This window comes from Hyaena hyaena, unplaced genomic scaffold (genome assembly GCF_003009895.1).
Source record: "Hyaena hyaena isolate Hyena2069 unplaced genomic scaffold, ASM300989v1 scaffold_240, whole genome shotgun sequence".
Lineage (NCBI taxonomy): Eukaryota > Metazoa > Chordata > Mammalia > Carnivora > Hyaenidae > Hyaena > Hyaena hyaena.
The window spans coordinates 1,004,578-1,076,666 of record NW_024080873.1 but is presented as its reverse complement, the minus strand read 5'-3'; positions in this window follow the sequence as shown (position 1 = coordinate 1,076,666).

Sequence of the window (72,089 nt, the reverse complement as noted above, 5' to 3'; positions counted from 1 at the left end):
AAAAAGAAAGAAAGAAAAGGGAACATTTCCCAACTCATTTTATGAGGCCAACATTATCTGTTAACAAAGCCAAAGACATCTCCAGAAAAGAAAATTATAGACCAATATTTCTTATGACAACAGATGTAAAAATCCTTAAAATATTAGCAAACCAAATTCAGTAACCTATAAAACGATTCAAAAATCAAGTGAGATTTATCCCAAGAGTACAAGGTTGGCTTCTTGCATGAAAATCCTATAATATAGTACATTATTATAGCATAATAAAGGACAAGACCCATGTAGTCATCTAATAGATGCACAAAAAGCATTTGACAAATCCAACATGTATTCATGACTAAAATCTCTTAGAAAACCAGGAATAGAAGAGAATTGACTCAACTTCACAAAGGACATCTAAGAAAAATCTTCAACTGGGGCACTTGAGTGGCTCAGTCGCTTAAGCATCTGACTCTTGATTTTGGTTCAGGTTAAGAGATTGAGCCCCATGTCCAGCTACTCACTGATAACAAGGAGCCTCCTTGGGATTTTCTCTCTCCCTCTTTCTCTGCCCCTCCACCTCTCCCTCTCTCTAAATAAATAAATAAATAAACTTTAAAAAAAAAGAAAAAATCTTCAGCTAACATCATACTTGATGAATAAAGACTGAACGCAATGTACTAAAGAAATTCAGGTAACTAGATTGGAAAATAAGAAGTAAGCTCTTTATTTTCAAGTGACATGATCCTATATGTAGAAATCTTTAAAGAATACACTCATATACTCTGCCAAATTACTAGAATAATTTTAAGCAAGTTCACAGAATGCAAGAGTGAAGTGTAAAACTCAGCTGTATTTCTGCAGACTGGCAGTGAATGGACCAAAAGTAAATTTAAGAAAATAATTCCACTCACAAAGAATGAAGCAAACTAAGATAGTTGGCTGTACATTTAACAAAAGCTCATTATTTGTACAATGAAAACTACAAAGCATTGCTGACAGTAATTACAGAATATATCAATAAATGGAGAATCATTTCATTTTCATCAATTAGAAGATTCAAGAATCTTTTGTAGAAATTGACAAGATAATACAAAAATGTATATGGAAATAAAAGGACCTAGAATAGTCAAAACAGTTTTGATAGGGAAAAGGTATTAATACCATGTGGTATCTAAAGACAAATAGCCCTATGGATCTGTGGGAGAGAATTGGATCCAGAAATAAACACTGAGGTTAATGGTCAATTGATTTTTAACAAAGGCACTAAGACAACACAATGAGGAAAACATAGTCTTTTCAACAAATGGTTGTACCAGCATCATAGACAAAAATTAATTTACAATGAATCACAGATAAAAAAGTAAGAGCTAAAGTATAAAATATCTAGAAGAAAATATGGGCAAAAATCTTCATTACCTTTGGTTAGGCAAAGAGCTCTTAGGTATGCAAAAGCACAAGCCATAAGAGAGAAAATTAATAAATTAGACTTCATCAAAATTAGACCTTTTGTGCTTCAAAAGCCACCATTAAGAAAATGAATGGATAAGTAAGTCATAAAGTAGGTGAAAATATTGCAAATCATATATCCAATGAAGGACTTGTATTCAGAATATGTAAAGAACTCTAAATGCTCAATAAGAAAACAATTCAATTATAACACAAGCAAAATGGGAGTGCCTGGGTGGCTTAGTCAGTTATGTATCCAACTTTTGATTTCGACTCAGGGCATGATCTCGTGGTTCATGAGTTCTAGCCCCTCACTGGGCTCTGAGCTGACAGCGTGGAGCCTGCTTGGAGCCTCTCTCTCCTGTCTCCCTTTCTCTCTCCCCCGCTCCCGTCCTCCCTCTCTCTCAAAAATAAATATTTTTTTAATTGAGCAAAGTGGCATATGAATGGCTAACAAGTATATTAAAAAGTGGTCAACATTTGTGAGTCATCAGAGAAATTAAAACAGCAATTTACCATTGCATACCCACTAGAGTGGCTATCATCAAAAAAACAACATCAAGTGTTGTTAGGTATGTGAAGAAATGGGATCTTCGTGAGTTGCTAGTGGAAATGCATATCTACTTTGGCAGTTTTAGAAAACAGTTTGGCAGTTTTTTGAAAAGTTACCTAAATTTACCAAAGAACTTAGCCAACAATTCCACTCTTAAGAATCTACCAGAGAAATGAAAACATATGCACAAAGACTTGAACATAAATGTTCATAGAAGCATTCCCATAAGAGCCCCAAACTGGAAACACTCTGAGTGTCTATCAGCCTGATGAATGGATAAATAAATGTGGTTTCTTTGTACAATGGAACATTAGTCACAATCAAAAGGAATTAAATTATGCTACATGGTAAAACATGAACCTCAAAAACATGGTAAATGAAAGAAACAAGGATACACACTGTGTAATTCCGTTTACATGAAATGTACAAAAATGCACACATTTATACAGACCAAAAGTTGAGAAATGATTGCTGGGGGTGGAGATGTGTGAGTGGGCATTGACTACAAATAGGCTTGAGGAAAAATGGAGAAGTTCTAAAATCAGATTGTATTAATAGTTGTAAAACTTTACAAATTTAGTAAGAGCCAAAATCACTGAATTGTTCCCTTACTTATGGTATATAAACTCTATTCCAATGAAGTTTTTTTTAAGTTGTTGGAGGAAAAATAAAGTTAGCCAAGAGGCAAAACAAAAACACTGAGATTAAGCTGCTCTTTAATCACATAGCCTGCCGTGTTTACTTTTATTGTAGCGCTTAATTACACTCTCTTCAAATCAGTCCCCTTCTTCTGCGACTTACATGCCCCACCGGAAATGCATACAGAAGCATAACAGATTAATAACTTAACTGTTCTTTTCTCCTCGGGACATTAGTCTGCATTAGGTCTTTAGGGGGAGTGTGTCTGTCTTGGCCAACTGACATCTCCATCACCTACCACTGAAGCCAGAAGCAGAAACCAGGAAGATCCAGGAGACTAAAAGGACACAAAATGCACAGTGCTCAGAGGATGTGCTTCACAGAACTGTTCAATACACCCTAGGAAGCCAGTGTGTGAACCCCACAGTGATGACTGTTGGACATGCTGGTCAGCCTGGGGCGGGGAAGGGATACTCGTCTCAAGGAGAAAAGCAGGAAGTGAGGAGAGACATGAAAACGTTGGCTAATAACCCTGTTACACACAATTTCTGTCATTTCAAAAATGGTAGCCGATCGACGAGAGCCACTAGAGTTATGGGAGGGCCATTGCATTATCAGACAAACTGAAAGCATTTGGTCTGTGGCCCTAAAACAGGATCCTAGAAACTTGCTATTATATTTCATAGCTTTGGGGAAAACACGAAAAAGAAGACTTGAACATAAATGTTTATAGTAGCATTACCGTAAGAGCCCCAAACTGGAAATACTCTGAGTGTCTATCTGAGAGGGGCTTTATAGAGGGAAGACTTCTGCCAGGTGGCGGGAGTTTCCTCTCTCTGCGCAGACCGTGAGAGAGGGGTCTGAAGCAGGCCTTACCCGCGCCGCCTCCAGACCGCAGACCAGACAAAGGGTCTGCTCTGTGAATCAGTGTTTATTTCAACAGTGTGACATGTTTGGACAGGTTTGCATCTCGTCCATATTTTTCCCTGTAAAAGGCAGAGGATTCCGTAAGATGTTGGTCCTACGTGCATGCAGGTGGATGTTTATGTGAGCTGAGCAGAGGAAGGAATAGTGGGAGGTGATACTCCAGGGAGCTAACAGTTCTTTTTTTTTTTTTTAAATAGTTCATAGTCATGTTGGTTTCCATACAACACCCAGTGCTCATCCCCACAAGTGCCCTCCTCCGTGTCCATCGCCCCCCTTCCCCTCTCCCCCATACCCATCAGTCCTCAGTTTGTTCTCAACATTCAAGAGTCTCTTATGTTTTGCCTCCCTCCCTCTCCCCCCATTTTCCCCCTTCTTTTCCCCCCGTGGTCCTCCGTTAAGTTCCTCCTAATCCTCCTATATGTGCAAACATATGGTATCTGTCCTTCTCTGCCTGACTTATCTCGCTCAGCATAACACCCTCAAGTTCCATCCAGGTTGCTACACATGGCCAGATTTCATTCCTTCTCATTGCCATGTAGTATTCCATTGTATAGATAAACCACATCTTTTTGATCCATTCGTCCGTTGATGGACACTTAGGCTTTTTCCATGCTTTGGCTATTGTTGAGAGTGCTGCTATGAACATTGGGCTCCATGGGCCCCTATGCATCAGCACTCCTGTATCCCTTGGGTAAATTCCTAGCAGTGCTACTGCTGGGTCATAGGGCAGTTCTATTGTTAATTTTTTGAGGAACCTCCACGCTGTTTTCCAGAGCGGCTGTACCAGTTTACATTCCCACTAACAGTGTAGGAAGGCGCCCATTTCTCCACATCCTCTCCAGGGAGCTAACAGTTCTTAAGGGCCCACCTGACAAGCCCTGTTAGCCACTTTTCTTTCATTTAGTCCTTCCAGCAACCTTGTGGGAGGGTATTTTACCTACTTTACAAATCAGGAACTAAGGCTCAAAAGTCTGTTCTGCCTATAAAATAGTTAATGTGATACATTAGATGAAGGTAAGCGCTTAAGGCTCAAAATTTTGAGAGACCGGTGACACATATTTAGTAAGTGGCAGAGCTGATATTTAAATTCAGGTCCATGTGAGCCCTGAGCCCCTGTTCCATTATATCACACTGTCCATTCAGGTTTGGGTGGTTTAAAAAACTATTGGGCCTTTCAGCTTAGGCTCTCCGATTTCTTGTTTCTGGATGATAATAAGCCAGCCAAAAGTCCTCCTGGGAATTCTTTCCTCCCCGAGGGCAAGAAGAATAGAAAAAATGCCACAGTGCCCTTGAAGTTTCCCTAACAATCACAACCCTAAAGGCTGGAGTCAATGCTGAGAGGATATTATTAACAAACGGCTTAAGCAAAACCTTCAGAGGGCTTGCAGCCCCCTACACTATTTGTAAAATCTTAGGGAAGAAACGTGATCCATACTGGTTGGAAAGAAACAAGCCCCAGTATCAGAAGCATAAAAGGAGGAGAATCGTTTGCCTTTAGACAACTTGTTTTATCATGAACAATAAAAGTGTTCCAGTTGATTCAACAAAAAAATCACCAAAAACAAGGCTATTTTTAAAAAGGTATTTAGAGGCCTGTGGGTTTCATTTCCTCTGCCTTTAGATCTTTAGCCTCACATTCTGAAGAGCAGATGCAGTTGTATAAGGAAGACCACCTGCTTTCCAGGACGTCTCTGCAACAAATAGCTTTGAGAGAGAGGGAAGAAAGATCACAGGATGAAAAGGAGAGAATTAGAAATGGGGAAACGAGAAATTAAGAAGTTGGCTTAATGCATATCTTCTGAATTATTCAACTGCTAAAAAGCTGACAGATTTCTTTTGACACTTGTCTGTCTCACTCTGTGTCTATATCCATATTCCACTTTTTAAGAGCCTACTTTAAGAGAATTCTGTCCATCTGCACAGACCAGTTTGTGACATATTTCTCTTTCCTTGCAGAATGTGGACATAAAAAATTTATAGAACATAGGTATTAATTAAATGGTATTTTAGTTTAGAAAAGTTGCTCCACTTTAAGCGGACTCCCAGGGGTGAACTCTTTCAGTACAAGAAATATTCTTTCAGAAATTAAAATAGCTCACACTCACTGACTCTGCCTCTCCCCTATTACTTAGTACTTTCGAATTTCAGAGTTTCTAAAAATGTGTTAAACTCTTACTTGAGGCAACAGGTATGACTTGAGTCACTTGAAATTAGAACCTCAAAGGCGAGGTCCCCACATGCCAAGGAAAATAAGACATTAAGGAAATTATTCACATAATTCCACCCAAGTTAACACACTCACCTGAAACATACCAGTAATAAAAGTAATAACAGGAAAAGTCTACAGTTTGGAGGTCTCAGGAAATAATTTGTTCTAGAAGGCTGTATTTTCCATATACTGAAAGTATTCTTTTTATTAAACACCCAGACATTGTTATTTTAAATTTTAACTGGTTTTAAGATCTTTTTCAAATATATCATACATCGCTTTGCCTTCTTAAAGAGTGTTTATTTAGCTATAATGTATTCTATTAATACTTTCAAAAAGGACTTCAGAGAAGGATTAAACTATATTCTAAACATAACTTGAGCCCTTTTTGATGTCCCAGGGTTTTCGTATCAGACATGAGTGACAGTATGAGGCTATACTGAGGCAAAGCCCTTGGGAAGATAAGGCTGATTAGTCTTATTCTGTGGTGACCATATCCTCCTGTGTTGTTTTAAGCCCTACACCTATTTTTTCACATTGCTCCATCTCCCTGGCTGTCAAGCGATCGCATTTGGTTCATGTGACAAGGCTACCTCCAGTGGTCCCCTCCTTCTCACAAAGTATTACTGCTAATACTCCACATGCTTGGCAACCAAATGACCCATTAGAATAAAAAGGTGCTAAGTAAGGGCTTAAGAGAGGTTCTGCTAGGAATAATACACAACTTGGTAGAGCTTTTCTAACGTGTAGCTCAGCAACCAGAAAAAAGCAGGTTGAAATCACTTTCCCCGAGTGGAGGTGACAGATGAAACGCAGACACAACGTTCGGGGTACACTTACGCTCAAAAATTGTCTGTTGTGGCCCTGAATTCAAATGTCACTGGACATTCTGTGTTTCTATTTGTTAAGTTTGCCTTCTAAGAGGCACTGCTTACCAAGAGCCTCTAGGCTCTTGACTGCAATGATTAAGTGGAGTTGACCCCAACCGGATGACTCTCCAAGAATTCTTTAATTCTAGACATTATGGCAACAAAATGCTCCTTGAGAGATGACTGAAATCACATACTCTAAAAAGAAACATATGGTCTCTTCTATTTACCTAATGTATAAAAATGTATCAATAAACTATAATACCAGGGTGCTGGTATGGATTTTCATTTCTTTTTGCCATGTAGCACTCTACATGGCCAAAGAAAGAGCCTGTGGTCTCGGCTGGATCTTTTTTTTTTTTTTTTTTTAGATTTTGCTGACATTCCTGTGCCTATGTTGTTTACGGTTGGGAATTCCTGTAACTTGAAACTATTTGAAGAGTAGTCTTAGTTCTGCTAAGGTAACTATTTAAAGTGACTTCAATAAATCCATCTGCAAGCATTGATTTTTTGGGGATATTTAATCTCCTGGACCATACGCTGCAAAATGACCATTAGAATTTACATTTTTACCTGGGACAGCTTAACCAAGGAGCCAAGAATATATAGTGGGGAACTGATAGTCTCTTCAATAAATGGTGTTGGAAAAACTGGCCAGCCACATGCAAAAGATTGAAACTGGGCTCTAACCTTACACCATGCATAAAAATCAACTCAAAATGGATTGAACATTTGAACATAAGACCTGAAGCCCCAAAACTCCTAGAAGAAAGCATAGGATGTAAGCTCTTTGACATCGGTCTTGGCAATAATGTTTTGGATTTGGCACTGAATGCAAAGACAACATCACTGGCACCCCAAATTTATCCATGCATCCCTTTCACATCACTATCTTTTCTCCCTTCTAAAGTAATCATTGTTCTGGTTTTTTTGGTAATAATTTATTTTCTTTCCTTTGTATTTTTACCACCTATATATGTGACTCCAAAGGCACCGTTCGGTTACCTTACTTTTTTTTACATTGCTAGAAATGGGGTGTGCTATATGCATTACTCTTTACTTTTTTCTACTCAACATTATGTTTACAGGATTTAAATATTTTTTTGTAATTGACTATGTTTCTCTTCCACTGGACCCTCAGCATCATGTCCCTTCTGTTCACCATTATTTTCCCACCATTTCTTAGACTGTGCTCAAAAAATATTCATGTGTGTGTGAAAACCCAAACCATCTATACCCACACAGCTTACTGTCCACATTAACATAACTTTACTATACCAGTCTTACTCAATATTATTTCATTATTTCAGGAAAACCTTGCCCAGGAAGATAAATTTGCAAATAGTTTTATTTTGCATTTTAGAAACTTCCTTCTAAAAATCATTGAAATAGTTCACAGCAGCACTTTCAACCATAGCCAAATCATGGAAAGAGCCTAAATGTCCATCAACTGACAAATGGATCAAGGAGATATGGTTTATATGTATAATGGAATACTACATGGCAATGAGAAAGAATGAAACTAGCCATTTGTAGCAACATGAATGGAACTGGAGAGTGTTATGCTAAGTGAAATAAGTCAGGCAGAGAAAGAGAGATACCATATGTTTTCACTCATGTGGATCAGGAGAAACTTAACAGAAGACCATGGGGGATTGGAAGGGAAAAAATAGTTACAGAGAGGGAGGGAGGCAAACCACAAGAGACTCTTAAATACTGAGAACAAACTGAGGGTTGATGGGGAGTGGGGGAGAGGGAAAAATGGGTGATGGGCACGGAGGAGGGCACTTGTTGGAATGAACACTGTGTGTTACATGGAAACCAACTTGACAATAAACTGTATTTAAAAAATAATAAATAAATAAAAATCAGTGAAATAAACATTGAACTCTCCACTTCTTCAATAGATAGCATCAAGTAACTGAAGCGACTACTTATTCTCCAAGATCCTTTGAGCCCTTGCCTCTGTTGGCTTTGCCTTGCTGTGTCCACCAGTGCCAGACTATTCGATCACAATTCTCACTCAGCCTTAATCACGCATCCGCACCGAGTGATTTGCCTTAAGCCAGACTTGAAGCTCCATAAATATCCTGATTTTGCCCTCTGCTCACCGAGATGCACTAAAGTTCTGTCAAGATAGTAGATGGCAATTATACAAGTATTTGTTGTGTAACTATTGCCCTTACCTTGGTAAGAATAAACTCAGCTTTGTATTATTAACAGGTTGTTTTGATGATATTTTCAGGTGGCTATCATTGTACATTTGATTGACTTTGTAAATAAACCGAGGAAACCACAGGCAGCATATTCAGGTTAGAGCTCTGACACCATACAGCATTCCTGCTGACTGCTAAAGCATCTAGCACTTTGCAGACACTACCAGAGAGGCAAAGCTTTTCATGAAAATAAACTGATAAAGGCCTGATACTTAAAGATTCTACTTTATGCAAAAGCATTGGGAAAGTCTAAGAATAGCACCTCAGAACAAGATATTAATGATGCTCAGTAACTCTCAAAGGACTTGCAAATAGATCTTCAAAATAAGACTGCTTTGCCCACACTTATGCTTTCTAAGAAAAAGGAGACTACTCTCAGGGTGTCTGGACAAATATGTTTCAGGGTCAACAATCTTATTAATGCCTCAAACACACTGACCCTTGGAGTTCCACTTGTTACAAGAAATAGAGGGTCCAGAGTTTCTAACCATTGCCATCATTACCACCATCACCCTCAGCTCAAAGAGTCATCTCATGCTAACACAACGGTGCAATGGATAAGGCCCTTGGGGACCTTAGAATGGAGTTTTTGCCTGTGAGATGGACACCCATACCCTAATCCTCAGAGCCTGTGAATACTACTTTATATAGCAAAAGGGACTTTGATGATATGATTGTGAGGGACTGAGATGTGGAGATTATCCTGGATTATCTAGCTGGACCAATGCAATCATAGTAATCCTTAGAAGAGAAGGAGTCTGAGTCCCAGGAGAAGGTGATGTGATGATAGAAGCAGAGACTGGAGGGTTAGCCTTTGGAGACGGAGGGGGGACCATAAACCTTCGGCAAAAAGCCGAAGGAGGAAGGGAAACAAATGCTCCTGTCGGTGCTTTCAAAGGGAAGCAGCCCTGCTAACACCTTCCCTGCAGCCCAGTGAAATGGATTTTTGGACTTCTGACTTCCAGAACTGTAGGAATGAAGCTGTCATGGTGTAAGCCACTACATTTGTGGCAGTCTGTTATGGAAGCCGGAGGAAACTACTACAAATAGAGATATTATACACAATCCCACTGACCAAATTAAGACACTGTATTCATTTTGGATGGTTCTATAACAAATTAGCACAAATGTGATAGCGTAAAACAACACACATTTTGTTATCTTGGTTTTCATAGATCAGTTCAGGCATGACTTAGCTGGGTTCTCTGCTCAGGGTCTCACAAAGCCGTAATCAAGGTGTCGGCTAAGGGTAGGGATGTCATCTGTGGCTTGGGATGCTCTTCCAAGCTCTTGTGGTCTTTGGCCTGTGTGGTCATTTTCTCACCGCTGGAGAACTCATGGTGCCTTGGAGAGAGCCTCAGTTTCCTCCCTATCTGACCTCTGGACCCTCTTATACAGGATTCATCTGCTTAAATTGAGCTCACTCAGGATCATCTCCCTTTTGATTGATTCAAATCAACTGACTTGGGACATTTTTTTAATTTTCAATTTTTGTTTTTTAATGTTTTTATTTTATTTTTGAGAGAAAGAGACAGAGCATGAGTGGGGGAGTGGCAGAGAGAGAAGGAGACACAGACTCAAAGCAGGCTCCACGCTCGAAGCTGTCAGTACAGAGCCCAACACGGGGCTCAGACTCACAAACCATGAGGTCATGACCTGAGCAAAGTTGAACGCTTAACTGACTGAGCCACCCAGGTACCCCATGACTTGGGACTTAAAAAAAGAAAATAACATATTTATTATTTTGAGTGTGTGAGTAGAGGGGTGCCAGAAGGCGGGGGGCAGAGAATCCCCACCAGGCTCCACACTGTCAGCACAGAGCCCAACTTGGAGCTCAACTTGATCTCACAACCTTGAGATCATTACCTGAGCCGAAATCAAGAGTCAGATGCTTAACTGACTGAGCCACCTAGGTGCCCCTTGGGACTTTAATTAATCTTCAAAATCTTTTTACCTTTGCCACCTAACATAACCTAATCTTGGGAATTATATATCATTTTTTTCTTTTTTAATTTACTTTGAGAGACAGAGAGAGAGCTGGGCAGGGGCAAAGAGAGAGACCGAGACAGAGAGAATCCCAAGCAGGCCCCACACTGTCAACACAGAGCCCAACTCAGGGCTCAAACTCACAAGATCATGACCTGAGCCAAAGGCAGACACTTAACTGACTGAGCCACTCAGGTGCCTCATGATATACCAATTCTATTCTCAGATCCTGCTCACACTCAAGGGAGGAGATTACACAAGGTGTGTACATCAGGTAGTGGGGATATTGGAGACTATCTTAGAATTCAGTCTCCCACAGACATATAAAATGGCATTTATTATATTTAATGTACTATTTTAACATTTTACTGGATGTTAATATATATATTATTTTAACCTGCATAAATTTAATAAGGTTTTATTCACCAATCCTATTTTTTTCCTTAATGTCTTAGGCTCCTCAACTAAAATTCTTATATTTCTAGAATTTAAAGAAAACCTAACCCTGACAAGAGAGGAAATTACTTTTCTAGATACATGTATATATGTTCAGCATGTATGTATCTACACATAATACAAAATAAAATTAAATATATATACGCTTACACTGAAGTTACTCTGTTTTCTTGATTAGGAATCCTGGTCAGTGAAAAACAAATTGAGTGGCCTAGAATAATGAAACAAATGAGTCAGTGAAGGCCTGGGATCAAAATCCAGGTCTCAACAATTCTTATTTCAAGTTCTGCCCACTGTGCTGTAATATAATCAGTGTTTGCTTCTCAGAAAACACATTATGAGCTCAGTATTAAAATTCAGATTTATATGCTGTTGATGGCAATAATTTCCAACAGGACACTATAATATGAGTCCTCACAAATGCTGGCATTTTCCTTTCACACCCCTAGGGAAGCTTTAATCTTCCAACATTATCAATTAAGCAGTAATACTGTGTTCTTTATTGCCTTGTGTGTGTGTTTAAGAAATTGACATGGCCTCATTGCTCAATGCACACATACTATTTATAAGGTTCATGTCCTTGCCATTTAATCATGGAGTCCAGTAATTTATTATTCATTTCATTTAGGACAATTAATGGTTTTGTTAGCAATCATTTTACAGCTACCGTTTGGCAGTCCTGATTAAGTCATGCTCAGTGACCTAATGAAAATCATCAGAAAGACATAAGAATGAAAGAGAGAGAGAGAGAGAGGAAGAAAACTCCTATCTTTATTTTGTAGTCTCGTCATTCAGAGCACTTTCTGGGAGAAGCCACAGGTCAGTATAGATCAAGTTTTTATTCAGTATGCTGACCTTTTAGTCCCAGGAGAGATCTGGTAGGATTAGAATTTTCTCTAACATTCCATACTGCTTTGAATGCTTCTATTTTTTCCTTTTCATTTGCCTTCTGGAAATCAGAATTTCTAACACAGTGGACCCAACTCTAGGGGCTCCAACTCTTCTGGCTGCAAGTCTGCATCTAACAAGTTATGTGATTTTAGCAAGTAACTTTGGGCCTTGGTTTTACACCTAAGAAATAACTGAAGATTTGTAAGCTCCATCCAGCTTTAAAATTCTATGATTCTCTATTGAACTAAATCCAAATGAAATTCAGTATCTTTATTATGAAACATCATTTTGCGTCACTACTTTGGTATTACCACTTTTATTGCTTTCTAATAGCTTGGAAACAACTCATATTAACTATAACAGCAGAGTAGAGATGAAATAGGGAGCAGAAATAATGATAAAACTGGCGTCTAATGAGCACTTAGTATGTGCCTGGCACCATGCTAAAATGCTTTACACATTTTATTTGATCTTGAGGACAATGTTCTAATAGGATGATCACCTCCATCTCACAGATGAGGAACTGGAGGCTCAGAATAGTTACGTGTCCTCCCCCAAGGTCACATTGCTAAGCTCGTCAGCAGGAGAGCTCAAACTTGAACCTACACCACTGGACTCCAGAGACTGTGTTTTCGTCTCTCCCATCACTACCTGCCCCTTCCCTGTGTGATGGTCAGTCGCGCCCAACATTGTCCCGCTGTGGGGTCACCCAAACTGGCAGTGTCCTCTGTGCCTCACACTCTCCCTTCCACACCCTCTTTGGAAGACATGGGTTTGAGATTGAAAGGCTTGCGGGTGTGGGCTCATTCCTTTCTGCTTTCAAATATTCTACTTCACGGGGCCTCTGCTTGTCCTGTGAGCTTTCCCGTGGCTTTAAGAATCAGGGGACTTAAAAGGTAGATCTTCCTCTGGAAAATCTGGAGGACCTCTTGCAGTACTGCCTTCCAAAATAGTCCTCTTTTCTAACATGGCACCGCCAGCAGAAATTGATCTATATTTTTTCCCATCCTTAAGGAAATTACTGTAAAACTAATACATGACATGTAAAAATTTAAGACTGATTGAAAGAGTAAAAGTCAAAAGTTAGAATCCCCTAGAATTTAGCAGTTGGATGAATATTAGAACTCATTTTTATTTCCCAGGTGATAACAAATGAGTCGGTGAGTTTGTACAAGTTGCTCAACTTCTCGGCGTCAAAAGAATTGACGCCGTTCTTAACTCTCTTGGTTTGCTGTTTTATCTACCACTGGGGAGTTCTGATCTAAAAAGAACATAAGACATGTGAGAGAAGAGTGCCATGTAAGGACCAGGGCAGAGATTAAGGGGGGCAGACTTTGCAACTGCAAGCCAAAGAATGCCCAAGAGGGCCAGGAAACCACTGGAAGCTAGGATGAGGTAAGGAAGGATCCTCCTCTACAGCTTTGAAGGGAGCTTGGTCCTGCTGACACCTTGATTTTGGACTTCTAGCTTCCAGAGTTGTGAGAAAAGAAGTTTCTATGGTTTTAAGCCACCCAGTTTGTTTTGACAGCCCTAGGAAATTAATACAGTTGTTGATTTAAAGTAATAATTACTGCTGCCTATCGGGTATAATTTGAAGGAGATGAGGCAGAAGGACAGAAAAGAGTATTCTGAAAGCCTGGCCATTGAGAGTAAAATGCCCAGAGTTGAAAAAAAGGAAGAACACAGCCATGCAACTACCTTCCCAAATGTAAACATGCCTAGTGGGGTTGTTTTCTGGATTTTCATTGCTGTTGTTGGTTTTGGTTTTAGTTTTTGCATAAGCCTTTGTGCAATTTTCTATATAAGCATACATATGCTTATTCTTTTAACACAAGTGGGATTATACTGTTCTGTTTTGCCACTTGTTTTCTCCCCTTAGCATATCATGGACATATTGCACATTGACCACAAAAGATGTACCTCATCTTTTGATGGATACAATATTTTCATCACATGGCTCTATACAATGTATTTAACCATTCTCTATAGAAGGACCTTTGGTTTGTTTCTGGTGTTTTGCTATTTTAAACATGGGTACGATGACAGCAGTGTACATAGAGCTTTGTGTATTTGGCAAAATACATCTTGGGATACATTCTTACAAATAGGAGCTGTAGGGGTTCCTGGGTGGCTCAGTTGGTTAAGTGTCTGACTTCAGCTCAGGTCGTGATCTCACAGTTCAGGAGTTCAAGCCCAGGGAAGGGCTCTGTGCTGACAGCTGAGAACCTGGAACCTGCTTTGGATTCTGTGTCTCACTCTTTCTTTGCCTTCCCCTGCTTACATTCTCTCTCCTTCTCTCTCAAAAATGAATAAACATTAAAAAAATTAAAAACATATAAAGAAGCAGGGCCTGTAGGTCAAGAGCATGTGTTCCTCAATTACCTTCCCAAAGGACAGCACACAGTTTAGCCTCTCAGGTTTTGAGGGGACCCACTGGCCACACCAGGTACAGTCAACAACTTTACTCACCACTAGGCGATATTTTTCATATTCCTCAGATGTGATTGAGTGGAGAGAGAAACCTTCTATGCTAGGAATTATGTCCCAATCTCAAGTAAAAATTCTAATCTATGTTATTTCTCTCATGTAAGGGAAAATACCCTTCCCAGATAGATTATGTTGTAGCTTTGTTCCTGAACCCTGACGTGTACTGTTGGGTTAATCCCAGCCAGCCCTCATCACCTTTCAGCGCATTCTCACTGTGACCTGAAAAATATTTTGACTTCCCAAATCCTGGTTTGATGACTAGCATGAATTTCATGCTGTTCCATTAATCTTATGTCAGATAAATTTGTCTGTAGCGCATTGTACCTTAGGTCTCTTTTCCAGTTGACTCAGATTTTATTTAGGGATTGTTTGACATTGATTGACAACATTCCAGGAAATAAAGATACAAACTTGATACCCTCAACCAGCGGGCTTGCTCGAGCAGGCTGCTATATTTATTTGGGATAGCTTGCCTCTTATTAACCCTGATTTTGTATTTGTGTGCACTGGCTTCTCAGCACACAGGAGACCCAGGTCCTGAAACCTCTTTTTTTTTTTTTTTTTTGGCTAATTCCTCTTCCCGGAAAGTCATGTGGAAAGAGTGTATTGGAGGGACCCACACAACCTCCTTCTTTTCCCAGTCTCTTGACGTCTGCTCGCAGAGCTCTCTGACGGACACCCAAGGCAGCAGATTTGCTCTCCACCGTTCTCGTGACCTCCTGGCCACCGTGCTGCCGCCTGCGATCACACCAGTTCCGGGGCTCCGCAGCGGCTTCTCTCTCTGCATCACTGGTCCAGGGCATCATCACCAGCTGGCTGCCTGTCAGCAGTGTGAGATGTAAACGTCCTTGCGCTCCCAGCCCCTCCTTCACCATTTCTTGACATTTTTGCTGTGATCTGGAAAAGGAGATAGAAGATGCTTTGAATTCCCCGCCTCAATTCCCCATGGTGGGGACAGTGGGGAGGTGGGGGGCGGTGCTGCAGACTGTCTCTTGGGATGGCTTTTAAATTCCTTCTAAGAACAAGTTAAGAATTTTATGTTGTGGGGCGTCCCTTAAGCGTCTGACGTAGGCTCAGTCTTGTGGGTTCAGTGGGTTTAAGCATTGCGTGGGGCTCTGTGCTGACAGCTCCAAGCCTGGAGCCTTCTTCAGGTTCTGTATCTCCCTCTCTATCTGCCCCTCCCCTGCTCAGGCTCTCTCTCTCTCTCTCTCAAATGAATAAATATTAAAAAAGAAAAAAGAATTTTATCGTATGTATATTTTACCACAGTAAACAGAAAAACAAAACAAAAAAATAGCATTCACAGCCAAAAACAAATTCAAAGCTGAGAGCATTCCACTACTTTCTATCCCAAAAAGCCACCGAAATAAGGTCTTTGATCCAAATGGTATCTCTCCCTTCTGCATTATTATGTGTCTTAGTAGAGAAACAGGATGACTTTTCCTATTTCCAGAGTGCCGCTTAGCCAAGTTAGGACACACCAGTGTTAGGGCTGGGATACTAAACATAGCCTTTTTCAGGCCTCCCTTGGGCAGCACATGGTGAAGTCATGGATTTGAACTCCTGAAACCTTTGTCTCATAGTTACAGTAGAGCCATGGATATTTTCACCTCTGGATGGCCTCTAACCTCTCTCCCACGGTACTCCATGCTACCCCGGAGCACACACAGTTAGGTGGGAAGCGGAATAAAAAAAGCACAGTGTCCACATCTTTCATTTTCATGGGCTTTTCAGCCTAGCTTCTCACTCTTTGGGGCCACAGGGAAGGCTGCCTTCATTTCCACTTCCTGCTTCCCAGAAGCTCTGCAACACCTCACGACTGACCCAGCTCAACCTGGAAGGAATTGGCAGACATCATCCTTTGTCTACCCTAGCCCAAGTCTGGGCGGGATCTGGACAGAGAGTAACAAAGAAGTAAAAAGGAAGTGAGAGATGAAGCAGAGGGCCCCAAACTGGATGGGGGTAAAAGATGGAAGCAGGAAGAATCATGGAGAAGGATTTTGATTCCAGCAATGTGATCTGATTACCGTACCTTCTCACATGCTGTAGTAGAGATGCATTAGCAGCTGAATTGCCATTCACTTGAGTCTGCCAGTGTCTGGAAATCATTTTAAATACCATTTAGTAGCATTCAGATTATTTTATGATAATGCAGTACTCATTGAAAGGATTATTAAGCTTGTATTGGCAGTGGCCTGGGAAAAAAAAATAATAAAACTTATCGCTTCGAAAGATGACTCCCACAATTGCCCCTTCAGCAATTATTCATTTAGGAGACTCTCTGCCTACATTAGAACCTGAGATAAATTGGCATATGAAAATTTGGGGCTCTGCTGTGGGTTTCTCCTTTAGGAGCTCAGGCTCTCATTATCTACCGGTTGATGCCCAGGATCCCGGACTCCATTTCCTTCAGTTTGGTGTCGCTGTTATATTGTTTGCTCTGAGCCAGAGTAATTTCTTTTCCTCTCCTTATACCTATTGCTCCTCTGATAATGGGTTACCAGAGCAGAATTGCAAATAATAAGCCAATGGTCAGAGCCTGCTTGCTTGCCTCCAAAAATAATACCTCATTAGGCAGCAGATCTCAGCTTTTCACTGTGGAACAAGATTTTTATAAAAAGCAACACGTTTCATGACTCACAGAAGCCCGTAACTCACTCGAGGAAGATAATGTTGCAGAGTTCAACCTGGTGAGCTTCTCAGCAAGCACCTGAAAGGTGAATAGGTTAGTGGTGTGCTAGAGTTGACACGGCTTGATTTGGGGGGGCCAATGTTGTACATTCCTTCCCGACTCCAGGTTCAATGACCTGCTGTCAGGTAGGTAGACTGTAATCGGGTGGGGGCCTTTGGGAAACACTACAAATCAGAATTTCCTTTCTGCCTCCCATCCTCTGCCTCTGCCTTTTCTGGTTTTCATAGAGCTGATCATGAAACCTATGCCACACTCTATCACTTCACTGGACTCTGGGAGTGAAACGGTTCCCCTGACACAGCTGGGTAGAAGCCGAGACTCGTTCACTGCTGGCCGCTCATCACAAAAGTGGGCCGGCCTGTTCCCCCAGTAGCACCGCCCCTGACACCAGGCTCGTTATTTCTATGCAACCCATTCAATCCCTACCTCCACCTCCAGCTTCTCACATAGTCCCTTGGACTGTAACCAAGAAACTTCTGGAGCGAAAGTACCATGGGCCTGATTACACTCGGTTTTGAAAGGGAAAAGAATTCTTTTCAGTAATTTCGTTTGAGGTTGGGTGCATAGTTTGAGGTTGGTTTTGCAGGCTAGAGGAGAATGGGAAAGGATTGCTTCTGTTATTACATCTATTGTTTTCCTAAAACACTGAAAGCCAGACAAGCCCCAACGTCTGTTTTTAATTCCTTCAGCTTAAGGCTTTAATTATCATTGAATCAAAATTTCATTATTGAAACCCTTATTATATTCTATGTGAAAGAGAAAGGTTTTCGTGGGGGATGAAAAATATGGAGGAAAGTGGATTCATGAGAATGGAGCTCCCAAATCAAAAGTCTCTCACTTTCTCATTATTTCTAGAACTAGCCTAGACTATAACAGCATTATTAATTTAAGTAATATTTTAATTACACGAGCACAGTGTTCAAAAATACTTATGTTGCACAAAGAGTACAAAATAAAAAGTAGTATTTCCTACCCCTGCAGCTCTCTCACTGTTCATAGTTAACTGATGGCAAAATGGCATCATGTACCTTTCCAATTAAAATAGTATCTTTGAACACAAACCATCCTCTTGCATTTGACTATTAAATATCCATCAGAAACGCACCATAGTTTCAAGAGTGTACCCAAATATGCTTTTACTCAGACACACAGACATCAAACAATGCTCATTAATATTAAAATCCTGGCCAGTTTGCTGCACTCATTACAAAAACTTGTGGTTTTGCTGCTTTTCCCCTTGGAACATTTTTTTCAACTTAACCTGAATACAGTAGAGAAAATGCATAGGAAGTGAGACTCCAGAGCTGGCTTAGCTTCTGCTGGTAGGATTTTCCACCCTGAAAGATCCCAGATCTCAGAAGAGGACACCCTGTCCACTCCTTGGTGTCCTCCTACATCAGAGCTCCTGGGACTCAAACCAGAGTCCACCACTGCCTCTCCCCCTCACAGCAGAGTGACGGGCTCTTTGGTGGAGTCAAACCCATTTTAATACCTCATAAAATGTTCACAATGGCAGCCCTCAGATGTCTTCTCTCTAACAAATCAATGGCCCAGATTTCCTGCCTCGAGTCCTCAAATACAAACCCGTTTGGTTTATTGGACCACGCGGCCCACGTGGCCAGGAAGGGCGTCTGTTTCCCTGCCACTCACCTCTGTTTCCCAGGGCCTTGAAGCTTGGGACTCACCACCAATTAATTCACATGGAGCCCTCAGACGCCGATCCTAACTGCTGCTTTGCGTTTGCCTCTTTCTGATTTCCCACCAGAGAGGTGAATCCTGACTCTGTTAGAGTGGACTTTGCCTCATTCACCAGCTTGGCCACAGGGCTCTGCGCAGTTTCCTTGTCAGGAGAAGTGGGGGTGCTCAAGCTCCTCGAGAAAGGCTCCTCTGTGGCTGGGGGACATCCCCTCCTTGGTATTGTTTCCATTGTTACTGTCTCAGTCTTATCTCAGCAGCGAGCGACTATTTCCAGGCCTCTAGCCTTTGCTCCCCTATTTCCCCTTCCTGTTTTGCGTGTCTCTCAGCTTCCTTGAGCCTGGACAGCCCTAACGTATTTGAGAAAAATATTATATTAATCTTCTGCTCATGCTCTCGAGCGCCTCATCCCAGAGCATCATGGAGCAAGCAGCTGGGAAGACACTCACAGGGGGTGTTGTTACTATGCAGGGTCCTACTCTTGAGCTGACCTTGCAGGAGGTTATTTGAATACTTGACTTATAGTGCCCCTCCCCCCATATTCTTCCAGTATACACTCTTTCCTAGAATGATGATGCAAGAAAATGGCCACCTTTCTGAGTAAAATACCGCTCAAGTCCTCCACGGGTGGTGTGAAGTTTAAATTTCCCATATGGGAAATGACGGCATGACTATATATATAATATATATGTATATTATATATACTATATATGTATATTATGTGAAATAATACTATATATATACATATACATATATAGTACTGATTTGCGCTGCCTCTCAGCCTCCTCATCATGCCAGTTTAAGGATTGGAAGTTAGAGAGCCCCTGTTTCATGCTGGCCCCAAATGTACACATTCATTCATTTAATAAATATTTAGTGAGCCCCTACCATATGCCAAGCATTGTTCTAAATGCTAGTGATATCAAGGCAGATTCTTGATCGTCTCCAGCTTTCCGATAGTACAACTGGAACAAGAATGGAATGTTTCTATAAGAATATTTGTTAATTACAGGGACATAAATAAAGAAACCAAGAAATTGAAATTATTTGGTTTACAAGATACACTTGATCTCCGGGGCTCATATATCAGGCCACATGTGAAATCTCAGCCTCAATATCAGACTCCCCACTCAGGAAACCATTTACATAAATCTACTACTCTCAAAGCATAGACCCCACTGTTCATGTCTCAGAGAGATAGTATTTCCTCTCCCTACAGCTTAGAGCCTGTCTTCGTGCTGCGGGAGGCAAAGCTAATAGAAAATCATCATGTGTTTTTTGGATGCTCTGTAGTCTGCCTTTCTCTCTTTCCTGCTTGATCTAAGAAAGATTTTTTTTAATATGTTGACTTACCATTTCTAGTATTTTTCTTTCAATTTCTACTTGTATTTGTAGGCCTGTTTTTATTGTGTTTATTTTAATACGTAATATACTTGGTTCATAACAGTTTAGGGCAGTAGTTTCTTCACTGTAGAATGAAAACACATTCAGTAAAAATAGCTGTCTTCATGCTGTTTACTGATTTCTGATGTGAATTATACTTCGATAACATTTTGATTTTTGTTTCCTTTATATTTTCAGATTTTTAAATACATTTCTGTGTCCTTTTTATCTTTTCTGAGTCACTTGTTTTTAGATCTGTCTCTTTAAAATAGTATGTAAATGACTTTTTTGTTTGATCTCCATGAAATATTTGCCTTTTAGTAGGGAGTGTCATATATTTACCAAAAATATGTAAGACGTCTTGAGTTACAAACTGTATCTCTCAAAATTTCTATTGCTCCATTATATTCTCACATTTAGCATTACAGAGGCAAGCTGATATTTTTGTTGTTTCTTCGCAGATATTCTATTTTTGTCTGTTTGGATGCTTACAAAGCAGTGGTTCGAAAAGGGTGGCCTGTGGACCCACAAAAGTCCCTGAAACTCCTGAGGGAGTCCATTGTCTCAAAACAATTTTTGTAATCTTACTAAGACATTATTTTCTTTTACAGTGTTGACATTTGCATTTTTGTTACCAAAGCAGTAACACCTCAGCAGGAATCAAGGCAGTTGCACCAAATTGCACTACTACTAGTCACTGGATATTCTATTCACTGATAAGGAGGGGAACACATAAGTCACTTCTGCAGCAGATCTAAGTCTGATGACTGTCCTGAGGGGACAAAACCCCACTTGGGCAGTTGTTTGAGTTGTGAACTGAACTAATCACTCTTTTTATAGAACAGTCCTTTTTCCTTGAAAGAACAACTAACAAACTATGGTAACTCAAAGCTAGGTATTCGTCAGAACTTTCTTGTTGTTGTTTTAAGTTTATGTATTTGAGAGAGAGAGAGAAGGAGAATTACCAGCAGGCTCCACACCATCAGAAGGGAGCCGGTTGTGGGGCTCAAACTCACAAACGTGAGATCATGACCTGAGCAGAAATCAAGAGTCAGACACTTAACCAACTGAGCCACCCAGGTGCCCCTCATCAGACCTTGTTTTAATGTGCAGGACTGCCACTTGAAGGAGAAGAATTGTCACTTGGAGGAAAAGTATTAGTTGTCACTGATGATATTCAAGCTTCCAAGCAAAAATGAGAGTTTTGGAAAACTTTGAACCACCACTGTGAGCTTGTTAACTTTGCAGTATTTGAGACCTTTCCCATGGTATCAGTTGTGATATTAATAAATGTGATCCTTAACAATTGTATGAGGAAATGCGCCCACATTTAGAAGATCTTAAGAATTCAGGGAAACAATATATTTCCAATGACCAATGAATGATGTTATAATATACAGCCAAAGATTCATTTAAAGTATAAGACAGACCAATGGATTCTGCTATATCTGAGTGTGAACGTTATTTAATATAACTGCATTTTCCATATTACAATTAGCCTTTAATAACTACCACGTTTCAAGTGTTTGGTGCAGCATTTTATAGATATCTATAATAGTCTGAGAAGACTGTTAAAACAGTCTTTTTCTAACTACATGTCTATGTGATGCTAGCAATTTTTCAGGTCCTTTGATCAAAATAACATATTGAAACTGACCAAAGGCAAGAGTAGATGGCACTCCTTCCATATTCTAAGCCAGACATTGGAGAGACTTGCACAAATGTAACACGATGTCACTCTTCCCATAATTTCTTGTTTGGGAAAATACAGGGCTTTTCTCATTAAAAAAAAAAAGCATGCCATTTATGTTAACATGTAATGGGCTTATTTTTTCAATAACTACATAAATATTTTCTTTAAATCCTCTACTATGGTAAACATTGACAGGTGTAATCTGTATAAATCCTACCCACATGTGTCCAAATCACGCCTTTCCTGACCATGAGTGGTCTTGAACAACCACTCACCCCGACCATGTCATGAAGACTCTCTTTGTCGTGCTGACTAGTTGCTGATCTCTTATCAAGAAGTTCCCTTCCGTCCATCCTTCAACTCATCTTTCAGTTCTTTCCTTAAATGTCCTTTTCTCAGGTAAGATTTCCCCCTGATGTCCCAGATTAGTTTAAGTGCCCTTGCTATTCACTCCATACCCAGCTGCATTTCTCTGCACATTTTTCATCATACATTCAGAAACTCCAACAGGGTCTGCTTCTCACTTAGATTCAATGTTCCTGAAGGTGGGAAACCTGCCCAAGTTCACAACATTGTTTCCAACAGCTAATACAGTGCCCAACACTTAGTAAGTATTCAACAAATGCTTTAGGTACTTCACTCATTAATAAATTTTGAATATACTGACGCCACTATTAATACGTAAGCGGGTTGGTAAGACTTCTTTCTACTGCTGCAAACTCATTTTCAGTCTTAATAGTTCATTTTACAAGTATATTTATTTAACATTCCTTCCACTCTGATCATTTTCCATTTTTAGGGATGGCTTCTGGGTTGGTGTTTGTTTTTTCTTTCTCATTACCTCTCCCTACCCTATCCCTCTGGCTCTCTTAGCTTGAAAAGAAGTACAGTTCTTATACTCTTCCTAGAGACATTGTGGTCTCTCTAGAACCTAATTTGCTCAATAGGCATAAAGCCATAAAGGTCATTAATGCAGCCAGGCGAGGTCCGTCTTGTTTGGAACCATTGTCTCATTTCTGGAGTTTTGCCGAAGTTCTGCCTATATCTCTTTTGGACGCTGATAATTCTATTAGCAGGTGGAGGTTGAGTATCCAATCAGAGATATGGCTTTAAATGCCAAGGTTTTTACAAGAGGAAATGTACTTTTATTTAAATCTCAGTGAGGTTCTCAGTGACTTCTCATCCTTTTTCCTGAGGACATGTTTGAAGGGTGGTATGGTTGTAGCACAGAGATGGGCAGAGACGGGCAGAGACAGCCCGAGGGGATGGTGGAGGAGTACTTCTACCTCACCATCTTACTGAGGGCTAGAGTGCCTCTTCATCAACAACACTCACAGGCTGTATTCAATTTATTTTTATAGTATAGTAACCTAGGAAAAGGGGCCAAGTAAAAGGTGCTGATGGTTTCTATATGGCCTGTATTCGTGGAGACTATTTACCTTGGAGCAGATCTTTGTTCTCAGAAGACTTATGGGAACAGCCCCCTTAGTTAGGAAAACAGACAAGTTGATATTCATTGCTCTTGAGGAATGGCGTGACGGATCGTTTTTGGCTTCATAAAGGCTGTCCTATCCAGGGGCGCCTGGCTGGCTCAGTCAGTAAAGCATGCGACTCTTGATCTCAGGGTCATGAGTTCAAGCGCACGTTGGGTATGGAGCCTACTTAAAAAAAAAAAATTCTGTCCCATCTAATACCCCTTGGAGGACTGAACTCCGAGATCTCTGGGGGAGGCAAGTTTATAAGAAGGCCAAGAAGTTTCCTGGAAGGAAAGGAATGGGCACTTGACCTCTTCCTTTTGAAGATTAATGATATTATAACCTCTGAAGACTTGAAGTGGTTTCCGGTCAGTCTGGAAAAAAAATGTTAAAAAGAAAAAAAAAAGAAAGATACCAAAAGCTGCCAAAAAAAAAACCAAAACAAAACGCCTCAGTATGAGGGAAGTACATATATGTAGAGAGATCACAGTGAAAATCATGGCTACATCACTGAAAGCCAGATAAAGATCTGGGAACTTGGAGGCTATGTCGAGGTGACATGGAATAAATACATCTGAGATTAACACTGGATAGAAAGATCTCCTTTTTCTCTCCTACTATTAATTGTAGCCTCTTTTATACCAATGAATAGAGACAATATCATACTGTGCCAATTCTTGTGTTTTACATCAGGGGTTAAGCCACTGAAGCGACAGGAACAAAATCTGGGTTCTTCCCACGGACGAGATTTCCGAGTTCATTCGTACTCCACAAGGAGCTGAAATGTACCCTATTCCCTCTGGAATGAGTAAGCCCATGGAGTATTTCGATTGTTGGGGCAAAAAGGGCCCAAAGCGAGCTACTAGACTTTCTGCTAATCTAGGTAGATATGGGCTTTAAAAATTAATATGAATAAAAATAATTTCAGGCACCCTCAAGTCTACCCCAGGCTGGTGAAGCAGGTTGTGCAGAAAAAAATTAGTATACAGGCTTGAGACCGTTCCCCTCAGAAAGAGCTGTTTGTGGGCTCCTGGCTAGAATCTGGTGACCTGGATCCAAGGAATATTCCCACGACTCGCTAACAGATGAGTGACACTCTGTGCCTAACCTGTGCAAACAATATGGTTTATATGGAACACCCACTTTTCTCCTGGGGGTTACATTTTGGGTACATGCTAAGCAGAGGGTATCTATGTGAGCAGTCCCAATGTAAACCTCGGGCCACCAGTCTCCAAGGAGCTTCCCCAGCAGACACTTCACATGTGTTGTCACAACTCCGTTCTGGAGGAATTAGGTGTGGCTCCACCTGTGGAAGTTTGTGCCTGGTTTCCTCCAGACTCTGTCCCCTGCACCTTTTCTCTCTGCTGGTTTGGCTTTGTATCCTTTTGCGGTCATAAATCATAGCCATGAGCTATGTGTTGCGTCTTCCTAGGGAATCACAAAACCAAGATTGTCATCTTGGGTGTCCCTAACACACTAGTAAAACACACAAATAATATCAGTCACATTTGTCTTCAGTCAAATGGGAGCCTACATTTTGAAGGTGACTATCAAATTTTTGCCAGATATTACCATTAACATTATTTTTAAAAATGTCTTTATGTGTTCATTACTATGTTTTTATATTAAAAAAAACTATTGGTTTTTCTTACCTAGTAATAGAGTTATGTTAATTTTTTCAACATTTCCTATTTCAATGCCAAGCCGTCTGAGCGGGAAGGGATTTTAGAAGAAATACAGTCCTCTCTACTCTTTTCATGAAGATATTGAAGCCACAGCAGAAAAAACAAATATATGGTGGGTTTCACCTGGTTCCAGGAATGAGAACTTTGAGCACATGACTTTTGTAAACCACTTGAACCCTAACTACAAAGTCACCATAAACGGTACTTAAAATTGTGACATTAAACCCCAAAACAAAACAAAACCAACCAAACAAAAAAACAACAAAATCTACAATTTATTTTATAGCAGGAAATCTCACTCTCGCTCTGAAATTGGCTCAATTATATTAGGAATTCAAGAAAATCTGTTGATAGGTGATACCATCGTCATAATGGAAACTATTTAAAAGTGTCTATTAATAATGAAATCAACTCCAAAATAAAATCTCCCCCAAAGTAAGCCAGCTTCTTCCACGACATGCGTTTCTTTTTTCACTTATATTAACCCAGATAATTGTAACAATCAAAGGCTAACTTTGTGTGGCTTTATCATATTAGATCCCTGCCAGTCTTTTCCTCTTTTTGGTCTCTAAACTACAAAAGAACATGTCTTACCTGCAACCCAAAGAGTCAATAACATGTGGGGATAAACAGTACCTATTGTTCTTAAGTTTTCCCTTTGGTGCATTATCATGCTCACAGATACATGAATTAAATTTTAAATTATTTCAAAGGAAGAGAGAAAATGGTGGTTTTATGAAAATTCATCGTGGATCCAATTGCTCCAACAATGAAAGTTTCACACTGCTCTTTCCTCCCGTTGGTGTTGGACAGGGTTTAAGAAAAATAATGCTGAATGTCACCAATTCTAAGGTATGCATTAAAAAAATGTTTTCATCTCCAGAATCAGGGTCCATTTTACAATCAATGGCATAATGGAGGTTAAATTGGCAGCATTTTCCCCCTTAGTGGTACATAAAAAATGACATCACTTATAACCAGTACTATTGTACAAAATATGGTAGATGTGTTTAAAGTACCTATGGATTTGAGTAAAACATGCTGTCTTTCCCACTCTACTTTCTCCTTCTCCATCTTGCTTGGGGCCCTGGTGGGTTCTTTGGTGTGGGTGACATCAACCTCCCTTGCCCTATTGCTTTTGGTTGGATTTGGATAATGGGAAGCACTGGCAGGTGAGCAGGAGGGTGGGAGGAGAGTGAGGTGGGATATATATTCCCACTTTGCACCTGTTCTCCCAGCAGGGTCACTATGGGTTGCCTCAGTCCCCTTACTGAAGGCCAAGGTCACTCTCAGTCCAGTTATCCCTCTCCGGGTTGTTCTCTGTCCTTGCTCCTTGAAATCTAAAGTTCGTGTTGCATTCCAGGTGCTACTAGCCCAGGGGCACCACGCCATCTCTTGCTACTTTTCTAAATGATGCCCACACATTTATAAATAAGCCCTTAATTAGTCTCCCCTCAAATTTCCAATTTGAGTATGCCATCTGTTTCTGCCCGGACCCTAACTGATACAAATATTCAAGTGTCAAGCTTGATGACCAGAAACACTCACATCAGCTGAGAGTGTTTTCGAACTGTGAGATTCTTGGTCTCCCAGACCCACTGAAACAGAATCTTCGTTTTAGTAGATTGTCCGATGAGTCACGTTTCCAACTTTTCAAGTTGACAAGCACTGGCTAACACCTCAGTGGATATACTCAACCTAGCATCAGAATGTTAATGGCTTTATTAAAAGACTAGTATCTGGTCTTTCGTGTCCATTGAGGGATACTTCTCCAACGCTTCATTATCTGATCCAAGAAGAGAATACAAAATCTAAAATGAAAATGTCCTTATTTGATAAACCTAAAGAGTCTTATGTTAAAAAAGTTGTTGATTCTAATCTCAGGATAACTTCATTTTATTTTGTAATGTTTGTTTATTTTTGAGACAGAGAAAGACAGAGCATGAGCAGGGGAGGGACAGCGAGAGAGGGAGACGCAGAATCTGAAGCAGGCTCCAGGCTCTGAGTTGTCAGCCCAGAGCCCGATGTGGGCTTGAACCGTGAGATCATGACCTGAGCAGAAGTCAGACATTTAGCCAACTGAACCACCCAGATGACCCAAAATAATTTCGTTTTAAAATCAATAAAACATTTGGAAGGAAAAACAGAGGAAAACCATGCTTACAGATATAGTTGTGAATAGTAATTAAGCCCACCTATGCCAAACACCATTAAGAAAAGAAAACAGCGTTAACTGGGTGAAAATCTTTGCCATGTTGCATACAAGTATTGGTAATTGGAGCCTCATTTGTCAGCACTAAGCTATTCATATTGATTTTTCTACCTCTGCAAACTGGAAGTTTGGGATACAGAATGAAGAAATAATTGTCAACAAGATCTCTCTGGATGGAAAAAAGAGCATTTAGTCAAATTAAGAAAGCAATCCTCAGTAATTTTCGACACTTGTCTGCATGCAGAAAGCAAGGCAGAATCCAAGGGAGGGGTTAGAACTCTGCAAATTTGCTGGTCTGTTTAAAACACTTCACGCATTATTCAAGGAAAAAAATCAGACACATCATGTATGCAGATAGCCTTAAAGGCTGCCTTCCAGGTTAAAGAAATTTATGGCAATGCGGTTTAAGTTATGCATCCTCCTTACCATATAAGATTACCTCACTTTGCACCAGGTGTTCTTGAAAATAATATGAAACTTCCTTCTATTAAAGGAGAAATGTTTGATTTATAGCTTGGGTTTAAATCTATAATGAGGCATTCCATTCTGAGTGATCTCATATACCCAAAGCGATAATAACCCCAGGGTGTCCATGTACGGGAAGCCCTACCTAGATGGACATTCTGCAGAGTCTGTGTCGGCCCTCTCTCTCCCTGTTTCGAACTGCTGAGGAGCATGGGCTCTGGGGCTCTGGAAGGGGGATTGGCTGAAGGGAAACGACCTCAGTTGTGGGGTGCCAACCTTTGACGGACCTCCTCCCCCACCTCCACATCTTTCTTCTGTCTAGTGCGGTAGGCTGCAAGAAAACAAAGTTAGGTCTTCAATCCCTAGATGTCAGGCCAACGATCATGTGGTGAGAGGCACCTGCCTAGAGCTGGAAAAGCACAGGTGAAACAGGTAGCTCTGGGCTCAAACTGTGGCTCTCTGACATGAGCCGCCTGGCCCAGGACATATCTGGCAAGAACGTGGCCACCTGCTCGATCCCCAGTGTTTTTCTCTCTTGTCGTTGAGTATTTCCCAGTCTTCTTGCCGACACCGTGGTCTTTCGGTCACCTGGGCTCTTTCCCCAGACTTGCTCAGGAAATCTTTCCAGACCTTTCTGACCCCATAGCTTTAGGGAACGAGACAGCACAGCATGATGATTAAGACAGACTCTGGACCCAGCCTGCTTCGGGCCACATTCTGGCTTTGCCATCCGGTAGTTGGAGAAAGTGATTTGAACTCTCGGTGCCTCCGTTTCTTTAACGGAGACATAATTATTACTATTTTAAAGGGTATTGTGAAGATTAAATGATTAATATATAAAAAATACTTGGAATAGTGCCTGTCTAAAGAAGGCTATTTATATTTATGATGATGATGATGTTCATTAACAATGGATTCCCCAATAAACATCTTGACTTACAGTAAGATTTACCTTTGCTGGTTCTTTATTGATATTCTTACTTTTGAAAAGTTTGGTAGTTCTTATATACTGATTATAAAAATTCAGAAAAATAGCACTGCTAACATTTTCATGTATTTTCTTTTAAGTCTTTCTTTCTCTAAATTTGATCCATTATATTAAAAACCATATATATGTGCCTTTTAACAACATACATATTAAAATATGTTATAAAATATATATTTACATAAACTATGTTTACATTTATATACATTTAATTCATATATATTTATATATTATACATTAATTATTTATATTTCATATATACATTATATAATGCACATATATATGTGACATTAATACACAGTTATAGAATTTAATCTGTATTAATTTAATATATATTACATATTAATATATATATGTAAATTATATTTAAGATATACACTTATAATGCATATAAATATGTTTTTATAAAATTGAAGTCATAAAAATAAATTTACATATGCCCTTTTTAATAAGTGTAATACTACAAATACATCTCTAGGTCAGTAAATATTCTTTGAAAATGTGATTTTTTTTTTTTAAAGTAGGCTTCACACCCAGCCCAGAGCCCAATGCAGGACTTGAACTCACAGTCATGTGATCAAGAGTCAGACTTAGCAGACCGAGCCATCCAGGCACCCCAGAAATGTGATTTTTAGTAGCTATATGGTATCACACTATACAGATACCACAACACACGTTACATGAAACTGCAATCACACCATCTCCTGTTTTCTGATTTTGTCTTGCTTTTTGCCTATTTCCAATGACTCTTCATAAGCAATGATACTTTGGTGAATTGTTGTTTTACATAAATTTCTATGCATTGACTAGTGCTTTCAACCAAGGTGGAGTAACAGAGATCAGATTTATACTCTCCCATCAAAAAGCTAAAACATTAAGAAAAAACATGAAACAATGGTTTAGACATCAAACAACAGGCAGCTTGGACAGTGACTCCTGAGAGAAGGGAAACAAATAAGAGGAGTCCCACCATTGCTCCAGCTTAGTACCTGGAAAGAGATTCCAGATCACATCCCGGGAAGGGAGAATCCAAGGCAAATGTCCTCAGTTATGCCAGATTATAAACATGGGTTTGGGGGTTTGAGAAATTTAAGGTGGCAAAGTGTCAGAGGAAAAAGCTACACCTACTAGATCGCTATTAGATTGACTATTAGAAGGAGTGTCACAGAGATCTGCCCAGGAACCTCACTCCCACCCAGTCAGGGCCAAGAATAGAACTACCCCAAAGGGGTAGATGAAATAACACATGAAAGTCACACAAGGCCAGGAAGAGTCTATGTTCCTTCCAGTCACTGGCGAAACCTCATACCTGGGGTACCAGGCAGAATGCTCAGAAAGCAATCACCTCAGCAGTGGGGGAAATTTTACCACATAAAAATGTCTGCTCTGGTCCTACCTAATGAAGTCTAAAAGCTACGACCAGAAAGGACCAACTGTTCCCATGGAACTTACCTACATCACCTGCCAGTATTTATTCACAAATGAAGTCAAGACAAAGTCCCAGAAGAATTCCATACATCATCACCAAAGTGCCACACAGCACCTAAGGAGAACTACTTGGAAGAAGATAAGCCTAGCCTGCTATGGAGGAGGGGATATTCCGGCTCAATAACAGTCACCAACCAATCCATCCATTCAAGTATATAATAAGCCTCTGTGGATTGTAGCACTCATCAGTCCAGACAGCCCTGTCTCCACAGTGCTCAGCCACTGTGTGGGGAACCAGGATGTGGCCAATCCCTTCGAACCCTTTGGTCAGCCTATCTGGAATATGCCTATAAGACGAAGAGAAAGAAAAGCAGCTGATGAACATGCCAAGTCTGGTTTCTTAAAATACAGTCAAACTGCACTCCCTCTAAAGGCTCGATTTGATTTGTGCTGAGCTAACAAAAGCACCTGCTGGACGAGACCACCCTGTTGTGAAGGTTGCTGACACTTTGTGTGCAAGACAAGACACGCTGAGCATCTGCTCTTTGCCTGTTCTCGGATCACATGCTCCATGAGTGGACTATCTGTGGTGTATTGAATTTCTCCCATCGTCTTCGTTCCAAAAATGGCTATTAGATGGTTTCAATTTGAGACAATTTTCAAGCAGTGATTGCATCAAACTAGAATCTAATTGGGGGAAAGTAATTTCTGGAAGAATCCCAAGCCAGGAGATTTTCTATCTGAGAAAATTATACGCTGAGGCTGCCAACTCAAAATGGAAAGCTTAGCAGCATTAAACACAACTCTGCCATTGTCCATTTCTGTACCCTGTCTTTGGTGAAGAGCTACACAGGACAAGAAGTTGCTGAGCTTTATTCTGTGGTTGTTTTAAGACCAAAGAACAAGACATTAGAAGATACTGTAGAAATAATATCTATCTAACTTCAGAAATTCAGCACATGCCATGCCTTTCTTCAAACTGCTCCCACACTGAAATGCCATTCTGACACCTCTAAACACCTCTAACACCAACATCCTCTTGAGACATATCTTATCCAAAAGCTTTTGCTCTCTGCTCCAGCCTCATGGACCCCCCTCTCCTCAAAAAGCCTGCAGATCCTTGCCACCTTAAGCATTGAATGAGGTATGGTTCCAAGAAAAAGCATTCATTGTTTTCTGAATGTTTTGATGGAGGGGTCCCTCGGTGGCTTAGTCAGTTATGCGTCCACCTCTTGGTTTCAGCTCAGGTCATGAACTCACAGTCATGAGATCAAGCCCCGCATCAGGCTCTGTGCAGAGTGTGGAGCCTGCTGGAGATTCTCTCTCTCCCTCTCCCTTTGCCCCTCCTCACTTGTGTTCTCTCCTCAAAATAAGAAACTATTAAAAACAATTATCGAATGTTTTGATGGAAAGTGCCACATCATCCATCATAGCGATTGGTTCAATCCAGGGGCCATGTCCTCCCTGAGTGGCAGTTGGCCAGGGGGGCTCTCCTAGCACCCTGAGCTTACTTCTTTCTCGGGATCTACTGCACTGTGTTGCAGTCTTTTCAATGCTTGTCTCTCTCTACACTAAACAAGAGCTCAGTGGGGCCTGAGATCATGTGTAGGATGCATTAACATTCGCAGAACACAGTACAAAGTAAAAGCCCAATGGATATACTTTTGGAAGAAGTGAGACAACGAATAAATGAATGCCTGAATAATAAATGCATGAATAAATGAATAAATTCTAGAAGCTCAATAAGTACTTATTGGTTGATTCATTGTTTCTGGGGCAAAAGAACAGAAGCAGCGTTTTTTTTTTTTCTTCCCCTCCGTGCTTAGTGAAAGAAGATAATAGGTAACTTAGATCATTCCTAGCAAGCATTAGCTGCAATAAAGGAAAGAAATGAGAAACAAAAGCAACCACAGTCATGTTAAGCCCTATTAATACCCAAAACATGAGATCAGTTATGTAAGCATACCAGCCTCTTTCTTTGGAACAATTGAACACTGTTTTCTCTACTCTCATCCTCCAGGAAACTCACCTCCACCACTTGGGAAGGAAATAAAGTCTCTCCCTCTCATTTCATCAGGTGGGATTAGGCTAGAAATGCATTTTGGCAGAGACCGATTGCTCCACCTATCACCCCATCATCATCATGCCCAGCCAAAGATAACACCTCCTTTCCTAGCAGGTTGGTGTCATCAAATAATTAGTTCTGGCCAATGGGGTATGAGTAGAAGTGAGACATACAGATTCTGGAAAATTTCCTCAAAAGAAGCAAACATGTGAGGTGCTTTGGGAGCTTAGTCAGTTAAGCATGTGACTCTTGGTTTTGTCTCAGGTCATGCTTTCACGGTTCATATGTTCAAGCCCTTAATGGGACTCTGTGACAACAGCACAGAGCCTGCTTGGGATTCTCTTTCTCTCTCTCTCTCTTTCCCCCTTCTCTCTCTCCCTCTTTCTTTCAGCCACTCTCCTGTTCACTCTCTCTCTCTCAAAATAAATAAACTTAAAAAAATTTTTAACAAATAAAAATAAATTTTAAGAGAACATGTTCCCCTCTTCCTATCTGTCCCTTTCCCAGAAGCTGAAACATAGAGTATGGTAGAGAACCAGCATGGAAGGAGAGATCATTTTGCTATTTTGTTATTTCAGGGTCTCTTATAACAGTGGCCTGCCCTTTATCTTAACGAATACGTGTTCTTTAAGCAACAAGAAGCCTCTAAAAGAATACTTAGAGAAAAGATGAAGAAGAAAACTTGCCTTTGCAAAGGGTTTATTGTGCAACAGGCACGCTGCTGGATGGCAGTCCTGGAAAGTACTTCTCATAGTCCTCGTGTTAGAAACAAGGACCCTGATGTTCAAAGAAGCCAGGTAACTTGCACAAGTCACCACATGGTGGTGGCCAGGTTGGTTTGATTCCAAAGCCTAAACTGTCCACTCTACAATAAGAGTGAAAGTGATGGCAATAGTAAGAGGTAGCATTTGTTAAGTGCTTATTATGTGTCAAAGTCTGTGTTGAGCATTATGCATGAATTATTTAATTCTGACAACTCTTTGACATAGGTACTACTATTACACTTATTTTGCCAATGATGATAGGGCAGCTTACAGTTATTTAATAGCTTTCCTAAAGGCACAGAAGTAGTAAGAGGCAGTGTCCCAATTCAAACAGGGTCCGACTGACTCAAGAGCTACAAGCGTCACCCCTCTACTTGACTTTAGACTAAATCTTTGAATCATTATTCAGTTACAAAAAGAATCATCAGTGCTCAGACTTTGCTGGAGAAAGAGTAAATCATCCTATTTAACTCAAGGGTTTAAAATGCTCACATGTGGCTATTTTGACCCTTGTGCAGAGCCAGTGAAAACGAAAAGGGAAAAAAAATCCACCTTGTATTAAATTATTTAATGCAAAAGAACTATGCAACAAGACTCAACTATCAATTTGCTACTACTAGTGTATACCTTACTGTCACCAGCTGTTAATTTCCAGCCCTGGGTCGATAAGTCATTGTCCAGAAGCTGAAAGAAATTCATTATATGTGACTGAACAATTTAAGTTTAACTTTGCTAAACTCCTATCAAAAAGCTAGGGGTGTTATGGAGTATGACTGACAAAACATAAATAAACCTTCTGTAGGCCTTTGACTAAGGCTTGAATGATGATCAATACTTTTGATGTGGCTATTGTGGGCTCACTCAAAAAGAAAACTATTAATTCTTTTCTCAAATACATAGTTTTGTCTTATTTTAATTTTAAATCTTATATTCCACTAACAAAAGCTTAGGGGCTCCTATCAATCATTCAAGCTGATATTTGCTTCTGAATATCAATTGAAAGTAAGAAAGAGGTAAAGAAATACATGAAAATAAAAAAAGCATTTTCAAGACAATCTACATGATTCTAACAACAAAATCTGACAAAGACATTCTAAGACAAAACAAGCGATCAATATTTCTCATGAACATAGATGCTGTGATAGACACATCTGTACTAGCTCTACCTCCTGGTGTTTATATCCTTGTGTAAGCCCCTCCTCTTTGAGAGTGCATGGGAACTGTGACTTGCATCTAACCAATGAAATATAGCAAAAGTGACAGAAGTGATGTCACTCCCATAATCACATTACATTCATACAATATGGCTTGCTAGTGGACTCACTCTAGAGACGTTCCTTTGTTGGCTTTGAAGAAGTAGCCATGTTGAGAGGCCCCATGACAAGGAAGTGAGGGTGCTCTCCAAGAACAGCCAGTAAGAAACTGGGCCCTCAATGGTACAACTACAAGGAAATGAATTCTGACAACAGCCTGAAAGAGCTTGGAAGCAGATTCTTCCCTAGTTGAGCCTTCAGATGAGAACTCAACAGGGCTGACACCTTAAATGCAGCCTTGTGAGACCCTAAGTTGAGGACCCAGTCCAAGTACACCCAAACCTTGACCCACAGAAACTGTAAGATAATTAATATGTATTGTTTTAAGCTTTTGGTAATTTGTTATTCAGTAATAAGTAATATACATGCAAATATTGTCAACAAAATATTAGCAAGTCAAACCCATCAATACATAAAAAGGGGGTTTATTCCAAAAATGCAAAGTTGGTTGAGCATTGTAAATCAAAAATTAATAAATAGTTGGCCACATTGGTAAAGGAGGTAAAGTCATATAATCAGCTCAATAGTTGCAGAAAAAGCACTAGGCAAAATTTAACACCTCTGTAACAAAGATTCTTAGCAATGCAGGAAAAGAAGGGAACTTTTAAAATTTGATAAGAGGTAACTGTGAAAACCCTAAAACTAACATCATACTGAACAGTATAAAAACAGAATGCTTTCCCCAAAGATTGGGAATAAGAATGTCTTCTTTCATCTTTTCTGTTTAACGTTATACTGGAGTTCCTATCCAGTACAATAAGGAAAAACAATGAAGTGAAAATCATTAAGGCTAGGAAGGAAAAAGTGAAATTGTCTCTAAGCAGAGACGACATGATTGCTTCCATAGAAAATCCTACGCAGCTACATTAGTTTCCTATTGGTGCTGTAACAGTTATTACACATTTAGTGGCTTAAATCCACACAAATTTATTAGCTGACAGGTCTGTAGGTTAGATGTCCAATATGAAGCTCACTGCGCTAGAATCCGGAGTGTTGGCTGGGCTGTGTTGGAGGCCCTGAGGGAGACTGCTTCCTTGACTACTCTTGCTTTGAGAGACCACCCACATTCCTTGCTGTCCCTACCTCCACCTTCAGAGCCAGCAACACCACATCTCTCTAACTACCCCTCATATACAAACGTTTTTCCAGACAATGACTTGCCCTTTGGTTTTCTTAGTGGTGTCTCTTGAAGAACAGAAGTTTTAAATTTTAATTAGGTCCATTTATCATGTTTTCCTTTTCATAGTTTGCTTTTTTCTCCATCCTGTTAACCATGTTTCCAAACCAAGGTTGCACAGCTTCTAGAGGTTTTACAGTTTTAGCTTTTATGTTTACGTCTATGATCATTTTCAGAACCATTTCAAATTAATTGTTTCACGAGGTGAGTGACAAGGTCATGTTGGTTATCCAGTGGATCCAGACCATTTATGAAAAAGATCTTCCTTTTCCCATTGAATTACCTTGGTATCGTTCTTGTCAATTAATCGATTGTGTATGGGCAGGTCTATTTGCAGACTCTGTTCTCTTCATCTATTTGGCCGTTAGCCAGTATCACACTATCTCAATTATTGAAGTTTTAGAGTAAGTCTTGAAATTAGGCAGGTAGCACCTGCATAGCTCTGTCAGTTGAGTGTCTGACTTTGACTCAGGTCATGATCTCACAGTTTGTGAGTTTGAGCCCCACATCAGCCTCTGCACTGACAGTATAGAGCCTGCTTGGGATTCTCTCTCTCCCTCTCTCTCTCTGTCCCTTCCCCACTTATGCTTTCTCTCTCAAAAATAATTAATTTTTTAAAATTAATTAGGCAGTGTGGCACCTCCAACTATGTTCTTTTTTCTCCATTTTTTTTCTCAAAATTGTCTTGGCCATTCTAGATGCTTTGCATTTCCTTATAGATTTTAGGATTACCTTGCTAATTTCTACCCAAAAAGTCTGTTGGGATTTCATTTGGAATTGCATTGAATTTATGGGTCAATTTGGGAATAATTAGTGTGTCAGTGATATGGAACCTTTGAATCCATAAACATTGTATAGCTATTTATTTAGGTCTTTAACTTTTTAAAGAAATACAGTTTTCAGCATAGACATCCTGTAATTTTTTTTTTAGATTTGAAGCTATTATAAATGCAATGGTTTTAAATTAACCTTACAATCATTTGTCCAGGGGTCAGCAGAATCTTTTTTAAGGGCAAAAAGCTTAGGAACAGATTGTGTTTACAATGTTCTTTAACAAAGGAATAAAAGTCAAGTTTAGTCTACTGTCAGTCAATGAAAGTTGGCTGAGTCCCTACCCTATGCAAAACTCCAGCTGCCTCAGGAATACAAAGTTGATCATATACAAATCCTCTAGGGGACTTTTTGAAGAAACTCTCTCAGTGGTTTCCAGAAGCATCCACTTCTTTCAGCAAAGTTTTAACTCCATGGTTCCCCTGGGATGTTTTAAGAAAATGCATATACCCAGACCCTACCCAAAGCTCCTCATAAGCAGAAATTCAAAACTTCCCTCTGAAGAAGTCATTCCACAGTATGACTGTCCTCTACACATTCATTTTGGCCATGATGCTGTTTTTCCTTTAAAAAAGAGAAATTACTGTATTACTTTCATTCTTACACACCTAGACCTTTTTACATAGCATGCATTATACATAACCTCAAAGGGCGGGTGGGTAATTGCTTGCTAATAAAAACAAAAGGAGAAGGGGAAACTGCAAAAGCAGCATTCTGTGCCACCTCCTGGAAATGTGTTCATTGGATTGAGGCATTTCAGTGAGGTGAACTGGGGGACAGCAAAGGTTCTGAGCAGGACTGCCTACATAATTTGCCAGGCTGAGTCCAAAATGAACACATAGGTGCCTTGTTCAAAAATTCTTAGAAAGTTCAAAGCAGTGATAGGAGAGCACTCATTTAAGCAGGAGGCCCTTCTAAGCATGGGGCTCTATGCGACTGCACAGGTTACTTGGCCCTGAAGCCAGCCCTGGTTCTAAGGACAAGAGTGCTCCATTTACATTCATCAGTTCCACACACTTGCTGGTAATCAGGCAAGCAAAGTAAAAGACTTGATTGCATTTCCATCCCAATGGCCATGTTAAAAAAAAAAAAAAAAAAAAAAAAAAAAAAAAACTTTTTTATTTAATCCTCTTGTGACTGCTAGAGAAATCATTTGAAATGATCATTCTATCTCTTTGCTCTTGTTTTAGAAAAGGATACATATTTTTAATGTTGCAATTTTTCTTTACTGGCCAATCCCCATAAAACTTGAAAATCTGGGAACAGGACTTGAATTTCTGGGGCACCTGGGTGGCTCAGTCGGTTAAGCGTCCGACTTCAGCTCAGGTCATGATCTCATGGTTGGTGGGTTCGAGCCCCGCGTTGGGCTCTGTGCTGACAGTTAGCTCAGAGCCTGGAGCCTGCTTCAGATTCTGTATCTCCCTCTCTCTGACCCTCCCCTGCTCACACTGTCTCTCTCTGACTCTCAAAAATAAGTAAATAAGATTTTTAAAATGTTTTTTTAAAAAGAATTTCAGCTCCATTTTTAACAGGGAGATAGTCACCAAATGCCATTCCTGTAACTTTCAGCTTTTGTCTTTAAGGAGAAGCAACATCTACTGAGTACCCACTGAATGTTTTATATTGATTTTCTCCTAAGAACAAAACTACAAAGGAGGAAATATTGTCTCCACTTTTCAAATGACAAACCTAAGGCTCAGAGAGGTGAAATAAGGTGTCTAAGTAGGAGGTACAGAGAAGTAATTAAGATCAGTGACTCAAAATCATGCCAATCTAGGTTCAAATTTCATGGTTGTACTTATATGCATGAGACTTGGGAAAAATTACTTAACCCCTATGAATTTTATTTTCTGTAATTGTACAATGAAAAGAATAATATCAACTCAGAGGATCACCATGTGGATTAAGATAATATAAGAAAAGTGCTGAGTACGAGGTAAACATGCAGTAAACAATGGCGATTATTATTAAAGTCATATCTAGTAAATAGCAATGGTTGAAGTTTTTCTCCTTCACTGAAGATAGCATTGGTAAATTTCCACCCTCTTGTTTTAGATAATCCCTGGATTAAAGAAAAAGTAATAAGCATCAACTACCCTCAAGTTAGGCTTGAGGCTAGCACAAGAAACTATTACGTGCAAATACTGGAAAAGATACAAAATCCAGTGCTGGCTAACATTTTGAAAATACCACACCTAACTGTTCAAAGCCTTGGCTTTCTCCTCTGCTCCTGATTCTTAGACTTCAATTATCATGAATATCTTCAACTCATAGAAGAGTATAAAGAGTTGTCTTACAGATGCACTTGAACAAGTTAACAGCCTTTCCAGTACTTTCTTTCCATCTCTGACACAATGGTAGGACACTTAGCATATTTTAACTCCTATTATAGTTTTCCCCTTGGGGGAATTCTTCCATGGGGAAGTAGAGATAAAGCCCCATCTTCTTTCCTTTTTCCTGATACAACTTTGTTTTTGGCAAAGTGCCTTGTATATAGTAAGCAGGAAAATATGGTGGTTGATTACAATGGACAAGGGAGATGAGAATTGGACCAGAGTATTTTCAGAGTTCCTCCAAGCTCAGATTCTGTACTGCACATCTGCAGAGAGAAAAGGCAGACATGTTATTATTATTTTTTTAAGTAAGGCATATCAGGTTTGGTTTTTTTTTCCATTACAAAATCCTCTGCTCCTTGTAAAACTTTTCAGAAAAGTAGAGAAATTTAAGAGACAAAAATCATTCAAGTTTCTACTTTCAAGGGCAATCACATTTTAATGTCCTTTCTTAAGGCACCTTGTTGTTACCAAGTCTCTGCCTGTATCCTTCTGTCCCTTCTCTCCTCCTTCCTTTGTCGCATATTTAGTGGTTTCATGCCATCTTTCATTTATTCCCCCAACCACAATCTTGTCAATTTTACCTCCAGGAGCTCATCCAGGTTCTCATAGTGAGTATCAGAGAAAAAACCACTCTTGCTTCCTGCAGGGGAAGGGAAAAAGTTGGCACAGTACATCTCTGCGACTGTATGCATAGTCTTGTTTCAATAGGGGGTCAAAAGTCTAAATTTGAGGCCTTGGATCTCCTGCCCCAACCTCAAAGCCCTTTCAGTCATGGTCTAAATTTTATTTTATTTTTTTATTTAAATATTTTTATTTATTTCTAGGAGAGAGAGAGACAGTGTGAGCAGGGGAGGGTCAGAGAGAGAGGGAAATACAGACTCCGAAATAGGCTCCAGGCTCTGAGCTGGCAGTCAGCACAGAGCCCAACGCGGGGCTCAAACCCACGAACCGTGAGATCATGACCTAAGCGAAAGTCGGACGCTTAACCGACTAAGCCACCCAGGCGCCCCAGTCATGGTCTAAATTTTAGACAGAATTTCAAAATGGAACCCATGGTTTTGCTTCAGCAAAACTGATGAAATTGGCCAGAGCATTCTGTTCTTACCAAGAGTTGCCTTCAGGAGAAATTTTAACCAGAGCCTAACCTTACAGGTGTTTAACCAGAGCCCAGATGACATGAGGGAAGAGAAAAACTCAACTACAGTTGACTCTAGCCTTCCGTATAGAGGAAAGGAAATATCCAACTCTAGCTCCTTCTGGCCAAGCTCTTGATGTGGTTTCAAATTACAATATAATAAGTTCAGCATCTCTTTATATATTTGTGAAACATCTGTATTTCTTCTGTGAAAGCCCAGTCATACTTTCACTTTTTTCTTAACTGGATTATTCATCTTCTTATTGATTGTAGAAGTTATTTTTTAGATGTTAAATGTCTGTCAGTTCATTGCCCTTAATCTTTTGACTTCCACTCATTTACCCACGGCAGTCAATCAACAAAGGTTATCTTTCTGTAGAAACACATTCACGTCTATCTACTCATCTCAAAATTCTTTTCAGAATTCAGCAAGGAAGATTAAAAAAATACATCTGAACACAATTGATATAATTGAGCATACTTTTTCTTTTATCCTTACCCCAACGTTAGGGAAAGTGCCGGAAATGGGTGAGTCTTTAAGGATCAAAAGTTTTCAACAAAATCTTAGAAGAGGAATTTTGCCCCATTCACTGTTTGACTGCTCACCTTTATCTTTTTGGTTTGACAGCACAATTAAACAGACATATATTTTATGTTCATAAATATCCTTAATTCCCCTAATTATATCAGCTCTAAATTGTAGGCAGAAACAGAAGGTGTGGAGGTGGGGAGGGCAGGGAGAATGTGGAGCTGGAGGCAAGGAACTTTATTGATGTTGCCTCTGTCTATAGGGTGTATCATATTTTTAGGAAGAGAAGGAAAAAATGCATTCTGAACTGGTTTCAGTTACTTACGTTACAGAGGGGATATCCATGCCTCAAATAGCTTTCATGGGTTTATTTGCCAATTGACATAAATTAAAACCAGACCAACCTTCATTCCTTCTCTTATTGTTTTCTCCAGATTTTCCTCGCCTTTTCCCCACCTCTCTACCCCACCCCAACTTCTATCCTCTCAAAGTCTTTAAAAAGAATTTTGCTTTGCATACATTTTCTGCTCTCTCAGGAAACATTTTCCCATTGCCCTAGCTCTCATTCTGCCTTAGGGAACATTTTCTTCTCTCCTTCCATTCCTTCATTTTAATCCTCTCAATTATGTGCGCCCCTGCCTAGAATCCCTAATAAACATTTGGAAAGAGGGAAAGGGCTCAGTCTTGTTGATTGAGTGATTTCAATTCTATCTATCTGTCTGTCTATCATCTATCTATTTATTTTTGCAACAAAGAAACTTGAAGTCTAACATCTTTTAAGAAAAGATCCTTTTTAGGGGTGGCACAGTCAGTGAAGTGTCTGACTCTTGATTTCAGCTCAGGTCATGGTTTGTGGGTTCAAGCTCTGCATTAGGCTCCACGCTGACAGCACAGAGTCTGCTTGGGATTCTCTCTCAATCTCTCACACTCTCTCTCTCTGTCTCTGCCCCTCCCCTGCTCATGCTCTAAACAAACAAGCATCTTTAAAATATATATAAAAGAAAAGATACTTCTTATATTAAGGCAATCACTTATATATTTTGGTCATTTTAACAACAACTGAAGACTCCTTAGAATCATAAAAACTTTGAAGCACAAAATCTTCTCCAGTTCTGGGGAGGCAGCCTGCAATGATGGAAAAGATAAAGAACACAGTTCTTAAAAAGACCTGAGTTCAAGCCTGGTTCCATCTCTTCCCAGGGCAGGACCCACCCACCCCTGGGTCTGTTTCCTTTTCCGTAAGATAATGTGCAGTTATCTTATGGAGATTTTCAACAAGATAGTATCAGAAAGGGCTTTGCTCATTGTTCCAGTTAAAGTTCTAAGTTAAGGTGAAGGAAATGTATTAGGATGATGAGAGCTAAGAGATGGCTGGAAGATTAAGGAATGCCCCTCCCCAGGGCTCTAACCACACAGCTCTGCAGACAGAAGCAGTAGCAGGAGCTGCAGTAAGACAAGGGAATGAAAAAAATGAAAGCCATTTTCAGTCCCATGGCAGTTACTTCCCTTGAGGAGAGAAGGTCATCCTACTAACACCCAGATCTTTTCCCCAACCAGATGGCCAATTCCCCCTAAGAAAATTGGGATTCTCTTAGGAAGGGGGAGAGGATGTTAGATGATCAAAACTCACCCGATGCATACCTAGGTTCTCAGTGCTCAGTTCTTCCCTGAATCTTTTGATTCAAGGTATGAAATTAAACACACCTACTTCATGCAAAATACAACAGTCACCTACACAGAATGACTGTTCCTCTGTCTGCCCAAATCTTACTATCCTTTGAAGTTCTATAAAAACATCACCTCCTCTCCGAAACTTTCCTCCACCATCCCTTAACGGAAAGGCCTTCCTCTGAGAACACCTCCGACCCACACGCACTCCACTACTGAACACACACTACCAGCTAATTGCGATCCCAGCCAGCTGTGCGTGTATGTGAGTGAAACAGAAGATTTACGAGACAATAGTTAGCTTTAATAGGTGTGATAAATGCTGATACTTTCAATTATATCCTATTTTTTTTTAACACTCATGATACTACATTGACTTCACAAGACACCAATGAGTTGTGACAGTTTGAGGATCACTGACCTCGTGATGGGATGGAGGCCATGGACTCAAACCAGATTCGAGACCTCTCTCTGTCACCCAGATGTGTGGACCTGAACAGGTCACTCTGCCCCTCTGAACCTCAGATTTTGCCAAGTAGGAACACAACCATTTTCTTTACCTAAAATAATGATGGCATGATATACAAAAAGTATAAAACATAGTGCCAAGAATATAGTAATGCTAGCTATTATTAGTAGTAAATATTGAATAAACAGTAGAATTGGAATCAAAGTGTAGAAATCTGTGAAATGGGAAGAAAAAGAGAAATGTAAGCCCAGACATTGTAATGTAACATCATTCTTCAAATGGACATACTTTTTTCATAATTGCCTCAGGTGACAATACTACTGAGACAGAATGTTTTTTTTGTTTGTTTGTTTTTGTTTTCTTTTGCCAGATTATCTGAATTGTTCTCTTTCTTGGACCATTTTAGACAAAGTGACCTGGGGTTTGGATTTTTCGATTGGGTTATAAACCTCCCCTCTGTTCCATTTTCTTCCTTCCCATTCTCCCCATCCACATGGCCCAATTCTGTTTCCTTTCTTAGTCTCCATTTCACTGTGGGTATCATAATTTACATGGTGCCTCAGAATAGAAACTTGGCCTCACTCCTCCATAACCCGATCTCCACCCTGAACAGCAAACCTGGCCAATTCTACCTTTAAAGGATGCTTGGGACACATCACTTCTGTTTTCACTATACAGCTCCCATATAGTCTTGGCGGACTACCTCCCCCACCACAAATCCACTTTCTACCTTCCTTCCTGAGTATTCCTTCTAAAATATGGATACATTTTCGTATAACTATTGTGTCTCCCACTTCTGCCACCAACCTGGGTTTATATATGATCCACGATTCTCTGTAACCTACAGAATAATCTCCAAATTTCTTAGTGTTACATCCGAGGCTCCCTATGAATTAATCCTTGGCTGCTTTTTGTCTTCATCTCCTGCTGCCCACGAACCTTCAGACTCTTTCAACCTCATTCAATGGATGAATCACACTCCTAAGCCTCTGTGCCCTCATAACATCCTGTTTCCTCAGCCTAGAATTCTATTCTCGTTTCTGTATGGAAAACTTCTATTTGTCATTCAAAGCATAGTCTGTCCATTATTCAATAAACATTTATAGAGCACATAAATGCTCGAAAGTTCTTCTCAGCAATGGGAGCACGAAGATGAAGAAAGAGGGTTCTGACCCTCAAGGAGTTCTGTCTAAAGGAAGAACTGTGAAGCCCCGGACAGGATTAATCACTCTCTTCCCCATGCTATCTAAATACTTTATACATAACTTTTAGTGAGGCATTTATCACATTATAGCCTAGCTCTGTGCTATGTATATATATTCCTCATCAGATAGTAAATATGCCTCAAAACCTGGGAATATCTCATATTCTTGCAATCCCAAAATCCATTCCAGAGCCTGAAACTCCATAAATAATGTCTGCTATAAGAATGAAAGTATAAACTATGTAAATGGAATAGTTTAATCTCAGATTGATTTCAGCAGGACCCGTATCACCAAGTCCCGGTCAGCTGTTTATTTAAGTCTTAAGTCTGGTGAAAGAAAGGGTGGAAAAGACAGATGATGTATATATTTTAGAAATGATTACATTTTATATTCCACACAATTTTTCTTCTTTCCTCTGTCCATTATTCAGGGTTGTGGGGGGACTGGTCAGGGAAGAGACATCATCTTCAAATGTGGCCAGATAAGAAGTACAGGCCCTGAGAGAAACATTAACCTAACATATGTTATTGGGTCATATGTCTTAAAAAACTGCTCAGATTCATGTAAATAGAAACTGTCTAGAATTCCTGTTACTGTTACTGCTAATAATAATGTCAGTATCATGGGGTGCCTGGGTGGTTCAGTCGGCTGAGCGTCTGACTTCGGCTCAGGTCATGATCTCACGACCCATGAGTTCAAGCCCCGCATTGGGCTCTGTGTTGACAGCTCGGAGCCTGGAGCCTACTTTGGATTCTATGTCTCCTTCTCTCTCTCTGCCCCTTCCCTGCTCACACTCTTTCTCTTTCTCTCAACGATAATAAATAAACATTAAAATAATTAAATTTTTTAAAAATAGCATTAGTATCATCTCAGTAGGATATTTTTTATCTCAAACTACAATGATTATAATTTACTTGACTATTGGTCTGCATTCCACTAATGTGTTAAAACCAGATTAATCAGAACATTCAAAAGATAGTCTGAAATTTTCAAAGGCCTTCTTCCCCAGGACCTCAAAATGTATTAACTGTGTCTCCTTCGTAAAAAAAAGTAAGATTTCTTATAGAATTAAGAGTCCAGAAGTAAATCCATACATCCACGCCAATTGACTTTCAACAAGGATGCTAAGGCTACTCAATGGGAAAAGAATAGTCTCTTTACTAAATCATGCGAGGACAAGTGGATAGCCACATGTAAAAGAATGAAGACTGACTCTACCTCACACGATATGCAAAAATTATCTCAAAATGGACCAAAGACATACAAGTTTTAGAAGGAAAACCTAAGGATAAATCTTCATGACCATTGATTTTGCAAAAGATTCTTATGACACCAGAGCATGAACAGCAAAACTAAAAAGCAGATGAAATGGATTTAATCAAAATTAAAAACTTTTGTGCATCAAAGGACACTTTTGCTGCATCAAGCAAATGTAGATAATCCACAGAATGAAGAAAATATTTGCAAATTACTTATCTGATAAAGATCTAGTATCTAGAATATAAGAATTTTTATAATTCAACAACAAAAAGTCAAACAAGCAGGGACATCTGGGTGGTTCAGTTAGTTAAGCATCTGACTTTGGTTCAGGTCATGGTCTCATGGTCTGTTGGTTTGAGCCCTGCCTCAGGCTCAGCTTAGAGCCTGGAGCCTGCTTCAGATTCTGTGTCTTCCTCTTTTTTTAAAAACCTCTTCCTTTTTCTAAAAACCCCAAAATAAAAAAGCACAGGAGTTGGTAAAGATGATGTGGAGAAGTTGGAACGCTCATACATTGCCAGTGGAAATGTAAAATAGTGCTGCTGCCGTGCCAAATTATTTGGTGGTTCCTGAATAAGCATATGAGGGTTCTCTGGAAAAACAGAATCAATAATTGATTTTAAAGAATTGGCTCACATAATTATGGAGGCGGAGAAATCCAGTGATATGTCATCTGTAAGGCAGAGACCCAGGAAGGTGTATGGTGTCATCAGTCTGAGTCTGGGGCCCAGGAATAAGGGTTGCTGATGATGCTGACTCCAGTCCTGATTTAAAGGCCAGAGAACTAGGGTGCCTGGGCGCTCAGTCAATTGCACGTCGGACTTCGGCTCAGGTCATGATCTCACGGTTTGTGAGTTCAAGTCCCACATCGGGCTCTGTGCTGACATCTCAGAGCTTAGAGCCTGCTTCCGATTCTGTGTCTCCCTCTCTCTCTGCCCTGATTCCACTCTCAATCTCTCTCAAAAAATAAATAAATATTTAAAAAAAAATTTTTTAAAGAAAGCCCAAGAGCTGGTAGCACAGAGATCAAAAAGAGATCAACTTGCCAAGTTGGTGGCCAGGCAGGAAGAACCAAACTTTTCCTTCCTCCACCCTTTTGTTCTATTCAGGCCCTCAATAAAATGGATGATGGTCACCCATATCGAGGAGGGCAGCCACATTACTGACTTCACCAATTCAAATGCTAATTTCGTCCAGAAGCACCCTTAGAGATGCACTCAGAAATAACACACAGGCAACTATCTGGGAACCTGTGGTTCTATCAAGTCAACACATAAAGTTAAGCATCACCAGAAGTCAAACACAGTATCCCCATAAGACTGAGCGATTCCACTCCTGATAGTTAAACAAAAGAACTGGAAACAGGTGTTCAAACAAAAACTTTTACAGGAATATTCACACAGCACTATTCACAATAGCCAAAAGTTAAAAACAACCCAAATGTCCACCAGCTGAGGAGTAAACAAAATGTGGCATATCCGTACAATTAAATAGTATTCAGGCATAAAAAGGAATGGAGTATTAATACAGAGTACAGCATGGAGGAGCCTCGAAAACATTATCCTAAATGAAGGAAGCCAGACACAAAAGGCCACATCTTGTATGATCCCATTCCTACAAAATGTCCAGGAGAGGCAAATCTATAGAGACGAAAAGTAGACTAGTGGTTGCCAGGGTGTGGAGGCAGAGAGACCAGAGTGGCTGCCTCATGGGTCCAGGGTTTCCTTGGGGGTGCAGGAAAATGTCCTGCAGCAGATGTGATGGTCGCACAACATTGTGAAGGTTCCCACTCACGTCACTAATGATAAATTTTATGTTATATATATTTTACTGCAATAAAAAAAAGTAAAGATTTGGGGCCTGCAAGTCCCAGTTCAACTTGAAGCTGCTGTAGAAAGATTCTTTCCGTGGGGCGCCTGGGTGGCTCAGTTGGTTGGGCGTCTGACATCGGCTCAGGCCATGATCTTGTGGTTTGTGAGTTTGAGCCCCATGTCAGGCTCTGCGCTGACAGCTCGGAGCCTGGAGCCTCCTTCAGATTCTGTGTCTCTCCCCTCTTTCTGGCCTTCCCATGCTCATGCTCTGTCTCTCCCTCTGTCTCTCAACAATAAATAAAAATGTTTTTAAAAATTAGAAAAAAAAGAAAGATTCTTTCCCGGTGGATCTCAGGGAAAAGATAGTCCTCGGCCGCTCACTTTTTGCCACTTTTATGGCAACCCAATTGTCCTGTGTACAATAATTCTAAGAATTGCTAACAATTGTGGGCCAGGAATATATTTTTATTTCTTAAATACTTGTAAAACTTGTGCCTTTATAATAGACTGGAGACACCACAGTAAACAAGACAAACAAGAAATCGACTATCATGGAACTTGAGTCGTGGAAGGGGACAGACAGGAAATAAATGAAACAGATAATTTCACAAGCCTCCGAGCTAACAAGAAAAACGGACCAGAGTGACACGATGGAGAATGATAGGGGAGGAAGGGAATCTGGTTGAGTTGAGAGCCCGAATTCAGGAAGGAGCCAGCTGGGAGAAGAAGCTTCCAAGCAGAAGTAACAGCATGTGGAAGAGCCTGAGATGGGAAAAGCCTGGACTTATTCAGAAAAGGATAGAGCGGCTGAATGGGAGGAGGTGGGAACTATAGCCATACATAAGATCTGGTAAAACCTGTTAGTTATGGGGCACCTGGGTAGCTTAGTCGGTTAAGCGTCCGACTTTCGCTTAGGTCATGATCTCACGGTTCGTGGGTTTGAGCCCCGCGTCGGGCTCTGTGCTGACTGCCAGCTCAGAGCCTCGAGCCTGTTTCAGTCTGTGACTTCCTCTCTCTCTGACCCTCCCCTGCTCACACTGTCTCTCTCCTAGAAATAAATAAAACATTTAAAAAAAAAAACCTGTTAGTTATGGGGAAGCCAACATAAGGTTTTAGGCTAGGGAAACCATGATCTGATTGGTGATTTTTTTTTTATTTATATTGAGAGAGAAGGGAGCACAAGCTAGTGGGGGAGGGGCAGAGAGAGAATCCCAATCAGGCTCCCACACTGTCAGCACAGAACCCAACATGGTGCTCGAACTCACAAACTGTGAGCCAAAACCAAGAGTCAGACGCTTCACCGACTGAGCCATTTAGGCGTCCCTGAATGGTGCCTTAAAAAGCCCCCTACTCTGGCTGTTGTGTGGAGAACGCTCTGTAAGGATGCAGAAGGGAAGCAGGGAGACAATTGTGTTAGAGTCCCCACGAGCGGCAGTGGTGGCTCATTGCTGTGTGGGAGCAGCAGAGGTAGGGGAAAAAAACCCACCCAAGATTCCTCACCCTGTCCCCTGCCTCCCATTTTTTGCCACTTTTGCCTTTTGGATATCGCCTGCAACGCCCTGCCCTAAACCTAGCCTCAGCACCCTACCCCAGGATGACGTTCCCACCAGCACCTTGTCAGGACCTATCCTGTCCTAGTCTCCTTTGCAGGGGCTGAGGGGCAGAGGTCTAGAAAGATCCAGGACAAAACAACAACAACAAAAAATACAAGAAAGAACAATAGCCCGAGATGTCATCTGTTCCAGAATGTGGGCTCTGTTACAAGCACGTTAGTGGAGACACTTCCTGTTTATAAGAGGAGGTCCTGCAGTTCAAAGCAGGGCTTGCTTTAAATTTTTTTTTTTTATGTTTTATTCATTTCTGAGAGAGAGAGAAAGAGAGAGAGAGAGAGAGAGAGAGACAGCGTGAGCAGAGGTGGGTCAGAGAGAGAGAGAGAGAGAGGGAGACACAGAATTTGAAACAGGCTCCAGGCTCTGGGCTGGCAGTCAGCAGAGCCTGACGCAGGGCTCAGACCCACGGACGGTGAAATCGCAACCTGAGCCGAAGTCCAACGCTTGACCGACTGAGCCACCCAGGTGCCCCCAGAACTTGCTTTAAAGAGAGGCAACACGCATGTCCCTGCATACACAATGGGAGCAAAGGCTCTTGGCTCTGTCATTAACCCACGCAAGGTAATTCCTAAAGGGCACAGCATCCTACTTTTGCGAGTAGTTTATTTATCCCATTGTCAATGGTAAACCCCAGTCTGGGTGCCCAGATTCTAGGTCCCCTCTCTTTTCCCCACTATTCATCCTCAAAGACTAGCTTCTGGAACTGAACCAGAGACAGATAAAGAAGCCTAGGGATCGAAATCAAAGAAGTTGAATCACAGGAAAACGACACCTGTCCAGATGCACCTTGGAAAACACAATTCACACCTCACCCTCTGCAGGGAAGCCCTGCGGTCTTAGGGGAGAGGCCTCACGCAGATTGCGTGTTTTAAGAAAAATGGAACTTGGGTGTAACAAGACATCAAAAGCCTGAAGAGTCAGATTCGGGAGCTTTTGTGTGATGAGAGAAAGCTGGCAGCTATAGGAAGTTTGATGATTCTTATTTCAGTGGGTGTAACACTTGGAAAGGATGAGAGGCCTAAAGCCAGAGAGCTGCAGTTGACTGTTGAAGCAGTCAGAGCCTGGACAAGGGACCCCCCCCTCTCCTAAGTTTTCCTAATTTATAAGCAAATGACCAAAGAGCACATGCAGGCTACTGCGTAAAAGCAGCAGTAATCTTAGTAAACTGTCTTAATAGAATAGAATTTACCAGCAGGTTAACCTGACATACATAGTTAATGGAGTGCATAATCGTGACTGTGCTTTGGGGTAATTAGGCATAAATGGTAAATAGTTTACACAATTAAGTGTAATTGGTGTTACTATTACATAACAGAACACATTTCAGCTTTTATTTTCTCGCCTTGAGTTTTCCAGCATTCATACTGCTGTTAGTGGGGGCTGAGAGTCCCTGATACTCACACTGAATGGTCACCATCCTAAGAGCGCCCAAACCACTGGGTTTGTGAATGTTCATGGTCTCTTCTTCTGTTCCTCCTAAGTCTTGAGGTCTCTCTTGTCCTCCAGCGAGGGTCCTCCTGGGGCTGAACACGTATTTGGAGCTTTGTCATGTGGAAAGAGAAAGAAGGGAAGAAAAGGGACACATGGACTAGGGCTGAGAAGTGGAGGAACGTTTGCAGGGGTAACTGCAGAGGGACTATGGAAGGGAGGTAGTTAGACCTTACACAAGGGAGGCATTCTTTCACAAGTGCGACCCACTCATGCATCAAGAATTGCACATAAAACCCTCAACTTAGGGTGCCTGGGTGGCTCAGTTGGTTAAGCATCTGACTTCGGCTCAGGTCATGATCTCATGGTTTGTGAGTTCAAGCCCTGCGTCAGGCTCTGTGCTGATGGCTCACAGCCTGGAGCCTGCTTCAGATTCTGTGTCTTCCTTTCTCTCTGATCCTTCTCTGCTCATGCTGTGTCTCTGTCTCTCTCTCTCAAAAATAAACATTAAAAATTTTTAAAAAGTCCTCAAGTTATTTTGAAATGTCTTTTGATTGGTGGGTATCATTATTATCTTCTACCAAGACACAGCTCTGAAACTAGATCATATGGATCATGAGACTATAAATGTGTTCATCATTATCATTATCAAATGCTGACACAAATACATTTTAAAGTTCTCAAACATCCCTCCATCGTCACTTAAATTCCATTTTCTGTAATTCCCACACTATGTGTCAGGGCTGAGGACCACTCTGCTGTATCTAATTCTATTCCACTGGTCTCTATTAATTGAGGATTTGCTTTTTTACAAATGGGAAATGACTTGCACTTATAAAAGACTATAACTCTTTGGTTGATTATATTGCTAAAATCATAAATACTAAAACCTAGGCTTTCTCATGCCTTTAGGCTCTTGTTATAAATCGCGCCAGTCTATTTAAAACACTAGCAATTGGATCTCAAAAGAAAAATATAACTTCTGCTTTTCCTTTGTACTCAGTTTAATTATAAATGTAACAGATTAAATCCCACTAATGGGTACATACCCATTATAAATTACTTAAAGTATCTTTCACATTTTGTGATAGTTTTTGATGTGTCAGTTTGACGAGGCTGCAGTTTTCCAGTTAATTAGCCAAACATTAATCTAGGTGTTTCGGGGAAGGGAATTTGAAGATGTAATTAGCACTCGTATTCAGTTCATGTTAAGCAAAGGAGATTATTGTGGGAGAGCTTGACTTAGGCAGTTAGAAGGCCTTAGAAGCACAGCTAAGGCTTTCACAGGAGGGAAAAAGAAATTACTCTTGTGGACAAAGATTTGGCCCATGTTTATGGAGTCCCAGCCTACTCGGGTCACGATCCTCTCCCCTACCCCCTGTTTTACAGACTTCGGATTTGCTCAGCCAGTCCTGACAACTGTACAAGCCGATTTCCTTGTGATAAACTGTACACCAGCACACACATGTGCACACACACCTCTCCTACTGGATCTGCTTTTCAGACTCAACTCTAACTGGTACACATTTCAAATCTGGCACAGCTGAACAGGCTTCACATCTCTACAGGGTATTTATTTACAGGGCAGGGAGGACTTAGAAACCCTCCAAGACAAATGTCTATTAATCTAATAAAAGGCATTTTTTAAGGTAGGAAAAAAAAAGATTTTCTTAAATAAGCAACAATGTTTCCAAAACTAGTCAGACTCTTACTTTTTATAATTATAAAAATTACAAGTCTTATAATAATGTTGTAGATTAAAATCACAAAGCAAGTACTCCAAGTAATCTAAAACTGTCAAGTTTTCTTAATATTTCAAATAACTAAAATAACAAAACTAGAGATTTTGAGAATTGTTTTAAATTTTTCCCCAAAAACATAAACTATAATAACTGTAGGTTTAATTTACTTCATTATGTATATATATGTGTGTATATGTGTGTGTGTGTATTTGTGTAAGTTGCCAAAGCTATAACGTCACTTACTTAACTCTTTAAAGATCATAAATGTAAAACTGAATTTGAATCAGGGTAAATACCTTTATTTTTTTTTTAAGTTTACTTTTTTTGAGGGGTGGAGCAGAGAGAGGGAGAGAGAGAGAGAATCCCAAGCAGACTCTGTGCTGTCAGCATGGAGCCCAACGCGGGGCTTGAACCCACAAACCATGAGATCATGAACTGAGCCAAAATCAGGAATCAAACACTTAACCAACCGAGCCACCCAGACTCCCCAGGGTATATTTACTTTATAATTCAGATGTACGGTACAAACAACTGACAGTAATCTCAGCCAGCCTCAGATACATTCAAGAGACTTAAATGTACAAATGTGTCAGAGAAAGTTTTAAAGACAAATTCTTATGAGATGTATCTGAATGCGAATTTGGGTTTAACCTAATATGGAAAATTCTGTTTGAACCTTCCCTGTTTTGACAGAAGGGAAACTTCCAAGAAGCTGGAGATACCTGAAGTGAAGAGAAGGGGAATGTCAGTTAAAACAAAACAAAACAGGGGCGCCTGGGTGGCTCAGTCGGTTAAGCGTCCGACCTTGGCTCAGGTCATGATCTCACGGTTCGTGAGTTCGAGCCCCGCTTCGGGCTCTGTGCTGACAGCTAGCTCAGAGCCTGGAGCCTGCTTCAGATTCTGTGTCTCCCTCTCTCTCTGACCCTCCCCTGCTCACGCTGTCTCTTTCTCTCTCAAAAATAAAATTTAAGAAAAAAACAAAACAAAAAAAAATCAAAACAAAGGGGGGCAGAAAACAGAGGTCAGAAATTAGGGAACTAACCCAATGATCAACACATTTTTGTCATAACCTTCATGAAAACTATGCTATAGGCAAGGGCTGGAGCTGGGAGAATGGAGAGCAAGAAGGTAGTTAAGAAAGCTTCGTATAGAAAAATTGGCAGGGCAACTGGGTGGCTCAGTCGGTTGAGTGCCTGACTTTTGATCCTGGCTCAGGTCATGATCTCACCAATCATGGGAATGAGCCCTACATCAGGCTCTGCGCTGACAGTGTGGAACCTGCTTAGGATTCTCTCTCCCTCTGTTTCTGCCCCTTCCCCACTCACTCCCTCTCATTCTCTCTCTCTCAAAATAAATTAGTAAACATTCTTTAAAAATTAAATTAGGGCTCCCTGGGTGGCTCAGTGGGTAAACATCCGACTTCAGCTTAGGTCATGATATCACTGTTGGTGAGTTTGCACCCCTTGTCAGGCTCTGTGCTGATAGCTCGGAGCCTGGAGCCTGTTTCATATTCTGTGTCTCCCTCTCTCTCTGACCTTCACCTGTTCACACTGTCTCTCTCTCTCTCAGAAATAATTAAAAATATTTAAAAAAAGAAAGAAAGAAATAAAAAAGTAAAAGAGAAAGCAAAAGAAAGAGAAAGAGGAAAAGGAAGAGAAAGAAGGACTGGAAGAAAGAGAAAAACTTCCAAAGGCGAGGAAGAGGGGTCTGAGGTAGTGGAGGCCAAGAGGCTACCTCAGGAGAGGCCACACCACCAGAACTCCAAGAAATGAAAGGAAAAGAGGCCTAGGTTTAAAGAATCTAATAGACTTTTCCATGAAGTCTGAGAATGCAGATGTAGAGACCAGTGGGGATGAGAGCAACCAGAGATATAAGAAAATTGGAGAAGAGAGAAAAGGGGGACTCTTCCAAAGTGTTACTAGATTCCCTTAGTTTCCTCTGAAAAATTCAAATAAAGCCCAGAAGGGCATATTAATGATTTTTGCTCATAGGACTGTGTGTCTAACTATACCCACAGGCTGAGTCTGAGGCACTGGGCAGCCTGGGATTGATTCAGATCACATATTTTAGAAAGCAATTCATTAAATTCTTAGATGCAGATATGGAGAAGATTTTGTGTTGTGAAGTATAGATATCAGCCACTTTTCCCACTGAACTGGTCGGCTTTACAAGGGTCATCTCTTTCCTTTTATTCATGGAAAAGAAACTTATCTGCCTTTTGCAAGTTTATATACTTTTCAGGCATTACATTATGTGGGGTTCAAAGAAAATTCATAATGCTTGTGATTGTGTCCATCTAGTCAATAACTCATTCAGCGGATATCTGTTAGGAAGCTACTGTGTGCTCAGCTACTATGCTAAATTCTGAGATGGGGGAGATAAAACACAACCTCTTCCTTTGAGAAGCATGCAGCCTGTTAGACCGTGAATAGATTCTTCCAATCCTTTTGGAAATTGATTCAGCACCACTATTAAAAAGCATACAAGCTGGAGCACCTGGGTGGTTCAGTTGGTTAAGCATCCAACTCTGGCTCAGGTCATGATCTCACAGTTTGTGGGTTCAAGCCCCGTGTCAGGTTCTGTGCTGACAGCTAGCTCAGAGCCTGGAGCCTGTTTCAGATTCTGTATCTCCCTTTCTCTCTGACCCTCCCCTGATCACGCCATCTGTCTCTCTCTCAGAAATAAATAAAACATAAAAAAATTTTTTTAAATAAATAAGAAGCATATAAATTTCACTCACCCTGATAAATCGATTCCCAGAAGTTTGGACAAACGAGATATTTTTATTTTTAATGAATCTACATTTAATTAAAAGTTTAAGTGTTTTTTTCTTTTTTTAAATTTCGTTTGAGAGAGAGAGAGAGCATGCAAGTGGGAGAAGGGCAGAGGGAGAGAGAGAGAGAGAGAGAGAGAGAGAGAGAACCTCAAGCAGGCTCCACGCTTGGAGAGCCCGATGCGGGGCTAAATCCCACAACCTGGAGATTATGACTTGAGCTGAAATCAAGAGTCTGACATTCAACCAACTGAGCCACCCAGGTGCCCTATAACATTTAAAATTTTAGCTTTAGTCAGACATATGTCAATTCAAATCCTGTCTCTGCCACTTACTAGACTATTGCCTAGCTCCCCTGGGCAGCACCACTCAATTCTAGCACATTGAGTCATTATAGGTATTCGCTGAGAAAGCACACATATCATTTATCATTGTGCCTAGGATATGGAGGGTGCCTGATAAACAATCTTGTCTCTTCTTACATGGTAACCACAGAAGGGTTCCAACTACACAGAAACCTAGAAGCATGCGAACAAGGCTGGCACCATAGGTGCTCAAACCATTTTGCTACGGTGATATGGCTATTGAGTTGGTTTTTGGTTTCCCTATAATGTTTTTGTGCAGATGAAACTCTGAGCTCCAAATTCCAAATTCTACTCACATATCTCACTGTGTTGGGAAATGTGATTGTTTTTCTTCTTCCAATGGTGAGTCGCATTTTGAAGCATAATAAGGAAAGAGCAATATTTCTCGGTTTTCCATGCCTAACTGGGGTTGGGTATTCGACAGCACTACATTCGCCATGCATTTATTCGCAACTCAATAAACATTTATCGAAGATCTCTGATGGACCAGACACTGGGCCAGGAACTCAGCATTCAGATTGAAATGATGTGATTCTTGCCCTCAAGGGGTCTATTTCTGGCATTTATGGACAAATATATCTACTATTACGGAACAAGTAAATCCTACCACAGAGTTATGCCTAGTGTTACCACTGGAGCCTGGAGGAGAGGCATCTAAACCAGACTGGTTACAGGAGACTTCCCAAGGTGGTGCTTAAACTGAGTTTTGAAGGATGATGAAGAGTAGTTAAATAAAAAATCAGAGGAGCCACGCCAACAAGAAAGAAAAGTCTACACAGAGAAATGGCATGAGTGATCATGGATGCCAGAAACAATCGTTCCACACTTAACATTTGCATTATGTTCTCTGAAATTGTCCTTTAGATGAATTTAAACCAATTTTCTCAATTACTAAGTTTTCTCACAAGAGAAGAAAGGAAGCCTTACCTCTGAAATGACCTCAAAAATCTTCACCCCTCTGCTCCTCGATTATGGCCTCTCTCCAAGGCATACAGAACACTAGCAATGACTCAGGAGAGCAGGGAAAGAGGGTATCTCCTAAAAGAGTCATTTTCTTGGCCTTATTAGTCTGGCATAAGATGGACTTCTCTAGAGGAAACAACAGCCCTGAATGTTTATCCAAAATGCACCCGCACACCTTTCCTTAGCATCTGCTCACTTCCTATCACAAACTTTTCATTTGCATGAAAGGCAAGAAGGGGGGATGGGCAAATCGAGCGTGACTGACCAAAACCGTGTGTTTTATTATCATTGAGATCAAGCTCTCTGGTCCATCGGCATTATGGTAAATGGAGTCATGTGTGACACAGGGTTTAGTTCTGAAGTTTAGATGGAAGGCACAGGAGTATGGTCAAAAGTACTCTTGAACATCCCATAAGCCACACACAAAGAATAGTGTGCATGTTTTGTCTTGATGTCTCTGTTTAGTACTGTGTGTGTATGAATGTACAATGCATAGAGTCCTGTGTGTGTAATGTGTGAAGCATGTCATAAATGGCATATATGCAAAATTTATATTTAAGGCAATATTTAAGTCATTTTCATAGGATTTTTTTAAATTTTAGATAGAGTGTGCACATAAGCGGGGGAGTGGGGTGGGGGAAGAGAGAGGAGAGTGAGAGAGAGAGAATCCCAAGCTTCATACTAAGCATGGGCTCAATCCCATGATCCTGGGATCATGACCTAAGCTGAAATCAAGAGTCTGACACTCAACTGACTGACCCAGCCAGGTACCCCTCATATTAATTATTTAAAAGAGTACTTGTATGTAAAAACTTAAGCATGTGATGGTTTCCCAATTTATAAAACCTTGTTTAATACTTAATGGCAGTCCAGGAGCCTAGGATTTTTACAGGCCCAAGGAAATTTATTCTAGAAGAGAGAGTGCTAGACTTAGGATCAGAACACCTGGGATCTAGTCCTGCCATTGTCACTTACTGATAAAGAGGGCCATAGGATTTACAAATCTAGGCCTTTATAAGGTTTGTCCAAGATAGTCTTGGAAAATATTCATGTCTGTATCTGACATTTGATGTGTCGGCACCACATACCAGATAAGGTAATAAAGGACTCACGACTTCTATCCCTTTCTATACATAATAAAATTCAACCAGGGACCTTTTTATTTCCCTGGGGTACCTTCACTCATTTTCTCATCCACTACTCAATAAACGTTTAGACTATTTTTAGAGCTATTTTAAAAACGGTAACAACATTTTTCAGCAGAGTTGAAGCGGCTTCCCCACAACTTCATGAAACGAAGCCACAGGAATCGTAACGTAGACAAGAAATCGACCACAGATTATTTTTCAGAAAGCCAGTCTCATTCACGATTTACACTGACTGAGTTTCAAAATTAGCGAGCAGAAGCAAAGAGTCAAGTTGTTAGCCTGTCTGCCAAATTGCTACTAAGAGGAAAGAAAAAGTGGGGAGACGGAGACCAAGAAACTGAGAATCAGCACTACCCGACCTGTTTCTGCCCTGGGGTTCCCGGAGCTCATGTGTATCATCGTCACTGTCACAGGTCCGCAAATCTGTGGAATCCCTCGGAACTCAGGAAGATCAGCCGCCTTTTTATTTAAGCCCTACACACTCCAGCGGACACAGCCCTTTCTCTATGAATGGCTAAATTTCAGTTTTCAAAGATGGTCCGTAAACTAGGCTCTACTGGGGATGCTGAAGGTATCACGGGACTGTTTGGAAATAACTCAGGCTCAATAAAACTGCCAAGTATTCTTTGTCATTGGATTTTTTTTCAAATTTGAGTAATTTTATCCATATGTTGCTCATTCATAAAAATTTCTACAATGCAGTTTAAGATTTTTAAAGGCCACTTATTTTCCCAGGAGGTGCTGGGGCCTGCTTAATACTTTCTTAGAAACTATTTTTAAATCAAATTTCCAAACAGGCAGCTCTCTTCTCCTTCTGAAATCTGGATCCTGAAAGGTTAGGTTTGGGTTTGAAAACAGATTCTAAATATTTTGCCTATTATTTCGTGTGTAGACTATGTGGTCTGAGCTCCATGTTAGTGGGAAATTTCAAGTCAGTTTTGTACAGAACTTAGTGTTTTTGAGGGAAAGAAGGACTACTAAAGAGAGCAAGTAAAATTAATTGGATTCCACTGCACAGATTTTTCTTTTGTTTTCTTTTTGTTTGTTTGTTTTTTGTTTTTTGTTTTTTTGTCTTTAGGAGCAAAATCCCTGCATCCCAAGAGCTAATGGAAAGATCCTAAATTTCCTTCCACGTGTAGGGGCTGTGTTTTCCCAGGGAACTAAGGTTTCATTTAGAAAATTACTTTTTCAGGGCTCTCCTTATTATGCTGCCTTGGAAGGTTAACTTACCTCCCGCGGACACAAGACAACATCTCTGTCTCAACAAGAAGAGTCCTCCCCCCAGCATGTGGTTCAAGTTCTAACCTCAGCAAGGTCGTTTCGCTCCCAGGTGAAGGCCCAAACCAGCATGCCAATTCAGAGGCTCTGCTTCGCTTTTCTCCTTTCTTCAACTCGTATCTTCAAAGAGATGAGATCTGCCTAGAAATCTGTTCTCAGCCCCCACTTCCTGCCTCATGGTCACCCTCCACTTTCTTTGGAAACCAACTGTTTAAGGGAATTCACTTCTATACTGCTAAGTGCTGTGAAAGCTGAGAAGTCAGAGGCTGAAAATACTTTGTCTTGGTTTTACTAACCACTTTAGGATAAGGACAGTCTTTTCCCTGCTTTGGGGGAGAAACACTACCACCCAAATGGAAGAAGCCTGAGAGAATTCTCTGTTCCTTTGTGGTGAGATACGGGCCCTCTGTTGAGTTTGTAAACCGCTTAAAGGAAGACAAGAGAAATGAAATTGTATATTTAATGAATGAATAGGCACAGCTTACCACAGGGGGAAGGTAACTTTTTTTGGGTGCATCGAAGTGACTCTCACTGATGTTGATATTCATTGTGTGTAGTTCTAGTTCATTCCCAGCCTTGTGTCCTTTTATTTTGGAGCTAATGCTGACCATGTGTCTAGTTTTGAGTACTAGAATCAGCAAATCACACTTATTTTTCATCCTTTCCCAGGGTTTTTTGTTTGTTTGTTTTCTGTAGCAGCAATATACACCAACTCTTCCTGTATATTGGCTTTTTGCTGGGAAATATTGTATGTTGGATACATTTTTCTATAAACACTAAGAAAAAAAAAAGTAGGACCTCTGGAGGCAGACTACCTGGTAAGGTAAAATCCCAGCATCAGCACTCACTTAGCTGTGTGACCTTAGGCAGGTCACATTAGTCCCTTGGTGCCTCAGTTTCCTCGTATGTAAATGAGCATGACTACAGTACTTACCAAAAATATTGTGAACAATGAATGAAATGGAGAAGTCAGAATAGGGCCTGCCACACAGTCAAGCAGTCAAAAATCATTAGCTTTACCAGAATCTCTTCTGTCTCATTCGCTTCCATTCCCAGTTAGCAGATACTCTTCAGAGAATTCCCAGACACTTGTTTTAAGAGACGTGTACATTCTGTGCATTTCTACCTGCCATTTATTCCACAAATATCTACAGAGCTCTTGTTGTGTGTCAGCCTCTGTGACAAGCACTGGGGTATTATTTTCCTCCCATAAAAATAAAGATTCAAGACTCATTTTCAGCAAACAGTAAGAAAGAAAGCCAAATGCTCTCCTCTGCCCCTACCCAGCTTCTGTCTGAATTGGTGTGCTGAGGCTGGAGAACTAAATTTTTCCCAAAGGATTCTCGCACACCAGAGAATCATCACATTAAAAAGCACTGGTGCTTCTGGAAGAAAAAGACTGGAAAATATCACCACTTTGTGTGAACAGCATCTACCCAGCAGCCCTGGGCTCCTGACCCAGCGAAGGAGCCCCTTTTGCATGGAAAGAGCCCATGCCAGTGAACGAGACTAAGTGATGCGTTCCCATCCAGGTGTCCTGGGACCGATGTGTGCTACTCATTAGTAGTAAATGGTAGCTATGTGTGGAAATCCCAGCATCCTGGGAAGAGACTACAACCCTAAGGAACCGTAAATCACCTGCATCGATTCTAAAATTGACTGAGATGTGGCTAGAGAGTTGTTTGTTCAGAATTTAATTTGATTCACCAGCCATTGGACAGGCCTTTATTTGGTGTTAAACTGCTACATTTCCAGCTATGGCAGCTGACTCAGGTGTTCCTGAGTTTCTGTCTTTTTCCCCCCTCCCCAGATTTGTAGGCAAGGAGAGTGGAATACATTTCTTTCAAACCCTGCTTCTTTCTGCATGTGTTGAAAAGCACTCCAGTCAAGGGTGAAATACACTGATCAAGTGACACAGTAAATTGTGGTGCCTGCTGTACTGGTGAATTCACAGCTGGGCACAGCTGGCTGTGGGTTAGGATTGGCATCTTCAAATGGTGACCTTTCTATTTCTTTATAAAGACCAAGGCACAGTGGAAAATACAGACCAGTGTATTTATAGTCATTGGATGCGGTTCCAATTGGCAGGCAAAAAAGAAAAATACAAGCCCCATATTGCCAGCACTCAGTTAACTAGCCTTCTGAAACGCTGACCTCAGAATGTGTTACCTTCTGCTTTTGTCTCCTTGTATCTCCTTCCATATTAGCTGCTCACTCTACCAAGCCTACGTTGAAGCATCCTATGATAATGCTCCATGTCCAAGGTCATGGTGTTCCTCCTCTCCATTCACAACCTTCCCCATCTCCCATTTTCTCATTCTGGTTAAGGCTATTTCTCTCCTGTTCCTTTTCTCCCTGCCTCCACAGTCCACTGCTTTCCATTGCATTGGCCTCCTTGCTTAGCTTATGCTCTGAGGTCAGAAACCTTCACTCATTCATCCCTTTAAAGTGCTTCTATACCCACATACTTAATGTCCATGCACCCCACTCTCGTGATCTGTAGAATGTGTTCTATTTCTGGGCCTGTTCCACAGGGCTTGGAGGGAAGTCTTGAGTTAACTGTCGCCAATTACGACGTGCCCACGTGCCAGTCTTCCTGGCTCCCCCACAAAGCCATCTCCTTCTAGATGTCCTGCTTCACGGTCTCCACCAGATATGACTTCCCCTATCTGTGAATCCCCACTGCTCTTTTCTCATGGACACTTTACCTCCTTATGTCCTTTTGTGTTTCTGTTGTCTAAATAATCTTATCTTCCCTGAAAGATTAGGCCTCCCTAAATGCAGGAATTATGTTTTATTCATCTCCAATCTATTCCTTTGCTTTTTTGCCATAGTATGTGTGTCTTGTTGAATCAGTTTAGACTGAGGAAATTGTCACTTGCCAATACTGGTAATTTTCAACCTTCATGTATTAGACATTTATAAACCAGTGTTTTTTTATACATTATATTTATAGCAAGTATTTCTACACATCTCTGTGCCATCATGGTAAAATCACATAGCTTGAACAAGTGAGAAAGAAGGTAAAATTGAGGAAAATCCCAACCTAATAAGAAAGAGAAATAACAGTCCTTCTGGAAAGAAAGGGGAACTCCAGGAGAATAAGTGGAAGGAGAGCGGAAATGTAAACATACAGACTTCCTCAGGGTGCAAGTAGTTTGGGTGGGGCTCAGTTAGAAATGAGAAACCTTAAATTGGGAGAAGGGTAACAAAGAAGAAATCCCAACTTACTAAGGTTATTCCATGTACCACAATCTTCACAAAGACCTAATCTAACATGGAGTCACCTAGCAGTGGTGTGTCAGTGGTGGCTTCATGGAATTGGATAGAAAGACAGAGCCTGAATTAGTATCCCAACCTCCCTTTGCTCTCTAAGAATGGAAAGGAGCCACACATTCCCTCACAGCAAGAGATAGCCACAGATACAGCCCGAGAGACCCTAACCCAAAGGGTACAGTGAACTAGAGCAGAGTCTTCAAGGTGAAATGGAAGATGTGGAAAAGACACAGAGAAGTGAAGAAAACTCAACCATAGGAGGTCACTGGGCCCTGAAAATTTAAGAGAATAGCCATGAAATATCAACTGTAGACAGAAGCTGAGGGCTCAGTGTCCAGATGTACAAGAGACATTCTCACAGGAACTGCCTGTTCTTCCCCCAAGGGTACTCTCCCCTTCACCAAAGGGCTATCTAACTCTGTAAAAGAGATGAGGTTATCATTCATTAGGAAGCTTAAGTGTGCTCTGCTCTACAGAGATATATACTCTGAAGATATTTATTTTTACCCATTTATAAGTAAATGAATACACAAACACCTGTGCACAAACTCTGTGCGTCTGTATGTGTGTATGTGTGTGTGTGTGTATGTGTACATTATCTTTTGGATTGCCCATATTCAGGTAGTCAGTATCCATTCAAGATTATCATTAGGAATTTTATGATTTTTCAAATATCTTATCTGTCCTTAAGTAGCTATGTGACCTTGAGCAAGTTTCCATGTCTACATTTCAGATCATCATTTCTATAGCACATAAATATTATAATGAAGAATAAATACAGTATTTGCTGGACCTAGCCTTATGAAACTAGAGTTACATTCCTTTCTTTCCCCTGTGTGCTACAAGCCTTGACTACTTTCTCCCGTATTCTCTCTTCCTTATTCCTTTCCACTGTTTCTAGGAACTTGATCCCATGGTTATCCTTACTCTCTCCAGGACTGTTCATGGTCCTCTCTTTGTTGTGGATTTCCCCTTGATCATCTAACATGCCTTCATCTTTCCTATCCTGAATAAAACCCTCTTGAGCCACAACTATCTTGGCTGTATCTCTCATTTTCACTTCCAAAATCACTGTTAAGAACTTTCTACTACTTGCTGACTCTCTGTCACAGTCTCTAATCTCCTTATCAACTGTGATCTAGTTTATATCCTAACCATTCGACTTGGAAAAGCCCTTTGTCTTGATTCTCACTCCTGGGATTCTCATTCCTAAAACATTAAATACGTGATTCATGACACTTGCCTTTCTAAAAATGCCGGTGCGTTTTGGGTAAAGTTCTTTTTTGTTTGTTTGTTTAATGTTTTATTTATTTTTGAAAGAAAAAGAGTGTGTGTGTTTGCTCAAGTAGGGGAGGGGCAGAGAGAAAGAGGGACAGAGGATTCGAAGCAGGCTCTGCACTGAGAGCGGGGGAACCTGATGTGGGACTCAAACCCATGAACCATGAGACCATGACCTGAGCCAAAGTCCAATGCTCAACTGATTGCGCCCCCCAGGTGCCCCCTAGCATAAAGTTCTGATTCTTAAGCACCTTCCATGACTTTCTATACCTAAGATTGCCATAAAGACAAAATTAAAAATTTTTTTTGAGAGAGAGAGAGCTCAAATGAGCAAGGGGCAGAGAGAGAGACAGAGAGAGAGAGAGAGAAGCAGGGCTCACGCTCACCCAAAGCGGGGCATGAGCTCACATGATGTGAGACTTGGAACTCACAAACCATGAAATCATGAGTCATACTTAATGACTGAGCCACCCAGGCACCCAAAATTAAAATAATTTAAAGAATTCCATGATCATCAAGTATAGAAAGCTTTGCTTACTATTCCTTTCTTAGAGATTCTTAATGTATATTATATTAAGCTCTCTGTGAGGAGTTCTACAGGAAAAAAAAAAACCTTATTCAACAAATAATTGCCTGCTTCCTAGTAATATCCATGAAACACTTATTTTGATTACTATTCGACCCTTTACTATACAAATCTTAACTCAAGTTGCTTTAAGGTACTAGAAAATACACTTTGGGCTATTTATTTGTATCTATCCCCAAACCTGTTCTAGGACTTAGATATAGTATGTGCTTAACATGATCTGGAATGCTAGGTTATGTCCCATCACCAGAAGAGACATGAACTTTTCTTGCTTTTTAAAAGAAATTAAATTGTACTGCATTTGTCTGAAATCAACAGGGAAGCAATGAACTAGAAAATCTCTATGGCCCAAATATATTCTTTGACTCTCTCAAAGGCCTCATTGCTGCATAGGACTTGAAGAAGGAAGGAGTGTGCTTTTTTTGAAATCACTCACTAGAGCCGGGAGTCAAGCTTGGTTCAAGCACATGATCACATGTGAGGTTCGTAACCCTACGAAATAGGCAAGATTATACAAATCTTTACTGGGGATAAACCAAGCCTCGGAGTCACCCGCCAAGTAAGCGACATTGTCTGTATTCAGATTCAGGTGTGCTGATTCTAAAACTCTTTGCTCTTGGCACAAAACTGAAGCTTTTACAAATAGCGAGGTGAGAAGGGATGTGTGAATGTCGATGATGAAAAGGGAAGCAGGCCGAGATAAGAAAAACATTCGTCTGGTGGCCTGGGTGATAAATCTTTGCCAAGAACATTATAAGAAGAGGGACCATAGGTGCCAGTGGCCAAGTCCCAGTGTTCGGCTGTTGGAGAACCAAAAAGAAGGAAGGCAGAACAAAGAAAGAGACAACAATGTGCTCACAGGGCCTCGACTGTTGCAAAGCTCCCTGCCCTGGGGACACATACATTGTAAACTGCTCTTGTCTCGACTTAATACTGATCACCCAGTATCATGAAGCCTTGACCGGACTGTGACAAGCAGGTTGTCTCCTGCAGAAGATGATGAGAGAAGGTACTGAGTATCTGTTATAGCCACAGACTGTGCTTTATACCTTCCCCCACGTGTACTTCCCATGCTTGCTACCAACTCACTGTTGAGTAGTCATTGACTGCCATTTGAAGAACGAACGAATGAATCAATGACTGAAAACAGGTGTATGTCAGAGAACTATTTAAATTCCCTTCCTCCCCTTGATTGATTACTGTAGCCTCACTGTCTAGGAGGCACCACACATTTATAAATAAAATTATTTTGAAATTTGTATTCTGAGACTATAGCAACACTCCTTGTGGGTGGTTAGTACATCAATCATCAAAACGGCAATATTTCTATACATACGAGTATAATATTTTGATGTTGTGTTATCATAACACCTAGTATTCCCCTCAACCCTACCAGGCATTTTCACCTCAGAAGCAAATCAAACTGTATCTTGTCAATCTACTTTGATTGCAGGCTCCACAGATGGAAAAACCTTTCCCTGTACACAACGCGGATAATGCTCCTTATCTGTTACAGAGTGAGTAAAAGCCGTATAAAGAGAAGAAAATAGCTTGGTGGTGGTCCTTCACTGGCCATTAGGATGATATGGTCAGAAATAAAATAAGAACCCCTTTGTTCTTGGTGTTTTCTGCAGAGGCGTCTTGGACCTTCTGTGAAAACCCAATTCTGCATGGCATTTTCTGCAAAATTACTGGCAGATAGGAACTTTTCAGCTAGCACATGTCAAAGCCTCTGCCAGGAATGTAAGCTGTACAATAATTTTTTTATGTCTTTAGACACCTAGAACTGAAACGTTAAACACCCAAGTGTCAAAATAAGACGGATAACCCAATAAATTTGCTAGAGCAGGGACAGGGAAAACAAACACAGCCTTCTGTTATACGGATGTCTTTTAACTCTCTCCGACCACTAGCCTGAAACCTTAGCCTGCCACACGTCTTTCCTGTCGAGCTGTTTATTTAGACTCCCGTAAAGCCTCTCGGCACCCATTTTTAATTTTCAGCTTGCTGCTTGTCAGCTTTCTGAAAAGCATAGCAAGATCCACTGTTTAACAAAAACAGACACAAATCAGGGAAGGGGGAGATGGATGGTGGGAGGTGGTGGGTGCAGGCACCTCCCAGCAAGTGTGAGAGAACCACATTCCTGGCCCCATTTGTTTGTAACTGGGTGCAAGGGTTGCCAATCGAGGTCATTCAATCTTGCGTGCCTGGGTTTAGCTTTTGCCCATCCTTCATTTGGCAGATTCTGCATTCATTCATGAGACACACGGTACATGTTCTGCAGTGATGTTGGTAAGAAAAGGAATCTTCAACACGAGTTCATTTCATTCTGGTAGTTTCCTGTGCTTGATTAGAGGGCTTGGGGAAGCTGCAAGCAATCATCTTGTCCTTCTAAAGAGGAAAGACAATAGGCTTGAATTCAAAGATCATCATCAAGTAGTGTTATTTATTTTTTTCAATGTAAGTGAGAATCCATGAAGCCGCAACTATTGATCAAGTAATGGTACGTGCAAAGTGCTGTGCGTGGCCCTATAGGTAGAGTGAACATATTCTGTGAGCCAAAAATCAGAATTCAGAGTCTCACGTGAAATAAGGATGACAGGTTTCAACTCAAGAGGTGGTTAGGGAAATGGAGTGTGGATTCCTCAAGTGCTAGAATTTACAGGCAGTTTGAAGACTTAAGGGGAGAAGTGTTAAAGACTATTTAAAAGTGGGCTGCTTGCTCTGCATAAGCAAGGCTTATGATCTTGGCAGTTACGGGAAATATAAAATATTTCCATCTCTTCACTGTCTCTTGACTCTTCCTCCTATGCAGCTGGAAGCAATCTGTTTCCTAGGAGCCCGTAGGTTCAGTTTATACTTCTTTATTCATTAATTTCTGCAGTGGATAGTAATTGATCCTATAATAATTTATAATAATAAATAATTTATCATATAATTTATCTTATAATTGTACTTTTTGTATCCCTTAGTGTAAGGGTTTGGGACATTGGTAGGCAGGAGAAGGAAAGAAAGAGGTTCTTAGAAAACCTCAAAGTAAACTGTACCTTGACATCACTGCATATAAGCATGTGTGTGCACATGACGGAAGAGGTGAAAGTCTTGGATCATCTCCAGCATACAATCCCACCCCTCACCCAGGGTTAATCCCTATTAGCATTTAATGGATGCTTAAATTCCTTTCTTGGAGTGTGTGTGTGTGTGTGCGTGCGTGCACCTGTGCATGCGCTTATATCTGATCTATAAGAATATATACATATGTGTATGTATATATGTATATATCATATACAAATAGCCACATAGCTATGCTTTTCTTTTTCACAAAGATGAGTCCTGCTATACCTATTGGTGTACAAATTATTTTTATAAGAGCATTTTTTGCGTATACCTTGTCAAGTCAGTCCGTACTATTCTATGTATTCTTTCTAGTGGTTGCTTAATATGCCTAAATAAATTTACCGTTTTTATTTAACGAATCCCTCAAGTGAGCTCATTGCTCATTTTTGGTATTATAAACAAGGCTGCAATTAACATCCTTGTGTATATATTTTCGCTGATTTGTGTAATTCTTTCTGAAAGATAGATTCCTGAGGGGCGCCTGGGTGGCTCAGTTGGTTAAGCGTCCAACTTTGGCTCAGAACATGATCTCACAGTTCATGGGTTCGAGCCCCACGTCGGGGTCTGTGCTGATAGCCAGCTCAGAGCCTGGAGCCTGTTTCAGATTCTGTATCTGCCTCTCTCTCTGACTCTCCCCTGCTTGTGCTGTCTCTCTCTCTCTCAGAAATAAATAAAACATTAAAAAAAATTTTTAATGAAAGATAGATTCCTAGACATAGTATTGCTGATAACTGGGCCTTGCCTTTAGTTATCAATTTATCAAAAGATAGAATTTGAGCTGGAGGGAGAAGGGATCATAGGCACCAGAAACACAGAAAGTCTGGAAAACAAACATTGATAGGGCTCATCCAAACACTGTTGAGAAAAAAAGAAGTCAGAGTTTCTGACATTAGGTATCTGGTTCCTTTGGCAAGGGATCTCTCTTAAGGGATCAGTGTCTCCAACTTTCCTGGGTGATAATTTTAATTTTAGGTAATAATTAGATAAATTTAATAGTATCTACTTCTTATAACTTACTCAGATATGCTCACTAAGCAACATTATGAATACAATATGATTTCCCCAAAGATCTAACCTGAGAGAACGTCGAATAAAGGAAAAATATAGATAGTAAGCTCTTTGCCAGTCTGTGCTGTGGGTTCATGTAAATCCACCCCTGATAAATGGATTTTCCCAGCATGCTCATTAAACTGGTTTCTGAATCTACAGAATTACCACCTTATAGGGCTTCTTGAAAGACATCCGACAGGATGGTCGGATATGGTCAACATCTCAACTCCCATTATGTATCTCCAATTTCAAACTTGGATAGACAGTAAGCTCCCAGAAGGCAAGACCTACGTTTATTTGAGATTGTCATCCCTACAGCTAGAGGGCAATGCCAGAGCGGGCATCAGTTGCCATGTCAATTCCTCAATGTTCTTAACATTGAAATCTCTAAGTTCTGCCTCTTAACCACAACATTGATACTGCCTGCACCTGACTTCACTGTCTTCAGTCTCACTCACTGAAAGCACACAAAAATAGCATCCCACTGTTTATAGAGCAAAGCACAATCCCCTAAGGGCTGGCATTTAAGATCCAAGGTCTCGATCCATCCTAGCTTTGCAGTCCAATTTCTCACTATACCTTTTCATTTCCATCTCTAGGTCTCCGCTTCCATTATTCTCTCCACCTGAAATACACTTCCATTCTCACTGCCCTCTCCTTGAGAATCTAAAATATAGATTGTAGGAATAGAAATCTATTATATTTGTAATATAGAAAGTATGTTTCCTTGATGTGCAGGGGCTTCCATAATAAAACAAAGATTGATAGGGCTGGGAGATGGGAGGGGATCGTGGAGAGTTTGGACTCACCATTCACATGGGACTATTTGCCCCTCCCTCCTATCCTCCTCTCCCTGCTTTGTTTGTTTGGTTTTGGATTTGGGTTTGGGTTTTTTTGGTTTTGTTTTGTTTTGGTTTTGGGTTTTTTTGAGCTATCTTACCCACCAAAGGATAAGGCTTAAAGGAAATTATGTTCATAAATGGTCATAACTGTGTATCTATGTTACTATTTTTTATATACGTAAGATTGGCATTATACTTCAACCTTTCTTGGGTGAGCAAATGGAAAAGAATGTTTGTGAAACTCAGAAATTAAATCTATGTTGTTGAAATGACATGATACTGTCTCTTAGGACTGAACAAAAGAGAACTATTCATTGAAAGAAAAAAATCTTTATTTCTTTCTAAAATTGATCAATGTAACATTACTTTCTTTTTGAACTTGGCTACCTCACACCATAGTTTCTTTTTTAATGTTGGTTGCCTGATACCACCAGCAAGCAATCATTTATAAAGTTGTTTTAGAAAATCCTTGGTAAAAATCTCCAGAGTAATACTCATTATAAATTTAACTTTTGGGGCACCTGGGTGGCTCAGTTGGTTAAACGTCCAACTTCAGCTTAGGTCCTGATCTCATGGTTTGGGGGCTTGAGTCCCACATCAGGCTCTGTGGTGACGGCTCAGAGCCTGGGGCCTGCTTTGGATTCTGTGTCTTCCTCTCTCTCTCTGCCCCTCCCCCACTTGTGCCCTATCTCTCTCTGTCTCTTAAAAATGAATAAATGGTTAAAAAAAAATTAAATAAATAAATTTAACTTTTTCCTTTTCCTTGTGGAAAACATGGAAAATTTTAAAAGTTGTTGTTAAATATCACTCTAATATAAGGCAACTGAAGATCTGGGGCACCTTTCTTGAGACTCATATTTTACTTTATTGTAATAGATGGAACGTGCAATGCTTTCCAAGTTCCAAGGATAAATCTTTGTCTAAAAGTTGCCTTGACTTGCTGTTTACCTTGCTGCTAAATAACAAACAGAGTCCCAACCATGAACCCTCCTCAAATAAAACATGGACTTATGTTTGGATGTCTTTGCTACCAGTCAGTTCTGCCCCAAAACAGGTTATAAAAAGACCCAGAACACCTCTCTCCTTTGAGTGAGATGTCCAATCCTCTGAGTACTCCTGCCCCTAGGGTTGGGATATCCATATCTGCTAACATATTTTTTTAAGTGAAAATTTCACAGAAGACTGAAAACTGTGTGGTAAGGAATAAATATTGTAGAATGAACTTTTGAGACAAAAATAAATGAGCAACACAATAATGACTTGACTGGATTTTAGCTCTCTTGATGTTTGGAACTATCTTATTATAGAAGAAATAAAAATTGGGCCAAAGCTAGAGAAAGGAGCTAGTCCTGAGTTTGGCAAGTGCCCAATATAGATGTGCAAAAAAAAACAAAAACAAAAACAAAAAAACTTGATCAAACAGAACCCAACTCAAAGATTCAAACCTTAATCTGAGTTAAGGATTTTTTAAATTAATTTTTTAAAATTTATTTCTGAGAGAGAGATAGAGAGACAGCATGAGCAGGGGAAAGTCAGAGAGAGAGGGAGATACAGAATCTGAAATAGGCTCCAGGCTCTGAGCTAGCTGTCAGCACAGAGCCCGATGCAGAGCTTGAACCCACTAACCGTGAGATCATGACCTGAGCCGAAATCAGACGCTTAACTGACTGAGTCACCCAGGCACCCCAAGGATTTTTTTTTTTTAAAGAAAAACCCACCTACAAGTTTTAAAGGATGTCCTGTGATCAATACCTTATTCTACCGGTTTTGAGAAATAACATCACAAAAGAATGCAGTTAACCAATAACAAAGAGAACAAGACTTCCTTAGGTAAGTCATTCAGTCATTTTGAGTTTCAATTTCCTATTTATGAAATATGAATAACACTTCTTCCCTGTCTCAGAGGGGAACTGAAAGTATTAAATAAGGTCATATATGTAAGATTGCTCTACAACTATAATACATTATTGTTGTTATAACTATCATTTTCTATTTCAACCCAAAATCATCTCTTGTGTTCTACATAGTCAGGCACATACTATAAGGGCAGAACAACTATATGCAGTAGATTTTCCTGGATGGCCTAATTTTCACCAAGTCTGTCCCACCTTATTCGTGAGTACACTTCTCTGATCATGTGTCCTTAGACTGGAAATCACAGTCACTTAATCTTTGGTGAGATGTGTAAATATCCATCATATAATTACAAGTCTATCCACAAACAATATTCTAATAGTAATATCCTTCTGAAAGACATGGAATGCTCAATACTTAAAAAGTCTTTTAGGGGCACCTGGGTGGCTCAGTTGGTTAAGCATTCAAATTTGGCTCAGGTCATGATCTTGTGATTCGTGAGTTCAAGCCCTGCTTCTGGCTCTGTGCTGACAGCTCAGAGCCTGGAGCCCGCTTTGGATTTTGTGCCCCCCCTTCTCTCTGCCCCACCCTGCTTGCACTCTGTCTCTCTTTGTCTTTCAAAAATGAATATTTTTTTAAAAAAAGTCTTTTATAAGAAAACTGGCCAAGTGCAAAAAGAAGAACAATGAAATATGTATCTTTCTCAAGAGAAGAAAGAGAAAATAGCTATCAGAGGTGCCTATTTCTAATCCAGGTCTAACTTACTCTTTGAAATTAGAAGAAACTAGCCTCCTATACTTTTGGCTATGGCACAAAGCCATGAGAGGCACTTCAATGAGAGATAGATGTGAACCATGACTAGTTTAGACGAAAATGCCTTTCAGAGGAAGTCTTTGGCAGCTGTGGAAGCTGGATTAGAAAGGAGTTAATTTAAGTGCACAAATAAATAGAATCTATATACATGGGTATTAGAAATGTCATTTTTGACATTTAAAAAGAATAGATCTTGACCTCAGCTGGAATATGTATGTCTGAGCCTCCCATCTCTTTCCTAGCATTACTAACTGGTGCATTAGTACTTGGACACTAAATGAAGAGAAATGGCATTCCGTCACTGGATCAACATGTTACTTCAGAAATCCCAGTCCTTTAATACAAGGAGTATGTTGACAATGGATGGAGCATACGTTGAAAACCTCACACAGTGCAGCTGGTAAATCACCCAGAAAGCCAATTCTGTTTAAATGCATATGAAACCTCTGAGTAAAAATCCAAACCATCTTTTTAAAATCATAGTTGCAAGGAAAGTGCCGTCTTCCAGCAGCAACAGGCTGGGTGGGGAAGGGGATGGCAAAACTCAGGGTTTTTTCCTCTGTTTAGGGAGCCAAGCTTTCCACCCTTTATTTTTTATTCCTTTATGTTAACAGAAAAGAAGAGGGCTTATGTTTGCATCCAGGTTGATTCTAAAACATTGAGCAGATTTGTATAACAAATCCTCAAGGAGGTGAAAGATCCTGGTGAGAAACTAACATGGTCTAGCTTACAACTAGAAAAATGTCTAGTTTCAATGTCTATTTCAGGCAATCTCTTGTATTTCCAAAGACTTTCCTTTCTAATTCCAGTCCAATTTGACCAGTGGGTCTCAATTCTCATCATCCTTCTTCTACTCAGCCACAGCCACAATAACTACATACATGAACCATGAGGAGATTTTTTTAAAAAACTTTTTTGTTGTTGTTTCGAATCTAATAAGCTGCATTTTTGAAACATCTAGGAAATAATCACTTCCCTAAAGGTGATTTGGGGAGGCAGCCGTATTGAAATGACCATAATTTTTTTTTTTAG